At 37.6% G+C, this 70,024-nt stretch overlaps 7 protein-coding genes across 16 annotated transcripts in view; 4 read left to right on the top strand and 3 right to left on the bottom strand.

Moving 5' to 3' along the window:
• The window catches only part of LOC131334368 (bifunctional nuclease 2-like), an 8,008-nt gene extending 6,116 nt beyond the window's left edge, over window positions 1-1,892 (top strand). The window contains exons 9-11 of the mRNA XM_058369347.1: window positions 288-379; window positions 1,310-1,365; window positions 1,652-1,892. Coding sequence (XP_058225330.1) covers window positions 288-379; window positions 1,310-1,362 — 145 coding nt within the window. The 3' untranslated portion in view covers window positions 1,363-1,365; window positions 1,652-1,892. The remainder of the gene's footprint in view (window positions 1-287; window positions 380-1,309; window positions 1,366-1,651) is intronic.
• A 5,521-nt stretch (window positions 1,893-7,413) lies between these two features.
• On the top strand, window positions 7,414-15,825 carry LOC131334365 (phosphatidylinositol/phosphatidylcholine transfer protein SFH6-like). Of its 8 annotated transcripts, none has more exons than XM_058369342.1 (15): window positions 7,414-7,574; window positions 7,671-7,763; window positions 9,569-9,866; window positions 10,665-10,764; window positions 11,454-11,720; window positions 11,839-11,916; window positions 12,010-12,111; window positions 12,187-12,236; window positions 12,335-12,434; window positions 12,565-12,663; window positions 12,785-12,895; window positions 13,470-13,602; window positions 14,295-14,620; window positions 15,343-15,417; window positions 15,524-15,825. In XM_058369342.1, the coding sequence occupies exons 2-15, from the start codon at window positions 7,757-7,759 to the stop codon at window positions 15,542-15,544; spliced, it is 1,767 nt and encodes a 588-aa protein (XP_058225325.1). In that variant the 5' UTR covers window positions 7,414-7,574; window positions 7,671-7,756; the 3' UTR covers window positions 15,545-15,825. The 8 variants fall into 8 exon arrangements, with proteins under 8 accessions (XP_058225325.1, XP_058225322.1, XP_058225321.1 ...); XM_058369339.1 differs by having other exon boundaries at window positions 15,521-15,825; XM_058369338.1 differs by having other exon boundaries at window positions 7,671-7,790; window positions 12,785-12,873; window positions 13,475-13,602; window positions 15,521-15,825.
• LOC131334367 (large ribosomal subunit protein bL31c) lies at window positions 15,564-21,105 on the bottom strand. 3 transcript variants are annotated; one of them, XM_058369345.1, is made up of 3 exons: window positions 20,741-21,105; window positions 19,870-20,006; window positions 15,564-16,210 (listed from the first exon to the last, which is right to left on the bottom strand). In XM_058369345.1, exons 1-2 carry the CDS (start codon window positions 21,032-21,034, stop codon window positions 19,893-19,895), a joined length of 408 nt encoding a protein of 135 aa, XP_058225328.1. In that variant the 5' UTR covers window positions 21,035-21,105; the 3' UTR covers window positions 15,564-16,210; window positions 19,870-19,892. The 3 variants fall into 3 exon arrangements, with proteins under 3 accessions (XP_058225328.1, XP_058225327.1, XP_058225326.1); XM_058369344.1 differs by lacking the exon at window positions 15,564-16,210 and adding an exon at window positions 19,633-19,789; XM_058369343.1 differs by lacking the exon at window positions 15,564-16,210 and having other exon boundaries at window positions 19,633-20,006.
• A 6,329-nt stretch (window positions 21,106-27,434) lies between these two features.
• LOC131333012 (uncharacterized) lies at window positions 27,435-30,870 on the bottom strand. Its single transcript, XM_058367312.1, has one exon. The coding sequence runs from the start codon at window positions 30,868-30,870 to the stop codon at window positions 28,582-28,584; it is 2,289 nt and encodes a 762-aa protein (XP_058223295.1). The 3' UTR covers window positions 27,435-28,581.
• A 9,547-nt stretch (window positions 30,871-40,417) lies between these two features.
• Window positions 40,418-55,727, top strand: LOC131334552 (uncharacterized). The gene is made up of 8 exons (XM_058369628.1): window positions 40,418-40,503; window positions 41,930-42,335; window positions 44,612-45,106; window positions 51,619-51,780; window positions 52,951-53,037; window positions 53,278-53,343; window positions 53,713-54,146; window positions 54,735-55,727. The coding sequence occupies exons 2-8, from the start codon at window positions 41,939-41,941 to the stop codon at window positions 55,344-55,346; spliced, it is 2,253 nt and encodes a 750-aa protein (XP_058225611.1). The 5' UTR covers window positions 40,418-40,503; window positions 41,930-41,938; the 3' UTR covers window positions 55,347-55,727.
• LOC131334553 (uncharacterized) lies at window positions 48,788-50,052 on the bottom strand. The gene is made up of 3 exons (XM_058369629.1): window positions 49,491-50,052; window positions 49,341-49,382; window positions 48,788-49,248 (listed from the first exon to the last, which is right to left on the bottom strand). The coding sequence occupies exons 1-3, from the start codon at window positions 49,776-49,778 to the stop codon at window positions 49,141-49,143; spliced, it is 438 nt and encodes a 145-aa protein (XP_058225612.1). The 5' UTR covers window positions 49,779-50,052; the 3' UTR covers window positions 48,788-49,140.
• A 7,031-nt stretch (window positions 55,728-62,758) lies between the features above and the next one.
• On the top strand, window positions 62,759-67,548 carry LOC131334551 (ornithine carbamoyltransferase, chloroplastic). Its single transcript, XM_058369627.1, has 5 exons — window positions 62,759-63,037; window positions 65,213-65,547; window positions 65,796-65,927; window positions 66,037-66,312; window positions 67,102-67,548. The coding sequence occupies exons 1-5, from the start codon at window positions 62,833-62,835 to the stop codon at window positions 67,282-67,284; spliced, it is 1,131 nt and encodes a 376-aa protein (XP_058225610.1). The 5' UTR covers window positions 62,759-62,832; the 3' UTR covers window positions 67,285-67,548.
• The last annotated feature ends 2,476 nt before the right edge of the window (window positions 67,549-70,024 follow it).

Raw genomic sequence — 70,024 nt, 5'->3', positions numbered from 1 at the left:
CTAAAGAGCCTGTATGTTTTGGGTTTAATAGGATACCTTCGGACAGATTGTTGCTCATTCATGCCAGCCAACTCCAAAATATGTTAAATCTACTGTACAAAACAACTCAGTTCATTGCAACTTAGTCGTATGTCATTTAATAGGCTCGGGAATGACAAAATTTTGTGATGAGACTAGGGGTTTTCATGTTATTACTGCATTATCATTTGGTTGAGAAATTTATCCCCGTGTTTAAAGCTTCTGTAATTGTGAGAGAAGAGGTTTTAATTGATGCTGTTGTGTTAAAGGCCTAGTGGAAAACCATGCACTGAAACAACAGAGTTCAATCTTTTGCGCAACATGCTGATTGCTGCTGTTGAGGAACGGTACAGAGATGCAGGTCTGCTTCTATCTTTCCATGGATTGATTTGCATTTCTTTATTTCTTCCTTTTAAACCTTAGTATTTGTGGATGATGGAAATTATTTACTCTCTCTCTCTCTCTCTCTCTCTCTCTCTCTCTCTCTCTCTCTATGGTGTTTGGGGGTTTCGGTTGTTTCTGTAGGGTTAGATTACATTGTAAACCATTCTACCGACTACAATTCCATCAGTGACTCCAATCCTAAAGATAAGGAGAAAATACCATGACAAAAATGTTTCGTCCCCAGGCACTCCCACCTCAAGTATCATGATATCCGGTTCAGGGTCTTAAATATGGATACAGATTACTCATTGTACTGAACTTGACATGTGCTTAGCATGGCACTTCCGCCTACGATAAAGTTGGAAAAAGTATCTATACACATCTCAGAAGCATGCACATTGAAAAACAGGAAATGCGATGTCTCTTTATGATTAGTTCACGAAGGCATAGATATGTCCCCTGACAAGGTTGAAGTAAAAGGAATACTCAATTGTAAACCAATATACTTAACTCTTCCTCTTCCCCTTTTTTGTGTTTGATTCTTTTTGTCCCCCTTGTTTGGGTGTGGGATTGGACCTTTGATGGAACCAGGGGATGGTGCTGCAGGTGGTGCACTGGGTGCTGTGCACCATCCGAGCCATCTGTTCGGCAACGGCCGTTCCTTGACGTTTTGAAGTTCATCAAACTGCATGTTGCGTGGTAGCTTGTGAATTCAAATGCTATGGGTCTTTTGTAGAGCTAAGAGTTGGTTCAAGCAATGTGAACGTTGTAATATGGGGTCCTTACTCCTTTACGATGTTGTTTGTTATTTATCCAAACAGAAAAAGCGTACATTATTTGTTGGTCTGATTTCCTCACTCCTGTTGGAATTTCGATTCTCCAGATTTTTTATTTTTGTCATTTACAGCTCACTGGAGGGACAAACTCACTCAGCTTAGATCCAAGAGGAATTGGACATAACAGGTAAAGGGTTGCAGTTTCCTTCCAATCTCAGTTGGACAAACTTTTTTCCAAAATTTTTTGCGACAAGATGAATGGGAAAAGTACAAGTTCTATAGAAAGTAGAAGCTAGAAACTAAATTGCTAAAGACGAAGATAACCCCAAAACCCCTCAGCATTTTTGGCTTTTTTGAACTTTTTTAGATTTGGCTAAAGAGTTTGGGGTTTTTTTTTTTTTGTTTTTTTTGTTTTATATTGATTCGTCTAGGAAAATGCAAAAATCTTCGACATGTTCAATTTTGCGTTGCAGGTGTTCGAGGAGGATGGAATTTGTACATAAAACACCATTGGGTCTAGTTGAAGAGGGGGACTCCCAGTTAGAAATCCATCATTTATTCCTCCTCTACTTCTTCCCCTCCCCTCCAACAAAATGTTGCAGCAGGTTGTGCATGTGTGTATATGGTCGAATTTGACTGTTTTAGTGCAAAATGTTTGACTTTATGTGAGATACTCTGGTTATATCTCTATATATAGCATTGCGGAATCCAAAATGAGACCCCTGCAACAGAATTTTACAACATCCCCTTACAACGCATCTCTCGCCGTCAAAAAATATTTTCGACGGTCTGGATTTTAAATGAACTTTTACGGGTAATAGTTAACTTTTATCGGTAAAAGTTGTTTTTAAAATCCAGACCATTGATTGCTGAGATGGACGGCGAGAGATGCTCGTTGTAAGGGGATGTTGTGTGTAATTTTTCCTATAAATATGTCCCTATTTTCTATGGGCGCCGCTATTCGCAGCCCTCTATTTACTTCCGTAGCCCACTAAATTTCGGTAAATGATTGTTAAAAATCATAAATAACATTTCGGTAAATTGCTGTTGAAAACAAGATTATATTTCGGTAACTACATGTCGAAAATATGTTCAACTTTCGGTAAACAACTGCCGAACATGCGTTTTCGGTAAACATCTGTTGAAAAAAATATTATATTTCGGTAATTGGATGCTGAAAATATATCTCAATTTCGGTAACTAACTGGCGGGTATAATTAAAAATTTTTAACGGGCTACAGGAGTAAATAGAGGGCTGCGAATAGCAGCGCCCTTTTCTATGCACATACGTCCCCATGTTATTGCCAAATGGATACTTGTATGTTCGAGTATTCTCTCTCGTTAAAAAAGTAGGGGAAAGCATTCTCTCTCCCCGAAACTCTCTCGTAAGTTTGGCAAAACTTAGAACAAATTCACCCGTCGATGTCGATAAAAATCTGTGAAAATCGTTTTTTGGCAGGTTACAGTATTAAGAAGTTAAAAAAGGTCTTAAACTCGTTTGGTGCCATTTTTTTGGTCTGGATGAGAGGATGGCCCCCAGAATACTTGGGGTGGGGTGAAGTGGGAAGGGTTGGTAAGTCAACCTTGGGTCCAAATTTGGCACCAAAATAATTTTTCCACAAAATTCTTTATTGGCATAACGCAGACAAAAAATTAAAAAAAAATCTTTTTCTTTTACTTCACTTTTTTCTGATAATATTCTGATAATTGAACAGAGCCTAATAATTCAGCTGAGATTGCCTGTTCCCAATTCCCTATTTCTTTGAAAACATTGAATATACCAAAGGCATCAAACTAAGGAAGACGTGAAAGCAATGTTTATGGGCTGCCAATGGCATATTCGCATTGGTCGGTTGTCCATCATGCATCACAAATTCACAATATACGGTGGCTTATTATTCTTTACTTTCAGAGTATCACGTGACTATAGTTACATGGTACTCCTGGTAAATCACGCAATGATACATATAATTAAGTATATGATTTAGGATGTTATTTACACGTAAAAAGAATAAAAACATAACCTGCCAAACGTGACTGAGATAGAAACTTACGTGGTATCCGTAGTTAGGATCAAAATTTAATTAATCCTATTGCATGTATATATGTACGTATACGCCCCTGAGATTTAAATTGAACACCTGTTCCAACTGAGAACCTTTAATGTCTCGATAAACCGGACCGAAAATCAAAACTGGACTGAACTGGTGGTTTGGTTTGGTTTCTAGAGATAATCGGTTTGGTTTTTAGACAAATTAATCAAAAGAATTGGTTTGAATAAATCGGACCGGACCGTGTGTGTATATATGTATGTGTGTTGTATATCCATATGTTTGTAGTATTTGTTTTCATCAGATAGTTATGTAAATATACCTAAGAGTAAAAGATTAAGGCTCCGCTTGTTTCGATGTAAAATATTTTATAATGTAAAATGTTTTCCATAGAAAATATTTTTTTAGAAAATAAATTTCGAACTTTTATTTTTCGGTGTCTAGTTAACACTTGAAAAATATTTTCAGAAATCGACAAAATCGTGTAGAAAGAGAGGGGGACTTAAACGGTGGGGAGATTGGAGAATATTAGAATTGAATGTAGGTCAAGATTAACGATCGAGAAAACTAAACAATGAGAATTGTAGTAGAAGACAATGGGTTCATTTCGAAAAATAACTTAAGGAATATTTAAGGATAAGTCATTTTCATCCAATTAATGAAAAATGTTTTTCATGTGAAATGTTTTCCTCATTTTTTACACAACCAAATACCAAAAAATAGGTAAAATATTTTACCCGAAAACATTTTACTCCCAAACAAACGGAACCTTAGGTAAAACTTAGCTTAGGGTAATGAATTTTTACTAGTAAACTTCTGAATAGTTACTTAGCTTAAGAGCATCTGCAATATAACAATCAAAATTGGATAACCTAAAGTTGCCATATCATCTTTTGATTATCCATTTAAGACATTGCTAAGGTTAGCAATGTAGAGGTCCATAATGTCATAATCAAAATTGGATAACCAAAACTTGACACATCACTTTTTTAAACTACAAAATTCTAAAAGCTATTTTTTGACAATAATTTGAATACTCTTTTTGAAAAAAAATAACAGTTTTTTTTTCAGAAAATAGTTTAGTGAAAAAAAAATTGAAAATAGTTTTTTTCAAAAAGAAAACAGTTTTAAAAAAACTGTTAGAATCCTTTTTTTTTATAAAAAAAAAACATTATTTTTGTGTAAAAACACTTATAATTTTTTTTTTTTGTAAATACTGTTTTTTTAAAAAGTTTCTGAAAAAAAACAGTTTTTAAAAATAATTTTCTAGAAACATTGTTGAGAGAGAAGGTTTTTATGTAATGATGGTTGTACTTAAGTGAGAAATGTGGGGACCATTAAATTTGATTATTGGCAAAAAAGTTGTTAGTTTTGATTATTTAAAGGCCAAAATTTGATGATTTGCTAAGAGGTTGCTAAGTTTGGTTATTACAATGTGAGCACTTTTTTGAGCAAATATTGCTAACTTTAACAATATTTTGGTTTTGATTATTACATTGTGGATGCTCTTAGGGTAATGAATTTTACTAGTAAACTTCTGAATAGTTTCAACGCTTCATCTAATTAGAAGAAGGTAATAAATTTTAAGATTCCACTTTAAATGTTTTTAGTTGATTTTATGATTTTAAGATTCCACTTTAAATGTCGTTTAATTATTTAAACCTTTACTTTTTAGTGCTTGTGAAAGAAATGAAGAAGGGCTTACTTGTCATTAACGTGTGAGGCGTGGCTATGGTGGCATGACAGTGGATGGATTTTAGTAGGGAAAATATTTATTTTTTCTCTTGTTGTAAAATGCAGCATGAGTAACAAATCGAAAACCGGTCAAATTGAGCCAAACTGAACCATTAAAATTTGGTTTGGTTTGGTTTGGAAAAATACCTGACCAGATCAAATTGAAAAAAATACCTGACCAGATCAAATCGAACCGTTCACACCCTTAGCCTCGAGGCACTAATTGTTGTGGTGTATCTAGATTCTATGATCACGTGTAAGCATTCGTTTTGTTGGGTTCAAAGTGCATATCATCATAAATGGAAAAATCAAACTCCTTCAATATAATTAGTAGATACGCGATTAGGAGATTTGTCATATTAGTCCTCTTCTTAATCATATTGTTCATTCATTTTCTTAAAATCAAAATTACAAGATGATAATAAAATCTTACAAGATGTAGCGTTCAGATCATGATGATGGGCTCAAAAAGACCCACTAGAACCTAAATAAATACTTATTTTTTAAGAAATCAAAAATAATAGATATACGTAAAAAATAATTAATCTAACAATATGGATCTTATTTGATAGATCTCAATGAGATCATTTGAATGGTGAAAAAAAAATCAAAACATTATTTTTTGATTTAAAAATATAAAATAAGTTGCTTATATTTTAAGAAAGTTTTTGGAATAGGCCTAATATCTCATTGGATCTAGGAGTTATTATATGGTAAGTTTTTCTCCACAATCTACAACCACGTGTTATCTTGTGTTTTATATTTAAGCTGATAAGGGAAAAGGAATATAAGGTTAAATTAGAGAGTGAGTAGCCTGAAAGATAGAGGTTTGCTTTTTTTAAGATATAAGGTTCGAAATTTCTCAGGTAATGTTAACTCCTTTGCAGATAGGTCATACAGAACTTTTACCCTGCTTTAATTTCGCTCCTAGCAAGTGTGCGGTGAGATTGGGTTTAAGATTTAGTCAAAGTGCACGTAAACTAGTCTGGACACCTGAATTTAAGGTAAAAAAAAAATGGAGTTTTTCTCCAAAAAAGAAAAAGAAAAAAAAGAATTGGAGTAAAAAACCAAGGGGCACAAAAGCACCAGATATTAGCCACCTTAAAGCATATTCCCGCCAATCCGAACGTCACGTCCCAATATAATGACACGTGGCAGTTCCAAGTCGGTCCCACCGGCAAACCCAACCGCTTCACGAAACTCGAATGCACAAGTTAACGCCATTCACCGCCAAACGCCGTTAACGACTCTGTTTCCATATTTCTAAAGAGTACTCTTCTCTTTCCATTTGTGCTTTTCCCATTGCATATTTGCATGTGTATTACGTATTTATTCCCAATGTGCCCTTTTATATTTAAAAATATATATATATCGGAGCCATCTCATGGGTATTTAAGTCTAATTTATTCCTTATAGTTGGACCATCCAAATCTGGAAGACTCATTTTTATTGTATTTTTAGGTGAAATATTTGATAGGAAATTGAAATTTGACACTTTTTTTTTTTTGTTATCTACACTTTCTTTTTTGTTATTTAGTGTTTAAAGTGTATGTATTTTTTTTTGTTAAAAGACAAAAAAAAAATGAATGTGGGTAATAAAAAAAGAAGTGTGAATGTCAATTTCTTATTTGATAATTTAACTTAATGAGAGAAATGTAGAAGTAGAAGATTCTAGTAAAAAAACTTTAAATGATTTTAAGAAGTGGGATTTTTTTTTTTGACTTTTTATCCTTGTTTCATGTATGATTATGATTCCTATTAGTGCAAATCCAATCACCTCAATTTAAAAGGATAAATAAATTTTCACTGGTATTAAATGGTCACAAAAAAGTCTATTTAAAAATAAAATAATTAGAATCGTTCTCTTACAAAAGAATGGACCAACAGTCTCATTTTTCAAAAGGAAAGTGATTTTTGCACTCTCTTTTTTACTAACCACACTTCTCTTTTTGTTTTTAGCATGTGAAGTTACCAACATAACCTTCCACTTTATAATATATATATTTTTGCTATTCAAATGAAATGATTTGTGCACTAAGTTTAAGGACATATTGGTTATTTCACACACTTTAAAAAAAAGAGAGGAGAGTAGTGTATCTAGTAAAAAGGGGAGTGCGAGGATCACTCCCCTTCTCAAAATTAGTTTTTACTTTTTTTATTTTTTCAATTCTTTTTCTTTGAGAAAATTACAAATCATTTAAATACTAGTAGTACATTTTAAAAATATTAAAGAAAAACTGATTAAAATATACTACTACTCCATGATTACAAAGCATTTAAATACTAGTAGTACATTTCAGACACGAATTACACGTGGACGGTGGATGTGAATAACAAGTTGTGCCGCCAAACGCCGTTAGCACTCTGTCTCCATCTACGGTTTTTAATTGTACCTGTAAATTGTAATCGTGTCTTGTCTCTATTAAATTTACTACAAAATCTCTCTCTCTCTCTCTCTCTCTCTCTCTCTCTCTCTCCTGCATCAGCTGGAGCAGCTGGTGCCTAATTCGCCAGCAAACGTGGAGAGAGCAATCGAGAAGAGAGCCTTCTCAATCCGAGTCGTAGCATTTCGATTCTCTCTCTTTCTCTCATCTCGACAAACTATTCTCAGGTACGTTTCTCTCTCTACAAAACCACTCCGAAATGTTTTGGTATATTTTGGTCGAATTTGTTCTAATTCTCTAATTTTTTTTCCACCTGGAATTAGGGCAGGATCTGAAGAAAGTAGAGCTAATTTCTTTCCACGTACTCGAGCATTTCTGTTCTGATTGGAATATTGAGAGAGGATTCACTATGTCGGGTACAGCGGATCGATTCCCACAGCCTTGTGAGAGCTTCATTCTCTGTTTGATTTTTGTTATCTGTTTCTTTTGGTTTTTTGTCTTTTTGGAAGAGCAAGAACTTCATTGATTAAAGGGATTACAATCTAATACGCGAAAGACAAATAACGCATACAAATCAAATGAAGGATACATCCAGCAATAAATTGATCAGACAGTCGCATGTCTCTGTTTCTCTTTGTTATTGTTCTTGAGTCTGGGGTTTTGGATGGAACATTTTCTTCAGTAAGTTCGAGAATTCAAGGGAATTCTTGAGGGATCTAACACTATGTTGCTATTGGTTTAGATTCAACTTGGATTTCTATCATTGTATTTGTTGAGAAATTGGCCAAACCAACAAACACATAACGCCCAAAGAACAAATCAAGAAAAGAAAATGGAGAAGGCATGGCACAAAGATTTTACGTTGTTTCTCAACTGTGTAGTTTTTTTTTGGTAGCTTCCTCAACTGTGTAGTTGAGTACACACTTATGGTTCACACCACTTTTCACTATATATCGACTAAAGAATGTTAGTGCAGTTAAATCGGCTGCATATATCATGTGTTTATAACCTAGGAGTTACATCACCAATTACCGTAATGTATCCATGTATAAGGGCGCTACCCCAGGGACCCCTAACGGGCCTAACCTGACTGAGCGGATCGAACCCCAAATAGTCAGCGAAGCATAAATTAAAGCAAATCAGGCTTCACAAAACCCAACATTATAATGCCTTTTGTGGTGTGTATGTGAATTCTATCATTTGTTATTTACTGTTCTAAAACTTATTTTTTTCATCTGTAGCTATTGCGGCACTATGATAATGGTAGCTCATTACAAGAAATTGCGATTATTTGTGATAAAAAAAAATAGAGCACTTTTGCGTATGATTTTTATGTTTTTTTTTCCCACCTAAGTTTTTTCGTTTTTCTCCTGCTTTTGAGAAATGAATCATTACCTTTTCGCTGGCCTATATTCAAAAAATCAACAACAAATTACTTTTCCACAATTTTGTAGGGAAGTGCAAAATCTGAGACAAATGTATTATGTTCCAAGTTTGCAACAAGGAAGAAAACTTCTCACTTGGACAACTCTTGAATGGAAATATAAAGCCAAATACAAATCGTGTAATATTCCTTCAAAATCTAGTAGGGTTTTGGCACAGTGATACTGAAGGTTATCCCATCCTTCGACCTAGTGGCAAAACTTAGAAGCCCCAACCTTCTTGGAATATTGACCTAGCCTTTAATTATTGACTGTATTACCTCTATGGACCTTTGGTGACAAAAAGTGTATCTTTCTTGTGAAAGTAATCAGCGCTGATATTAGCAATGGTGGCATGATTGTTCCACTAAGATGGTATTTCACACTAAGAATCCCAGTTACTGCAGCAAATGTTTGTTGTTCTGTTGTGGCCTTCAACAGTGTTTAAAGGAATCTATTAGCCTCATGTCTTGCAGATTGCAGGATGACTCTCCTTTGTCTTATTAAAGGGATACCGAGGCTTTTCCAGCAGTTTTTTTTGCATATGATGTAGAGATGGGTTCAGGGTTTTAAATCGCCGTATCAGGAAACGTAACGGTATCAATGTGGCCATATATCGGACCATATTGGCCGATACATTAGTAAATAATGGCATCGGAGGGCCGAAATCCCGTTACCGAACTGGTGATACAATACTGGCTTTATTTAAAATCCTGGATTGGTTGTACTTTCTATGGGAAAAATAAGTGTGTCGGCCTACTGTTCAGTTATGGCTCAAGATGCAATTGAATTTTCTGTAGGTTTTGAAAGTTCCTCAGGTTTTGAGGAAAGAAAAGAACGGAAATCAGAATTTGAAATCTCGGAGGATGAAAGAAGGACGAGACTTGGGGCTTTGAAGAAGAAGGCATCAAGTGTATCTAGTAAATTGAGGAATTCGCTCAAGAAGAAAACCAGAAGGAAAAGCGAGACTGAGAGTTGCCTTCCGATAGAGGATATCCGTGATGCTAAGGAGCTAAAAGCTGTAGAAGCCTTCTGGCAAGAACTAATCTTGCATGACTTGCTCCCTGCGAGACATGATGACTATCATATGATGTTGAGGTGATCCTTTTTTCACTTGAAATACAGTCACCTATACATGTTTAGGTGTATATGCGCCCAAATAGTTACGGTTTTGAGCTATATTTTCTTGTTATTCATGCATACACGTACAGTCACCTATACATGTGTAGGTGTATATACACACAAATAGTTACAGTTTTGAGTTATTTTTTCTTGTTATGCATGCATACACGTACATTATGCATCCACTTGTGTACTATCCAGTCTATCCGTGCATAGACATGGATTCAGGCCACAATATAATGTCGTTAATGCAAGAATTTTGTTCGACTTGTTTGATTATTCATCTTCATCTTGTGGTTTGGAAGTCTTCGGTTACCCTTCCTTAGAGAATAGGATGTATTTCTGCAGGAAAGAAGTCGGCAGTTTATAACTATTTGTCCGCACTCTGCACTGGTATTGATTGATTCTAATTGATGTATGTGCAGTGTCTGTGTTTGTATAAGCTTGTAGGAGACCGTTGTTAACAATAAGATATTGCTACACTTGAAGAAACTTATGACAGCATGTTACTTTTTCTACATAGAATTAGCTTACTTAAGGTAAGAATAATTCTATTTGTGGTTAGCCTTCAGACATGTGTACTTCCTAGTAAAGCTATCCACCAGATGTCAACAACTACATATCAATGGCAAATGACCTACTACCTCTGACTTCCAAAATTACTGGACATTTTGCATGCTACAATGATTTTATGTACCATCATTTCTTCTCCACTTGATTGATTGCATGGTGAGATGATGTTGAGTTTTTCTCTAAGAGTTAATTTTTGTGCAGATTCTTGAAAGCGAGGAAGTTTGATATTGAGAAAGCAAAGCACATGTGGGCTGATATGCTTCAGTGGAGGAAAAACTTTGGTGCTGACACTATCATGGAGGTAACTTGATTATTTCCTGTTGAATTCGTCACAAGCTTTTTCATTTGCTCAAATTCCCGCCTTAGATTTGTTCTGGGAAGTGGGAACTTTATGAGATGCCAACTTACTCTCTCTTATTTTAATGTTTCAACCCATATAAATAATGATTTGGCTTTGGTGCATTTAGGACCATCCATAAGCAAGTGGGTTGCAGAGATACTAGAGGCTGTTTAGTTCATTTACTCTTAAAACTTCCAAATATGCATATAAGAGCTCAAGTTCTTAAGCTATCTATTTTATCTATGAATGTTCTATATTGTTGGATTTATCCCCAATTCGTTACATTCAGATATTATGGGCTCAATGACGTCTGAATGAAATTTCGATATTGAAATAATGAAAATAATTGGACAGAGTGGGTGGTGTGGTGTGAATTTTTGAAGGAAATTTGGAGGGTTGGTTAGTGATGACCTTTTCTTCCATCAATGTATAGTTTAGTGTCCTGGTTGAGCTTCGTTGTCCTATTATGGATGTTCAATCCAGCCAGCCATTGCCCTCAACCTAATCTTCGGGGTTTTGGTCAGTTGTAACTTGGTTGTTGACAAACTTCTTTTCTCTCTACTTAATTATGTTTCCTAAATGTACTGCTCGACTTAAACTCTCTTTGTTTGTTGTTTCTAAAATGCTTTTGTCTTGATGTTTTTTAATAGGATTTTGAGTTCAAAGAGTTGGATGAAGTATTAGAGCACTACCCACAGGGTTATCACGGCATAGACAAGGAGGGAAGGCCTATTTACATTGAAAGGCTTGGAAAAGCTGATCCAAACAAGCTTATGCAAGTGACAACTATGGATCGGTTTGTGAAATACCATGTGCAGGAGTTTGAAAAGAGTCTCTCTATCAAGTATCCAGCCTGCTCTATTGCTGCAAAAAGGCACATAGGTTATGGTACAACAATTTTAGATGTTCAAGGCGTGGTATGCTTTCTTGAAAAAAGAATATTTTACTTCTTCTATCGTTATAAAGCAAGTGTTACTCACCTTGGCTCTGTGATATTAACTTAAGCTCAATGCTTGCTCTGTCTTAATGGTTTAGGGTTTGAAGAACCTAACTAAACCTGCAAGAGAAGTCATTTTGCAGCTGCAGCAAATTGATAATGACTACTATCCCGAGGTATGATTCAGTGATTCTGAGAGTTAATATACATTTATAAGACTGTAAGTATGCCCTTGAAAGATCGCTGACTTTGGAATGAAAATTTTGCAGACACTTGGTCGTATGTTCATTGTAAATGCTGGTCCTGGCTTTAGGCTGCTATGGAACACGGTGAAATCTTTTCTTGATCCAAAGACATCTTCAAAGATTCAAGTATGCCTCTTTTTTTGTAGAAAGCATAAACGAAATTATATAGTGGATTAATATTACTTTGGCACTGTCTTTCAGGTTCTTAGTGACAAGTACCAAAGTAAATTGCTTGAACTGATTGACTCAAGGTAAATAAGTAGAATCTAAGCTTTTTTTGAGAACATCTATAAGTTCATTTAGGAGCATAATTACTGTATAACTCATGATTATATTTGTGCTTGTGCAGTGAGTTGCCCGATTTCCTAGGCGGAAGCTGTACTTGTGCAGATCAGGGAGGTTGTATGAGGTCTCAAAAAGGGCCATGGAAAGACCGTGATATATTGAAGGTTTTGGTGCTTATTTGGAGTTATTAACGCGATTTACTCCATTATTCAACTTTATTTGCATTAAGTATTGAAATCCCATGCACTGGCAACTACCTTTTTATATGCTCTCATCAAAAGTCTGTTAATACAGATGGTTTGTAATGGAAAAGCACGACGGCCCACACAGATAGTGACTATTTCAGATGGTGTGGGGAGAATAACTGGTGACGAAAAGACAAGTGATCCAATGGTAATCTCTGCTTGAGTGTGTTATAAGCAAATCAAATGTTTCATTTCGACTTTTGGATAGTTCTTTTGTTTCTTTTCTTTTTCCTTGGATAAAGGTAGTTGTGATCTTTTTGTTGAGCCAGATAAAAAGTGGTGACGACTCTGCTGAGTCAGGATCTGAAGCGGAAGAAATTGCCTCTCCGAAAGCAACAAAGACACATCCAGAACCAAGGTTGACTCTTGTCCTTGAAGAAGTAAGTTGTAATTACTGATGGCTGCAAGTGTCATACAAAAATCAAGAATTTCCGATCAGATGGAATTGGATTAGTTATTGACAAGCTCCGTTTTCCATATGTTGTAATGGAGCTTATTTGAATAAATGATCAACTCTTTTCCATGCATTGTATTGCAACTGAACAGTTGGTTAGATTCCAGTTGCGTTGCTCCCCATTTGCTATCCTTTGATGGCTATGGATAGGATTTGTATGGATGTTTCAAATTGAAAGAATAGACGTCCAAGCTAATGGTTATGCTGCAAAATTACTTTTGGCATCCATGTTTTTTTTGGGTTAATTTAGTGTTAAGGTTGAAAACAAATATCAAAAAGGGATGGTGCTTTTCTGGTAACCCATTAGTGGTGTCAAACTTAATTAATTAGTATTTACCCTCAATTGCGTAAGTACGGCTTGCCCTGTCTACGTGTGACCAAAAGTCTGAACAGGTAAACATTGCCGCAATCGCTTCACTAATTCACTTCCAAAAGCCAGCCACTTACGCAATAGGGCCGCTATTTTAAATAATAGTTAACATGCTCTAACCATTATTTAGGGCAGGGTGGTTGGAAATGCAGACTCAGGAGGCAGCTTGTCAGGGCATGATGAACATGTCCCTGTAATTGATGAGGCTGTGGATGGAGGATGTGAGGAAAGAATGTCACTTCAAGAGCCAGATGCTTCAAGAGGTTAGTGATTTTCCACCTTTCTCCTTTCCACATTGCTGCATCCGATATTTTTGGAATTGTAACCTTCTTTCTTGGTCACAGTCAAAGACTATACGATGTAAATGGAGGAGCCTTTATTGGAATGTCATCGTTACTCATTCTCTCTCTCTCTGCTTGTCCCCTGTCCTTTGAATCTCCCAGCATGGTGGTTTCTGTATATGATAATTTGATTTGAACTGGTTCGGGACATTATTATTTGCGCTGCCCTTCGCTTGTATTCAACTTTGTATTTTCTTATGAGCATGGCACGAGTGAATGAATGGCAACACATGAGATGACCATCATCAATATGACATCTCTTGTTCAGTAGTACTTGATTTCTTTACATTAAATAGTACTCCGTAGTAATCATTTTTTGACACTTGAGATCGACCTTTACTTGTCATGCCTGTTATTTGAACGAATGCGGAGGCATTTCTAAGATTCATGTGTGTTGTCGCTAGAGCATAACTAAACTGTTTTGATCCCCTCGTTTACCTTGTTGCGCCCTGGAACACCGGAAAGGAGCCTTATTTTTCACACTCTTTTTCATCTTTTGTTCCAGCTATCAATAATTCATTCCATTCATCATTACTTAAACCAAATATGGGGCTTTTTGCTAGCTGTTATGAATTTGATCAGATAGTAATCAGCTTGAATGAAATCCCAAACAGGGGTGCTTTCTTTGCCAAGAGTACAAATATTTCCGCAAGGACTTGGTGCTCAGATTTCTGCCGCTCTGCTGGCCTTCTTTTCGATCATTTTTAATCTCTTCACTTCACTTTTAGACAACTTGAACAAGAAGCAATTCTCCCTTCCTTCAAATTCTGGTTTCCCTCATTCAGACTTCTCTACTACTGTTCTGTGGAGATTGGGTGAACTTGAGAGGAAAGTAGATATGTTACGAACAAAGCCTTTATCTAGAGAGAAAGAGGAACTGCTTGCTGCTGCTGTTTGTCGCGTGGATGCCTTAGAAGCAGAGCTAATTGCTACAAAGAAGGTAATGCCTTTTTGTCTTCTTATTTTAGTTGTTTCATGACAGACATACCAAAATGTAACATCAATACTGTACATTTTTTGGTAAATTACTCTTCATTGAAAAAACCAAACAGCATAGAAGCTCAAGGGAGAATCCCTACATCACAACACCAAAACAGAACCTGCCTAAAACACAGACAGCTGAATCAAATAACAAACAAGGCAGGTATTGCAATGCGAAGAGTGTTTTGATAAAGAATAAGAAAAATAGTTTTTAAAATGTACTCTACCAGACTCTTTCTATTTATGAACTTATTTTCCTTCCACTCAAAATCAAAATACATTGATGGCATGCAGTGTACTTCTGAGAAAGGTATATACCCAATAAGAAAAACTATTATTTTGGTGCTTTGAAGGATGCTTTTTGAGTCAAATCAGCTCTAGCTCAGTTGGCATCTCCTGGTCCTTCCCTTGTGGAATGTTAGGGTTTGACAACCTTTGGACCTCCTGAGGAGCAGGAAAGAAATTCTGGAGAATGGAGTCGTATCTAAATTTGCTTACTTTTTGTGAAATATAAAGTACCAAACTCTAGAGTGATTGTTTCATACAAACGACCATAAAAACTTGCTTTATATGCCACGAAGAAAGTTCCAAGTTTTCTTGTTTTAGAGTTGTATCTTTTATTTGATATTTGAAAATTTTCTTATTGCTAATCTTTTCCCTCCTTTCTTTTCCCAATGTAAGGCACTGCATGAGGCTCTGATTAGGCAAGAAGAACTCCTTGCATACATGGATAGTCAAGAGGCTGCCAAGTTGCGAGTAAGTTGAAGACAACACAACTATCTCTTGACTTTCTCATTGAGCATAGGGAGATCTAACTAGTATATATATAGATATTAAAACTGGATCTCTCTGTGTGAAGCAGAAAAAGAAGTTTTGCTGGTAAGAAAGAGATTTGCGGAGCATTCGATTGTATGGTATGTTGATCAGTCATATGTAGGCATGTAGTCTTTTTTCTTTTCTTCTTTGTGTATGATTGAGATGAATGTAGACTACTTTTTCATTTGGTTGGTTTTATTTGGGGTGTTAATTCTTTGATTCCAACATTATAAGTGAAATTTCCGATGTACAGAAAAATACGCTCATTCGAAGTATAATGTAAATAAGCTGTTATTGTAGTTTTCTCAATATGCTCGTGAAGTGTAATGTAAATGAGCTGTTATCGTAGTTTTCTGTCATCATCAAGGAACTGATGGGAGCATTTCGTACTATCATAAAGGTTAAATTATCCTAAATAAAATCATTTTGTGATCTATATCTGCGTGTGATTGTGAGAACATGCAAAATCAGTTTACTGTCCTACAACCATTTGAGTTCCGGTATAGGTTTTTGCCCAGCAAACGGGAACAAGTAGTTATAGATCTCTACTCATAACACGATGTTTAGTACCTAACTCTGTTTCCAACTGCAAAATCTGACATTTCAAATCTCGGTAATAATTCTACCAAGTTTCTCGCCTACAAAACACAATGGAAATGCCATACTGAGAGACCATTCATTTGTACAGGTTTCCTTGAATTCGAAATTCGATGCCTAAATACCTTAGATGGACCTGCAGAAAAGATCACAACAAAGAGGATTCTGATCTGCAAAACATATTGCCGGAATCAAATAGAGTACTGGTTTTGCTCTTATGCTGGGTAGTGAATTCAATTCTTGCATTGGCCCAAGGCAACTGCCAAGTTCTATCGCAAGTTTTACTACACTATGCCACAATTCTTGTTCATAATGTGTTTTCTGTTCTTACAGACAAAAATGTTCATTTTCCATACTATCCTAGATCATGCGTTTCTCCCCTCAATTCGCACCCAACAATACTGTAACAACTCCGATTTTTCGTGCAATAAAAATCTCGTTGTTATTGAAATTTCTTAATTTCTCGTTGATGTTCTTATTTGATTTTCTTGTGGTTTGTATTTAAGCAATCGATCGCCTTATCATCGTAATTCTCGACTAGAAACCCTAATCGCACTTTGGACCCTCGAGAATCGTTTCTCGACTATTTAGTCCAACCTAGCAAGCCTAGTTAGCTTCTAACCGGCTCGATGGAGTAACCAAACTAGAAAGTCACCTAGTTACGTTTCCCTAACCGAAGATGGACCATTTTGCCCATGTTGAACCTTTTGAACCTTTTGAACCCTAGACTAGTAATTGTTTAATTATTTTCTTTTATTATTTTGGTTTTATTCTTTATCCATTGGACGATAGATGTTAAGGGAATTATTATCCATTGGATAATAGAAACCCATTTCTTTATATTAAAAGGATTTTTGAAAGATTTGAACAAGTACTTTGATCTTTTTAAGAAATGACATTTGAAAAGTACTTTTGATTATTTTTTCTAATAAAAGTACCCAAGTAACCTTGGACCATTGGATAATAACCATTAGGGTAATCTTTACCCATTGGACAAAAGCCTTTTCTTTATTTAATTGGTTAAGTACATATATATATAAACACATGGGATTTTACAAAAGGACATGTAGTCTTTCCAAAAACTTATTTTAGTATATAAAGTACCCGTACCTTATTATCCATTGGATAATAACCATTAGGGATTCTATTAACCATTGGGTAATAGGCTCATCTTTCAACCAAAGTACTTAACCCATTAAACTAATGTTTGTTAAGATTCCCGGGAGTACAAAAGTACATTATTATATTAATTAAAGTACGGTACTTTTTGTATTGGTTTAAAGAGTGAATCTTGACCCTTAAAGACTAAATTACCCTTTTGTACAAAAGTACCTATTATTTATTTGTATTCTTTCATGTTAGTACATACATATATATACATATATAGTTAGTACATGAGAGAGGGAGAGAGAGGAGAGAGAGGCTGAGAGAGAGGAGAGGAGAGAGAGGCCGAGAGAGAGAGAGAGAGAGGGAGAGAGAGAGGAGGAAAGAGGAAGGAAGAAGAAGATGGATTTGATGTGTGACATTAGTCTTTCAAAGTACTTCAAATCTTTGGTGATTCCTTTCCTAGCCAAATCTTAACCCCATTAACCTCCTTTGTACCAATTTCATTTGTTTAAACCAAGAATCTTGTACCCATGTCTCCTCCATGGCAACAAATCTTCCAAGAATCCCATCCAAGGACCAAAGTAGCCATGCAAGCCTACCATTTAGCCATTGATCTTCCAACCAAGCCTTAACTTCACCCATCAAGCTTTCAATCAAGCTTGACAAGTGAAAGAAATCAAATTTGTAGAGAGAGAGAGAGAGATTCGGTTGAGAGAGGGAGAGGAGAAGCCCTTGCCTATAAATAGAAGCTCATTCCAAGCTTAAACTCACACCTTCTCACTTTGCTCCAACTTCTCTCTAGAATTTCTTAGTGTTCTTGCTTTCAAAGTTCTTCTTTTCTTGTGTTTTTGAGTGTTCTTGAGAGAAACCACCAAACCACCTCCCAAAACCACCGTTAGATCTTTTAAAGTAGCTTAGTTAGTTAGAAAGTTGTTTCTAGGAAGAGAAAAGATCAACTCTCTTCCTTTCGAAGCAAACCGACGCCGTTACGCCGCCGAAATCCAAAACCGACGACCGAATCTTCTTAGCCAACTACTACCGCCAAGAAGCAAGGTAGGATTTCCTTAACTTCCATCCCGGTAGTAACTTCTTATCTCTATTCCTAAGTATAAGTAGTTTTGTATCATAACTCAAAAATAAGTTCATTTGAAAGTAACTTTGTTCATTAAAGCTTATGTAGATAAGGTTATCTTTGTTTAAAAATGAATGGGATGCATGATGTTGTTGTTGTGATTCAAACATGTTATGTGGTCAAGAGTTGGATAATATTGTTGTATTCATTTTAATTTTATCAATGCTCGTTATGTGGAAAGTCCTACACCACGGAGTCTATGTATGTAACGTGACACGAAAACCAAGAGAATAGAGACATGGCACCTAGGGTGTGTTAACGAAGATAAAAATGTGTATCCGAGGGAGGAAATATTTTGAAACTACATAATGACCGGTTTTTGGGTGCATTATGTGAGTTGTGTGTGTGTATGCCAATGGGAACCCGGCGCGGCGGAACCATTGTGAGGATACTCGGGAACTCGGCGCGGCGGAACCGAGGTTGGGTGTGTGCTTGGTTATCCGCGGTACGGAGCCAATGCGGTTGTGTGCCAATGGGAACCCGGCGCGGCGGAACCATTGTGAGGATACTCGGAAAACCGGCGCGGCGGAACCGAGGTTGGGTGAGTTAAAAAGGAGTTTTTGGGTAAAAAGGAAAGTGAAGTAAAAACACGGTCTACGACAAGTCCAAGTAATGAACACAACGTTAGTCAAGTAAGAATTGTAGAATCGAATATTTGTATGGACTATATGCATGATTTAAGTGGAATTGTTGTTATTATGTTCTTCGTTCATAAGTTAAGGGTTAGAGGGTTTGGATAGTTCTATTGAGCTTTTTGGCTCACGGTGTTGCCTTTTTGGTGACCCTGGCATATTATACCGGTGGCGACGCGGGTATAATATGTCAGATCTCATAGATGAGCAGGGCGAGCTTTACACCTTGGAAGCCTTCGGAGCCGAGGAGCTAGCTGTGATGGAAGAACAAGCGGAGCTGTAGATTAGGAGCCTTAGTTTCCTTCCGTTTGTAATAAAAGTACTCCTTTTCATGTTTTTGTTGTAATAAAAGAGCCAGACTCAGTTTTTATTTCAATAAAAATGTTTTATTTAACGTACCCAAATTTCGGGGCGTTACAAATACTCTACAGTCTACACGTCAGGAGTAGTAGTCCGATGCATATAGGTCTCATAAAGCGTTGGTAAAACTCAACCTGCATCAGAAGTCTCGTAGCAATGCTCATTCGCACCCATACTGTGATTGGAAATGCTTGTATTTCCCGTGAACAAGGACTCACAGCAATACTAAGAACACAAACTTTAAAACAGAAACCGTTCCATGAATGTAAGCCTGCATACATCGGGTGTCTTGGGACACAAAGAGGAAGTTGCGATTCTACCGCAAAATTCAGGAATAAATGCAATCAAATCAAATAGCTAGATCGTAGTTCACAACGAAGGTAAGCCATTGCAACTGCTGCAATTTCACATTTCGATTTTGAATGGAACACTAATATACAGACCGAATCCCCATTGAGCTTCATCAATAGCAAATGAAACACATCTCAATCAACAAGCACAATTTCAGAACACAATCAGAGAGAGAGAGAGAGAGAGAGAGAGAGAGAGAGAGAGAGCCCTAACCAGATTCCACAAAGGAAGAAGCTCTACTTCTTTTTTGTACCCGACTTGCGCTTGGGCGGTATAACAATATCTCCCTTCAACACCGGAATCTCCATCCACGCAGTCAACTCGCCGTACTTCTTTCGGAACTTCGACACCTGATCAGGGGACGGAGTCAGAATTAGGGGCGATAAACGAACCGAGCAGTTAATCGGTCAAAATAAGCCGAACAGTTAATCGGTCAAAATAAGCCGAGCAATTAATCGGCGGTCAAAACGAGCCAGTTAATTGGTCAAGCAGCTTAATTTGAAAATTTAACGACCTTCAAAAACATAAGCTTCGGCTTGTCTGAATCTTTTATATACACACTAAGACGAACGAGTCAAGTAGTATTTTAGCTTGTTTGAGCTTGATTTAAAAACTCATTGAGCTCAAAAATAAATATTCAAGCTTGATTTATTTTAAGCACCAACCGATTTTTAAAGCGTTGGATAAAAACTTCAAAAATGAAGTAGCAATTTAGGGCAAAATTGGAAGCTGTGGGGTCAAAATAACCAATACATTCACTGCAAAATAATAAGGAATATATTAATTGATCCAGCTTCTCTGCAATTGGAGTGCAGAGCAGGGAAGTCTCTGCAGTCTCGTAGCTTCCGTTCATCCCAATAATTAATGGTTCAAATATTAGAAAGACTCTTCGTGGGAAGAATAGTTTCTTTATTCTTTCACGCAAGGAGCGTTTCAACAAAATCTTGCCATTAAAAACACCGTTGGACAGCCGAGATTACCCCAGACTGCAGAGAAGCCATTTCCTATATTCATTGTTGATAATTCAAATAAATTGAGATCTAGTGACTCCACTCGTCTCTCAGTGGCTCCGCCCTCCTCGTACCTGATCGTCGTCGAGGAGGGTTTGGGACCGTCTCCCGAGGTAGAACGGGTGGTTTCCGGACCAGACATCGATGACGTACTCGGGCTGGGTCCCGCCGACGGTCAGGACGTGCTCGCCGTTGCAGAAGACCTTGGCGTCCTCGTAGAACTTGGGGTGTATGCTGTCCCCTTCCCTCTTGATGCAATTGATCCGCTGCGGTTGTCTGTAGGGCTTTCTGGTGGAGAGAGGTGGTGGTGGTTGGAGGAAGAAGGTGGGTCTATGGAGGGACGTGGTGGAGGAGAGAGAGAGCGCCATTTCCAGAGAGCGAGAGAGAGGAGTGGACGGTGATGCGATCGGATGGATGAAGGGGGTTATGAATGGATGTGGCTGTGGTCGTGTGTGGGTTTGACGGGCTTTTCTATGGGGATTTCTTGGGCTGGGCTGATTCAAGATCCATGGGCTATGCTATGCGAATTCTTGAGGCTGGTAAAATATGGGCTTTGATTATCGAGTTTCTTTTTTGTAAAAATGACGGCTCACGACGTGTTTTGATAATTAATATCCATCAAGGACATATTGAGAACATTTGTTAATAAGCAAAATATTTTTAGCGGGTATTAATTATCAAAACACGTCATTGGCCATCATTTTCCCCTACTATTTTGATCGTGGAAGAACACTAGTTACTTGAATAGGGTTGACAAATGAGTCAAATTACTTGAATAGGGTTGATAAATGAGCTAAATTACTTGAGTTTGCCTCATTAGGAGCTCATTCAATATTGATTTATTATCAACGCAAATGAAACTTGAATATTTTTTAAAAAATCATTAATTTTTTTAAACAAAGCTCGTTTATATTGGTCCTAACAAATGACATTTAAATCACTTAGCTTGTTCAATTTATAATACGCCTGAAATTTATTACTGTAAAATTTAGTAGAAACTAGCCTTAGTTTTTTTGAAGGGCGGAAAAAAAATTAAGGCTAATTTGGATTATACTAACCATCCACCACCTACCGTCACTTTAGGTGGGTATTAGTCACATAGTTTTTCAAATTGTCATGCACTAGCGTTCTCAATTCTCACACTGCGCTCGCGCTCTCAATCCTCACTCTTGTGAATTTTAGTTGTTTGAGATGTAATTTGAAGATGCTTTCGTGCTCACGCACACACACAAGCATTATGTGACTATGAATTACTCTCTCCGTTCCAATTCTATTGTCTCCCGTCCTATCTTAACCGGCTAAAAAACTAATTATAACTTTTAATTGGTAATACCGATTATATGCAATATAGGTATTGTTTGATAGATCTCAAAGAGCTCTTTTAAATAGTGTTTTCAAAATCACCTAAAACATCATAGATTGCAAGATATAATCAATTGAAAAGTGGGACAGACTCCAAAAGGGACAAGAATTGGGACAGAGGGAGTACATAGACAGAGGGTTACATTGTTCTTAACTTAGGAGTCAGAAATTGAACTGGAAAATGTACAATTGTGCAAAAAGCGTTTAACACAATTGAGGGGAGTAACTTGTGACACAGATCAACTTCTAGGGTCTTTGTGTGTAATTTCTCCTTTCCTATGTAGTAATCAGCATTACCGCCCAAATCAGAGACATTAGCTTCATTTTTATTGTTTTTATTGGTTGAAATGATATATTTTTATTGGTTAAATAATGTGATCCTGCAGGGGCAACAAGTTCTTCGTGAGGCCGAAGAGCGGCGGCGGCGGCAAGGTGGTGGCCGACAACAACAAGGGCGACGTCGTTTTCAAGAAGCCGAACAAGGAAATCCTGAAGCACGATCGGAAGAGGCAGATTGAGCGCAAGCTTGCCGTGCTTGAAGACAAGCTCGTCGATCACGGTTACACCGAGACCGAGATTTCCGACAAACTTGCAGAGGCTAGGAGGAATCTTCTCGACAAACTTACAGTTTTCGGGGACGAACCTCTTCTTGTAATCGAAAATCTCAACTTCTTGCGTTACGTAGGATATATAGGACTACTGAGAGCTTTTGGAAAAACTCTTGGTCATAGATATCACTATTACTTTTTTTCGTAGTTGAGCTTGTTTGGTTTGAGATTTAGAATTTTGGATTCCTTATTTGCACAGGTTTTCAATAAATTTTTTCTCAATTATTACTCTTATTTCTCTCTTTTCATAATCTTATTTGTGCACGGTTTTCAATAAATTTTTTCTCAATTATTACTCTCATTTCTCTCTCTCCACTCAAAATCCAAAATCCAAATCCCAAACCAAACAAGCTCAAAAGTTTGAGTTTTTACGCTAGTGATACGGCGATTATTCGTTTGATATGATTGTTTTGCCTTGCCCTATTTGTTCTTGGTTGATTTTTTCTGAAAAGCTTTTGTGGTAGCTAGGTTGTGCCATTCTAAGTAAGGTGAATGAATAGTGCTCAAAATAGAAGTTTTTCTCCTTCCGTGTGAGTTGAATGTTCTTACTACCTTCACATCAGCTTAGGCAAGGATGATAGCTAATTGGATTATGTGTGTTATAAATTCCCATGAGTTATTTTAATTCAAGATTCCTATCATAATTTTCAGTGAATAATGAATATATATCTTGCTAGTTGGTATAGATATGGAGAGGTCCTCAAGGCTCTGGATTTCAAGGCAGTTATGGTCCTCAAGGGAATTCTAGTTTTCCTTTTTCATCTGGATATGGAGGAATGCCTGCTGCTAGCTGCCAAATTTGTGGCAAAAACAATCACCAAGCTTCCACTTGTTACTATCGTGGCAACTTGGGTTACAGGCCTTTTGGTCCAAATAACAGATCTCAATTTGGACCACCTGTGCCACAGTTAGGAGCCTTCTCTGGTCCTTCTTCCAATCAGGCCTTCTATGCTACTTCTGATCCCATGGGGTATTATGGCACTGGTTCTTTTGATCAACCAGCATATGCATTTCAAATGACTGGTTATGGCAGTGGTCCTTCACCACCATCACAGTTGAATGGATCTTTTGCTTCAAATGTGGCATCTTCTTCAGGATATGGTTCATCAGCTCCACCTTGGTACTTTGACTCAGGTGCTACTTCCCATGTTACACATGATGTCTCCAATATCTCTGTGCCTTATGGAGCTTCAACCAATGCTAGTGTCACAGTTGGAAATGGTCAGAATATACCAGTTGCTCACTCAGGTAAAGGTCTTCTCCCTACCCCTAATTGCACATTTTCTTTATCCAATCTTCTTCATGTTCCTCTTATCTCTCATAATCTTCTTTCTGTTTATCAGTTTGTTCATGATAACAATTGCTCCATTACTTTTGATTCTTGTGGTTATGTCATTCAGGACAAAACCACTCGTCAAGTTCTTCATCAGGGTACCTGTCACAAGGGGCTTTACCCCCTTCTTCCTTCTTCTGACTCTGACAAAGTTCTGCTCAGTTTGTCTTCTTCAGCTATTCTTTGGCATAGAAGACTTGGTCATCCTCATGCTGGTTTGCTTCACCATCTGTCTAAAGCATATCAGTTACCTATTGGTCCTATTAGTACTTTAGAATGCTATTCTTGTAATAAAGCAAAAAGTCATAAACTCCCATTTGTTGTCTCCACCACTCACACAACAGCACCTTTTGAACTTTTACATATGGATGTGTGGGGACCAGCCCCTATTCTGTCTTTTTCAGGCTACAAGTACTATCTTCTTATTGTAGATGACTTTACCAAATACTGTTGGTTGTTTCCTTTGTATGCAAAGTCTGATGTCAATAAACATGTGCAAGCTTTTAAAGCTTTTGTCTCTACTCAGTTTTCTTTACCCGTCAAAGCTATTAGGTCTGATAATGGGGGTGAATTCCTCAACAAACTAATGGCTGCATTTTTCTCCCTTTTTGGTATTCTTCATGAAACTACTTGTCCCCATACCCCAGAACAGAATGGGGTTGCAGAGAGAAAGCATGGTCATCTCATTGAGACTGCCATCACTCTGTTGCAACAAGCTCAGTTACCCATTCAGTTCTGGTTAGAAGCTCTTACCACTGCAGTCTACCTTATCAATCGTTTACCTAATTCTTCTATTCATTTTCAAGTTCCCTTTCATGTTCTCTACAAAAAGGCTCCAGACTATTCTCTTCTCAAACCATTTGGTTGTTGTTGTTTTCCATGGCTAAGGCCTTATGCTTCCAACAAACTTGTTCCTAGATCTACACCTTGTATTTTCCTTGGTTACTGTGCTGCTACTAAAGGATATAGATGTCTTGATCCTAGTACTCTCAAGGTCTATATCTCTAGACATGTCAAGTTCTTAGAAAATGACTTCCCTTATCCTCATCTTCACTCTATTTCCACTCCTCAGTCCTCTACTTCTGATTCCATTACTGCTCCTGTCTTCAGAGTTCCTTTTCCTTGTACCCTCTCTTCTCCACTCTCTACTTCATTATCTAGCTCTCTTTCTCCTATCCCTCCTGTTTACTCTCCATCCCAGTCTCCGGCCTCAACTAGCTCTGATTTAGCTCCTACTTCTCTTTCCTCTCCTGTATCTCCTACAACTTCTCCTGTCCAAATTGTTGCTCCTATTCCTTCACATCCAATGACTACTAGGCTAAAGAATGGCATTTCTGTTCCTAAACAACCGTTCTCTTTGTTGGTTCAGTCTCCTCCCCTCACCGAACCCTTTTCCTTTAAGGAAGCTATGGCTTATCCTGAGTGGCAAAAGGCCATGTCAGAAGAATACACTGCTTTGTTACAACAAGGCACCTGGTCCTTGGTTCCTTTACCTTCTGATGCTTCTGTTATAGGTTGTAAATGGATCTACAGAATTAAAAAGAATTCCGATGGCAGTGTAGCTCGATATAAGGCTAGGTTAGTAGCCCAAGGTTTCCAACAGACTGAAGGTCTTGACTATACAGAAACTTTCAGTCCCGTAGTAAAGCAACCAACAGTCAAGCTTGTTATTTCTATTGCTCTACATTTTGGATGGGATATTAAGCAACTGGATGTATCCAATGCCTTCCTTCATGGCACAATTCAAGAGAATGTTTATCTTAAACAGCCTCAGGGATATGTTAGCTCTCACTTTCCTACCCATGTGTGCAAATTGCACAAGGCTTTGTATGGCCTTAAACAGGCTCCAAGAGCTTGGTATGAAATGCTCTCCAAGAGTCTTATTCAGCAAGGGTTTCACAATAGTCTAGCAGATTCCTCTTTGTTCATCTATTCTAAAAATCAAGATTTGGTCTATGTCTTGGTTTATGTTGATGACATCCTCATTACTGGGAACAACTCTTCTCTCATTCAGCAAATTATTGCTGGTCTTGGGTCTAAATTTGCTATCAAGGATCTCGGCTCTCTTCATTACTTCCTAGGAATTGAAGTGCTCACAGTTTCTGATGGTCTGGTTCTATCTCAAACTAAGTATGCTCACGATATTCTTCAGAAAGCTGGGATGGTTGATTGCAGGCCTTGTGCCTCTCCTTCTTCCTTAAAGACTCCTTCCAGCTCAGTGACAGACTCCCCTTTTGCCAACCCAGAGTTATACAGAACCATTGTTGGCTCTCTACAGTATCTGACCCTTACACGACCTGATATTTCTTTCTCAGTTAATGCTGTTTGTCAGCATATGCATCAGCCTATGGACAGTGATTTTACATCAGTTAAACGAATTCTGAGGTACATTCAGGGTTCTTTACAGCAAGGCCTTCATTTTACCAAAGGTTCTCTTCATCTTTCTGCATTTACAGATGCAGATTGGGCAGGTGATTCCACTGACAGACGTTCCACAGGGGGTTATTGTATTTTCTTAGGCCCTAACCTCATCTCCTGGTCTGCTAAAAAGCAAGCCACAGTGGCCCGATCATCTACGGAGGCAGAATATAAGGCTCTTGCTAATACCACTGCTGAGGTAATGTGGTTAAGTCAACTTTTGAAGGATTTACATGTCTCTGTTCCTTATTCTCCTGTCCTATGGTGCGATAACATTTCGGCAATAGCTCTAGCTTCCAATCCTATTTTCCATGCTCGTACCAAGCATGTTGAAGTTGATTTTCATTTCATTCGTGAGAAAGTTTTAAATAAACAGTTGGTTATCAAGTTTGTTCCTTCTCACTTACAAACTGCTGATATTTTTACAAAGTCCCTCACTATTGGTCGTTTCCAATTCCTCAAAGACAAACTGAGGTTGTCATTCCTACCACCCTCAGTTTGCAGGGGTGTGTCAAGTGGTAGTGGTCAAGGCTCTTCCAGCTCAGCTCAATACAAATTAGATTCAGCTCCAACAACTAGTTCGGGTCAAACTCCAGCTGGCAGTTAGGTAGATGAAATGCAGATGGTTCTTGTTTTTCATTTCATGTACATTTCAGTTGTAATTTCCTATAAGTAGCTTCTGTTATTGTAAACTCAACACGTTGAAATAAAAGTCAAGATTCAGTTTCTTCTTTATCTTTAAAAACTGTTATTCTGTACTTCCCAATGGTTTTCGGTTATGTTGAATCCTGGCTGATAAGTGATAACTCTACTTTTACCGAATCAAGATGCCACCTTTGTGTGTTTTTGGGTGTGTGTTGCATGGTACGAAGCACCAACACTCCTACAGATTGCTGTTTTTTGGGTGTGTGTCCGTTTCCGTGCTACATAGGTTACACATATGTGTTTCTTCTAATTTATCCTACTTTCATTTGGTTTCGCCATCCCTTTTGTGTTATATTATTATGTCTCACTTTCTTATGAAGACGAGATAAAGGAACAATTACCATGAAATCCTTTCGCCATCCCCAAATGTTTGCTCTGAAATCCTTTCTAGTTTCTACTCCAATTTCATGGACTAACCACGAGGTTGGCGTTATTTGGAGACTGAACAGCAAAGGGGTGTACTCAGTTAAGTCAGGTTATACTCTTTCTCTTCAATTGTTGCACTCTAAAAAAAAAAAAACCCACACCTAGCTCCTCCTTTTTCATTTCCTCTAAAGCTTCGCATAAGTTGGGGAATATCCCTGTTCACCCAAAGTCTTGCACAACGCTCTTGCTACGAAGAAAATCTTTTCTTTAGGAAATGTGCTAGGTCTCCTTTACGCCCAATTTGTTTTGAGGAGATTGAATCGATAGAACACGTTTTGTTTCGTTGTAATTGGACGAGGGAGGTGTGGAGCAGTTGTGGTGTTATTGGGAATTAGTTTTTGTAAGATACCACTTTGGCTGCTTGGTGGTTTGAAGAGTTGATCCAAAACTTAGATAATTCCGAAGATTCTCTGGCAGGAATTGGCTATGTTCTTCAAATCTGTTGGGCTATTTGGAAGGAAAGAAAAGCTTCTTCTTTTTTTTCTTCCCCTGGTTAAGACGGTGAAGTCCGCTTTGTTGTGAATGGAGATTGTCTTGCTGCTATCTATTGATGTACATGTTTACCAGAACCCTATTCTGTTAAGGATAGTAATATTCACTCATGGCAACGTCATCGTTGGGGTTTCTGGAAATTTAACTTTGATGCGGCCTTTTTCCATCCATCAGATAGAAATGCAGGTTTTGGGGTAATTGTTCGAAATTCCAGAGGGCAGGTTTTGGATGCTAATTATGGTAGCGAAAGCTTGGACAATTCCGGTGGCGCGCGACAAGGGGGATTTGTAATTTTGCACCACATTATTTCATTCTCAGTTTGCATTTCTTTGTCTAATCGTTTAGGTGGTTATCTATCTACAAAAAGAATTTACTTGTTTGAATCGAAAACTCAACATTGCTACTACAAGAATTGCAAAAGCTTGTGGACATTCAGACCGAATGATTCTATGAAATTACATCGATACTTCTGCTCCAGTGTTGTGCTTGAAAAATGAACAAAAGGGTCGCGGTCGCGATCAGATTGGCAGCAAGTACGTTTCCATCTATAAATCGCCCGTGTTAAGTGTTTTCAAATCATTGCTCCTCGCCTTTGTCTTTTTATTCTTTCAAGCGCGCCAAGATGGGCCTCATCATCTGTATCTTCAGTAGCAGCACCATCATCTCCATTGCCATCATTATTGGCACACTCTTCCCGCTTCCTAACCAAACCACAGAAAACGGCCGAGGGAGCATCTTCTTGGGCAATCTCAATTCTCTCATCGTCTTCCGAGTCACTCTCCTCCGGCAGCTCAAGATTCTCGTGATTTGCAGCAAGTTTTAATCCTCCTTCGGTCTGGGACTCCACTCCGGCACTCACAAAGCCCAGTACTACTTTCCTGTTACTATCTTTGGTAGCAGTTTTACTGGCATCAGGCAACAATTGCTTCTCTAGAGCAGCCGTTTCGTCTTCTGGAACACCGGCTTTTTTTAGTGCGTCCAATATTGCTTCGTTGAGATTTGGCTGCTTATCCTTTTGCATCAGATGCTCGGGAAGGATGAAATGTTTCTGGGTATAGCTTGCAGAAACACTCCTTCTAATTCTTAGCATTTCTCTGAAGGTGTCTTCGTTACCATGGTTCACCTCGAACTCGTTCCATTTGTTCCATACATCAGGATCAGATCGCGGATCCGCAAACCGAGACACATATATAAAAACCCCACGAGCACGGTCTATTTCTCCAAGGCTCTTCTCCAGCTCGGCATATTTCATACACATGGTCTTGACATCCTTGTCCGGTAGACCAGATTCTATGGCTTGCCTGTATATTTCCCTTGTTCTTGGAACCCCGAATATCTCAGTGGCACGAGCTATATAGATCTCATACATGCTCAACTTCTCATGGGGCGGAACCGCCTTTGTAGATCGGTCATATACCTTCATTGCTTGCTTCGCTAGACCGTAATCCTCCTCTAATTTAGCATATCGAAGGTACAATGGTTTCACAGATTCAGCCGGGGTCGCTTCAACAGCATGCTCAAACAGCTCTCGCGCACGTTCCAGTTTCGATTTCCCATATCTCTTAACAAACTTGGAAAGATAAGTGACCCATATGTTCTTTACATGAGGATATTTAAAAATCTTGACGCCTCTTTCATAAACCTTGAAGGCATCCTCAAAAAATTTGTGTTCCTCCAAAAGCATTGCATAGTTAGTTATAATTTGAGGCGTGGCTATTCTTAGATCCAATATCCTTTCATAAACCGCACGAGTAGACTCTAAGGTACCAAGGCTTTCCTCTAAATCAACATAGAATGCCCAAAGCCTCAAGGATTTATGCAACTTAATCTGCACTGGTTCGTTGCCATCGGCTGCCACTGATCTCTGTTTCACCTCCGCTGAAGAAGGCTCCGCTGTTGCACGCCTCATCAACTCCAAAGCCCCTTCAAAGTTCTTATGTCGAACTTCGATTTCGGCCCATTCGCACCAAACACTAGCCAAATTATCGACAGTCTTGTAGTTGACCCGAACTGCCTTGTCAAAAACTGCTCTTGCATTGACAACATCTTTGTGATCCTCGTAATACAACTTGGCAAAAGCAACCCACAGCGTATGAGGTTTCCCGACGGCTTTCATGGGATCAACTGTCCTAACTGCCTCTGTGTAAGTCAGAATCTGCTTTGCACGGTTACCCTCGAAAAACTTCACTCGCCGATGCCATTGCTCTACGTTATGCGGGTCTTGGCGAAGAAGCAGGCTGTTAGCCAGTTCTGGCCTCCTATCCAATAGATGCTCAAACCGGGCCTTTGTCAATTCAACGTCTTTATCATCAGACAACCAAAATCTCTTCAGCTTCCTCTTAATCTTTGCCACATCGAAACGGTCATCTTCATCATCATCATCCTCAGTTTGCTCATCCTCAACTATTACTCCTTCCATCTTAAAAAGAAGCATACTCTCTTCAAACCGGGAGTAGGCATTGAAGATCACACTAAAATCCCTATCTGTCGCAATCGTAGTCATCCCCTCCTCAAACACATCCCTAGCTTTCTCAAACAACCCCCTCCTGATGTAATAATACGCAAGCGCGGTCCAGAGCCTCCCGACCTGATCATCCGCAAACTTCCTAATCGCTCCCCGAATAATTGCATCCGCGTTCAGCCCAGAAACCATGTCGTGCTGCGTAAGCAAGTCACACAACTCAAGCCATAGCCTATGCTTAGTCTTCCCTTTAGTCGAATAAAACGTGTCGTCGTTCAAAACCCTGGCTAGCCTCTCCGCGGCCTCTTGCCACCGGCCCGAATTCACCAAAAACTCGATAAAATCCTCCATATGCGAGGGGTCGTCTTGGCTTGGGTACAACTCTTGCGGAATTGACATTGGATTTAGCTAGGGGGGTAATTTGGCTGTAGAGAAAACCCTGAGAGTTCGAAGGGTTATATATAGTAGAGCCTGTTAGAGAAGGTGGGTATTAGTCTCATAATCCTTCCTGGACTTGGCTTTCCTCCAACCCCAAGAAGTTTTTTTGGTGCCGGGTGGGTATATCTCACATGGTGTTGGCTCAACACATCTGAGCCATCCGTTGCACTTTTGGACGGCCCAGATAAGAACCCTCTCTCTCCTCTGACACCAACATTTTCTCTCTTCAAATTCGAGCCATCCAAAACCGCAATAAATGGCCTAGATGTGCCGAGTGGACATCACGTGGTATCCACCCGGCACTCAAAAATTCTAATTCCTTCAACCCATGACACATGCCAGCACATGATTGGCCCAGGCCCCTTCCCTCCTTAAAATCCCACGGAGCTAACGAAATTTGACCTCTTTTACATAGTTAACTCCTACTTTATCTAATGTGAAGTTCTACCATCTCCTACCCCCTCCGTCCCAGAGAGGAGGATAATTTTTTAAATTTGTGTAATTTTTTATTGCTTACATCTTTCAATTTATAATATTTTTCATGAGTTTGAAAACTTTGTATAATAGACTTAATCGGTAACTGTCAATTACAAAATTCATATTGAATATTTTTTTGAGATTCATATTGAAAGATATAAGGAATTGAAATTGACAAATATATCAAAAATTGTCATCTAATTTGGGACGGAGGGAATATTTTTTAGAAAAGCTCCTCCATATTAGGAAATTATAGTTTAAAATCCAAAAGCTCAATAAAAAAACACAAATCGTTATGTGAAAGCTAAGAGAAGCCTCCCACCCCCACACATATGCAAAAAGAAAAAAAAAATTGGAATAGCTACTTTGGATGTCCAATCAAATTCAAAAGATTCCGGAGAAAAAATGCCATTGCCTTCTGAATTCTGGCGATTTTCATGCCGCAATTGAAGAATATTCTCATCGGTGTAGAAGGAAAATTGATATCGGTAACTCATTTTGCAGCGGCAATAAGTGGCCTATTATTGCCGATCAAAAAAAAAAAAAAGTGGCCTATTATTCATCAAAGAACAAGATTATCCTAATTGATTGATTCTTGTGAGAGTAACATTACGATTGGATAAATTCCGTTAGGTTATTCCCAATTTTTTAAAATAGAGGTTTCTCCATTTTTATTCTTTAGTTTTGTTGAGAAGATATGGAAGCTAGAAAAATGGGATTGTAAACTATAATTTCCTAAGGAGGAGCTTTCGTAAAAAATAGGATAGTAGAACTTCTCATTAGATCAAATAGGAGTCAACTATAGAATAGGGGTTAAATTCCGTTGCGTAGCTTTCCGTGGGATTTTAAGAAGGGCAGGAGCTTGAGCCAATCAAGTGCCGACATTTGTCATGGTTTGAAGGAACTCCTGCTACTAGGGTTGGAGGAAAGCCGAGTCCATCGTTAAAAAAAAGAACCCGTGAATAAGTTTTTACGGAGCGCGATTTCGGCCGTCCGTTTCGATTTTGAACGGTCCGAATATTAACGAAAGTTTCATTAAAATCTGGACCGTTCAAAACCGAAATAGATGCGCGAGATTGAGCGGCTCCGTGAACAAATTTTTCGATCTCATGTAAGTATCCGATTTCTATACCAACCTTGGGTTTTCCTATGTAATTAGCATTACCGCCCAAATCATATATCGAACAAGTACCCTCGATGGAGCTAGAGGGGCTAGTAGGGGTTGTCGTCGCCTTCCTACAATTTTAAAAAACCTATTTGTATATTGAAAATTTTTTTTATCATCAATTTTTTTTTTTGATTGTATATATTTGCCCCATGCAAAAATTTTGGTTCCGTCTCTCTCTCTCTCTAGGGTTTTCTCTGTGTTGGTTTGCATCTACATTCGTAGCACTGCACAACAGAATTGGGTTGAAGACCCCAAGGGGTTCGGGTACGAATGGAGACATACAGGGGAACAAGTTCTTCGTGAGGCCGAAGAGCGGTGGCGGAGGCGGCAAGGTGGTGGTCAAGAACAACAAGGGCGACGTCGTTTTCAAGAAGCCGAACGAGGAAATCCTGAAGCACGACCGCAAGAGGCAGATCGAGCTCAAGCTTCTCGTGCTTGAAGATAAGCTCGTCGATCTCGGCTACACCGAGGCAGAGGTTTCCGACAAACTTGCAGAGTCTAGGAGGAATCCAGTCGAAAAGCTTCCTGCTAGGACGAACCTCTCGTTGCAATCGAAGATCTCAACGTCTTGCGTTAATCATGTGTGATGGACTACTGAGAGCTTTTGGAAAAACTCTTGGCACGATTACTTTTTTCTTAGTTCAGTTTGAGCTTTTACGCTAGTGATATCGCTGAGTTATTTTTCTTCAAGATTCCTATCATAATTGTCAATGGATATCTTGTTATAGATAGAGAGACGTCTTCTGTACTTCCGAATGGTTTCCGGTTATGTTGAATCCTCAAGATGCAACCTCTGCGTGTGTGTGTGTTACATGCTATGAAGCACACTCCTACAGATTGCTGTTTTTTAAGACATTCCGAGGACGTGCATATCCGTTTTTGTGTCCATGCTTACATAGGTTACATGTACTTTGTATGTTGTTACTATGCCTAACTTCTTTACGAAGACGAGGTAGACGAATAAAGGAACAATTGTTATGAACGGAAGTTACAATTCATGTGTACTACAACTACAAAAAAAAAAAAACACCAGTTGAATACATACTAGACTACTAGTAGAATAGGATGTCGAAAATAAAATAAATCTCTCGGTCTTGGCCCAAGGCGTTCACTGGAAAGTTGGAAATTGCGAGTCATCAACGTTGGAGAGATAATTGGGTTATGGAAATTTGAAATCGAGCAACCTGGGCCCTCCTCCTATGGACTTTTAGATGTTATCAAGGTCGAAGATCTTAGAAGCCGAATTCGAAAGAGTGGAATCAGGAGCTGGTGGCTGATTTATTCACCCCAAATGTTTGCTCTGAAATCCTTTCAACTCCAATTTCATGGACTAACCAAGAGAATGGCGTTATTTGGAGACTGAACAGCAAAGGGGTGTACTCAGTTAAGACAGGTTATACTCTCTTTTTTGAATAGCAAAAAAAGTTTCATTAATCTAGAAATTGTTGCAAGACTAATAGGAGCAAAGAGACGGCATCCTGTTCAAAGAACAATCTTTTGCCCAATTCGAGACCCAAATCTACGATTGGCAAGAAACCAATCTAGGACACCCAATTGGAACGAAGCCCACCTGAAAAAGGCCAAAGCCTAACCACCCTATGTGAGTCAGGTTATACTCGTGCTCTTCAATTGTTGCAATAGAAAAACCCCACCCCTGGCTCCTCTTCCATTTCCTCTAAAGCTGGGCAAAAGTCGGGGAATATCCCTGTTCACCCAAAGTCTTGCATAACGCTCTTGCTACGAAGAAAATCTTTTCTTTAGGAAATGTGCTAGGTCTCCTTTACAACCATTTTTTTTTTTTTTTTGCGGAGATTGAATCGATAGAACACGTTTTGTTTCGATGTAATTGGACGATGGAGGTGTGGAGCAGTTGTGGTGTTATTGGGGATTAGTTTTTGCAAGATTCCACTTCGGCTGCTTGGTGGCTTGAAGAGTTGATCCAAAACTTGGATAATTCCGATGATTCTCTGGCAGGAACTGGTTTTGTTCTTCAAACCTGTTGGGCAATTTGGAAGGAAAGAAAAGGTTTTTTTTTTCCCCTGGTTCTCGGCCTTGTCATTTTAAGACAATGAAGTCCGAGTTTGTTGTGAATGGAGATTGTCTTGCTGCTATCTATTGAGGTTCAAGTTTACCAGAATCCTATTCCGTTGAGGATAGCACTCCCTCCGTCCCAAATTGGATGTCAATTTTTAGTATCTATGCCAATTTCAATTCCTTATATCTTTCAATATGAATCTCAAAAAATATGCAATATGGATCTTATTTGATAGCTCTCGATTAGCTCCATTATACAAAGTTTTCAAACTCATGAAAACCAATATAGATTGAAAGATATAAGCGACAAAAAATTACACAAGTTTCAAAAATTGTCATTCTTTTTTGGACGGAAGGAGTAATATTCACTCGTGGCAATGTCCTCCGTTGGGGTTCTGGAGATTTGCTTCTTGGTGAACTCTGCGTACAAATTAATTCCTCTCTGTCATGACACCGTCTGCTACCATATGGAGATGGATTTGGACTATTAAGGTTCCTGCCAAGCTCACAAGCTTTTTGTGGCACTGCAAATGGTAAAATCCTTACTAACCATCAACGCTTAATTCGTAACTTGGCGGACAACGATCTTTACCCGAGATGTAATGTGGAAAGTGAGAACCTCAAACACTTGTTCTTTGATTGTCATCTGAGTTCTAATGTGTGGCTTCAGTTTCCTACTATTCAGGGGCCTTTGATGGGAGAGATGGAGGAGTGGAGAGACCGGCTGTTCAACAAGATCAATCATTCCAACACTAAATCCTACAGTAATTCAGGGGGTTATCCTTTGAATGTTCTAATCCTAAATATCCTTTGGAAAATTTGGTTGGCTAGAAATAGAATACTAGTCTTTGACAATGCTGCTACTAGTAGTAATACGCATGAAATCTGCATTAGTAGTGCTAATTAAATTTGCTAATAAGATTGTCCAGAGCTTTATTCCTAAATCATGTGTTAATCCGAGAACTGTTAAGACTTGTCTCGTGGATCTTTCCAGGTCTAGCATGTTATGGTAATATGGTGGAGTCTTCAGAGAGGAGCGAGGCCATTGGGTACTTGGGTTTCTAGGCCCATTGGATGATTGTATAAGCTCAGAAGCGGAGCTTTGGGGTATTTTTAGAGGTTAAAAATCAAGGAATGGAGGCGGACTCTGACTCGGAGGTTGCTGTCACATTGATTAATGAAGACGCGCCTGAGCACTCTCGCCATAAGACATTGATCCAAGAATGGAAAGCACTTTTGGCAAGCATGGGTGCACTTTGAAGCATACACTCTAAAAGAGGAATAGAGTGGCTGACAAGCTTGCAAACATGGGAGTTGGACAAGACGATAGAATGGTCTCTCTCATCGTTCTGCCAGAGCCAGAGGATATCGTTCCTTTGCTTGAGGCGGATATGAGAGGAGTGATTTTTGAGAGGCTTTAGTTGCCTTTGTTTATTCAGTGTACCCAAAAAAAAAAAAAAACCTTTTTATACAGCTTTGGGCCTTGGGGGAAGAAAATGTGTTGAGTATTTTAATTTAGTGAAAAAAACTTAACTAAACAATATGTTGTAGAGAAAAAAAAGAGTACTAAGGCTGCGTTCTTATGAACTTAACTTAAATTTGAGAATTTTGTCCTTATTTGAATTTTTTTCTCATTTGTCAGTTTTGCGCCAAACTTTTATCGGTTATTGATTTGTCTTGACGAGAGAAATCGGTTGCGCTAAAAAATAGTTATTTCTCAAAATAGTTGGGTAAAAGTAAAAAAATTACTCCTTCCATCCCAATTTACTTGTCTCAGTTTTATTTTAACTGGATTAAAAAACTAGTTATATCTTTAAAGTGGTAATGAATTTTATATCCAATATGGATCTTGTTTGATAGATATCGATTTGTTCTATAATTCAATGTTTTCGAAATCACCTAAAACATTATAAATTACAAGATATAATTAATTAAAAAATGACACGAACTTCAAAAAATGACAAGTAAATTGGGACGGAGGGAGTACTTTTCAATTTCTCTAGTCAAGACAAACAATAACCCACAAAAATTTGGCGTAAAACTAACAAATGCGAAAAAAATTCAAATAAGAACAAAGTTCTTAAATTTAAGTTAAGTTCATAAGAACGCAGCCTTAGTCTAAACTTTGGTCCATGAGAAGTGGTACGATCGATACATGACTCTCGGTTCATGAAATTTTTCATGAAAGGATCATTCATTTCCTTTCATGGAGAGTTTCATGAATTGAGAGTCATAGTCATGTATCCTAGTACTCCATCCGTCCCAAATTGGCTGTCAATTTTTGATATTCGTGTTAATTTCAATTCCTTACAACTTTTAATATGGATCTAAAAAATATACAATATGGATCTTATTTATTTAATAGTTATCGATTAGTTCTCTTATACAAAGTTTTCAAACTAATGAAAAACATTATAGATTGAAAGATATAAGTGATGAAAAATAACATGAGTTTCAAAAATTATCATTTTTTTTGAGATGGAGAGAGTAACATTTTTGTTGGCCCATATATCGCTTTAACTTTTAACTCTCCCTCAATTATTTCCAACTAACTCCTATTAATGCCCAACCATCCCCATAATTATTTCACTAACCACCAACCTCTCTGCTCCCTCCACCTCTCGCCTCTCTCTGTCTCTCTCTCCGGATGGGTATGGAGAAAAACCCGTGCACTGGCTTTTGATATAGAAAAAAAGACAGTGAAAGTTTACATTACATGAATGGGGTAGTTCCGTTCACATCCATTTTGACGTTCGATTTTGCTGTCTCAATTACTCTTCTGCTCTAATAACTTTGCCGACAACTCCAGAATAATACAATAATCATAACACAATAAGCCTAATTTTAAATGTGATAGTTGAGAGGGTATTTTTAAAATTAAGCCTAATTTAAATTCTATTTGACTCTTGGAATACATTTACTCGAAAAAGAATACAAAGAAACCGGGGGTTACACACAATGTGGTGCAAATAGTCGGAGACCTGCAATAGGCTTAACTAAAAAGGGTAATTTGATGGCTACCGAGTACGGTAATTAGAGTTATAAACACAAATATTGGAGGTGTGCAGTGTGTGTGGAGCCCACCCTAAATTTGTAAGTGTTTGTGTGCGGCATTAAACTTATTGTGACCGAAAACCATTCGTGAAGTCCATAGACTTCTTTCTATCTACTGTGATGTCATCCACGTGACATCATTTGGGTGATGTGGGCACAAATAACTTCCATACGTCATTTGTCTCTCTAAACGGGGGGATTAATTTCATCCTTTTTTTTTTGATCAGCAGATTAATTTCATCCTTGCTAATAGTATAATGTAAACAGAAAATTAGAGAGATGAAGAAAGAGTCCATAAAAGCCTTTTGAAGGGGTGTTTTCAGTAGTGAAAATTTTATATATTTTTATTTGTGATTGAGAAGTTATTAGGTGTTTTCGGTAGTGAATAAGTTGTTGGTAGGTTTGTGAGTGAAGTTATTGTAGCAAAAAAAGTTTTTATTGACAACTTTTTTGTTAGTGAAAATGAAAAGGTAAAGAGAATGCTAAAACTTTTTTATTAGTGAAAATGAGATGGTAAAATGCGTTAAGTTTTTACTGTTTTTTGTTAGTGGAAATACCCCCTAAGTTTAGCTAGATCGGCCTAAGGAATGTTGCTCTCTATTGCGTGTGGAATTTTTGGGTGCCGGGTGAGTAACACGTAGCCGTGCTCACGTGGTGTCCGAGTACTACATCTGGGTCATTCAAAAGTGTGTTGGACGCCCAGATTGAAACAATCTCTCTCCTTTCACCCCACCTCTCTCTCTCTCCTATTTCTCTCTCCAAATTTGAGACGTCCAAAATCGAAAAAAATAACCCGATTGCGCTGCTCGGACACCACGTGTTGTTTGCTCGGCACCCAAAAATTCCTCGTCATTCTGGGACGAGAATTAGGGGGTGTTCCAGGTAGGGTTCTTTTTTTAAAAGTTTTTTTTCTTCAATTTTCAAACTCAAATATAATGAAAATAAAAATTGATTTTTTGATTTTTCTTGCACCGTATAAAAGATTTCAATGAAATCTATCAAACAAGAACCACATTGGTAGAAAAATTATTTGCGTAAACGCATAATTTTTTGGCTTAAAATTACCTTCTTTTTTCTTAGTTGGAACACCACCTTACCTTTTTGGTTATAGTGATACACGTGGCAAGATAGTATTCACTCACCAGAGTACACCTTATCTTTAAGCAGTATCAGCCCAACCCAAGGCCGAAGAGGCTTGGGCTTTGGTCATTCTAAATTTTAAGGGCATTCTAATATTTTTACTATTTGAATTTGAGTAGGACTTTTTTTAAACTCAATAGAATGAAAAAAATGCTCGATTGTAGGTAATGAATTAGCCCAATCCACCATCTCATAAGTCCAAGTGTCCAACTCACTATCCCATAACCTAGTCCAAGTGCCCAACCCATTAAATCCCCAAAATCATTTCTCCCAAACCATCGAATAATACCTCCCCAAGTTAACTATACTGGTTAGTGTTGCCAAGAAAGAAAGAAACTTTTCAAAGTTGAAATTGATCAAAAATTATCTTCAATCAACCATGTCACGAGAAAGGCTAATGAGTTATCCATGTTATCAATTGTAAATGACTTGGTGAGAGAGGTGAATTATAAAAATTTAATTGATATTTTTGCTTATAGAAATCCAACACAAGTAATTTTCAAGTGATACTCATGCGTTCTTGAGATAATATGTATTTACCTATTTGGAAACTTTGTATTTTGTATTCGTAATAGTGCTTGCCCATGCCTACGGCACTACCCACCCTGATTGGAATTGAAATTACCCTTTGAATCTTGATAGTGGCTCAAAAATAGTTTATTTCAATTTTTAGGTAGTTATAAAAATCTTAGGTAGCTACAAATTGCTGAAAATTAACCTCTTTTTTTATCAGCAAAGATTTTTTTTTTATTGATATGAAAAAAGGATTACCCTGCGACAATTCCCTGCAACTCAGCACAGAATTGATAAGATAAAAAAAATATCTGTTGCGTTCAAAAAGGGGGGGAAATCTGCAAAAGCCCGATAGTAAGAGGAGTGTGCCCTCTACTTCACTATAAATCACAAAGTCTTTACGGCATCAAGAAAACCCATAAATATAAACCACAAAGTCTCTACAAAATAGAAGAGCGCATTTTAACAAACACATGGTAGGCAACAGAAAATACCTCTCCCGATTTGATTTCTCTCGAGGGGTTTAACTGTCGAGGAGGAGTGGACGGTCCCGGTGCTCGGCAATCCGGGGGGGAATCCCTTCCCCGAAGACAGTCAAATGAGAAAAATGAGAGGAAAAATCTCGTAGAAAGGAAGCAAGAACAAATGCTTTCCCCCTTCTTTCTTTTCTTCACCGTGGGGGAAGATACACAAAAAGAGAGAGTATATGGCATTTATGTAATATGATGGGCAAATCATAAAATTTGAAAAATTGCATCTCAACCTTTAGATCAAACAAATCTGAGCCGTTGCAACAATTTGTCCCCACACCATTCTATTTTATAATAGAGATGTAATGATTAGTAGAATTTTATATTGGTTTGATTTTCTCGTATTGTGATAGTTGCTATTAAAAAAATGTTAAGTATTAACTTTTTAAAGACAATTCCAAAAAAAAAACACTCTTTAAAGGCACTAAAATTTCTTGGGCCGGCCTTGTCTTTAAGCTTCTATATATCCATGCTACATTATTCGGGGTTTTCTAGACCTGATCATCTGTTCACTTCCCTTCCCCACCCTCCTTTTTCTAGACCTGATCATCTGTTCACTTCCTTTCACCCCCCGGCTATTAGCTCGTCTCTCCTCATTGTCATTGGAGGCCAACGTTCGCGTATTTGGCTTGGGCGACCGAAAGAGTTAAGATACCCCCCTGGTTCAGATTCCTTTTTGTAAGAGTTCTTCCATCGTTGATTCGAATTATCTTGTTTTAATCTCACCCTTTTCGTTTTTCTATTAAGAGTTTTTTCGTTTTAATCTCACCCTTGTCTTTGACTTAACACAACATTTTACACAATACTAGCGTCGTTTCTGTTCGATGCACGGGACAAACAACAAATTGTTCGAGCTCAATATTTTGTAGCGGAGCCATACAAATATTTTGTTCCGTGCATTGAATGGAACGACGCTAGTTGATAGAAAAGGAACCCGGGGTGCGTGCTGTCCCTCTGGAACAACATGCGTGTTGAGCCAATTTGGGCTATCCATGCTTGACAATGGACGGCTCAAATTGCATCTCAGAAGAAGAGCAATGGATGTTCGAGATCTGTTAGATCGAGATGCAATTTGAGCCATTGATTGCCGAGTATGGACGGTCCAGATTGGCCCAATACGTATGCTGTCCCCTTAGCAGGCACCCCAAAATAGTATTTTTCTTCAATTGCGTCCTTAGAAGTATACGCCTCTTTCCGTGCATATCTTTTTAATTTTTGGACAACAAATAAAAAGCTTAAACTATTTTTTTATTATGATGTTAAGAAATTTAAATAATTATTCACTGAAGTATTTTATTTTTATTTGAAAATTGCACATGCCTCATAGCGGGAGGAGTAGAGGTTATGCTAAATTCAAAAATACTCTTTTCTGAAATTAATTTCTATAATAAAATTTACAAAATTAATTTACTTAAACCTTTGATCGATACAACTTTTTAAGTCGAATCACTTAATAAGAGAAGTAAGAAACATATAGTATTTATATTTGTTGCATCTTAAAAGGGCAGTCTCTGTTTAGGTTATTTTTGTTAATCTTCAAACTTCTTGATTAATATACCTATCGTCCCATTTCACAAGCATGCCAAAGCCCTCAAAATTTTTTGGGCCAGACCTGAGCCTTACCATCAACGGTCTTAAAAACTATAAACGATTTTTTATACGATTAGAATAGAACGAGTAACAAAGAAATGATGAGGGAGATAGGGAGTAAAATTGTTTCATAGCCCTTCGTAATCCCATTGATATAGTATTTAATTTGGCAAATCTAATTTCGCCAATTGCTTCTTTTTTTTTTAATAATATTCAATTGCTATTTGTTCATGACAAAAAATGGCCATGCTATATTTGGCACGAAAGACGCTATTGCCATTTTTCTTGCTTCATTCGAGCCGTTTGATAAGCATTGAAAAAATGAGATACCTTAGTCTGATTAATGGACTGAATAATTGAGATTGTGTCAAAAAGACTCTGAACTGGTGCACGATGATGTTATGTTCTAATTTTATGACATGACACCATATAATAAAATACCTTTCATACTGTCATTTTGACATCAACGGATGGATTTATTTTAAGAAACTAACAGAGTTCTTTTTGAAACTAGATCGTGTCAATGGATTCTTCAAGCAAATACTCCTCAACAAATCGCGCATACCCATACCCTAAAGATTTGAAGGTGGAGGAATCGGTCCCCGACAAGCTTCAACCTAGCAACTACTTTGAGTGGAAAAAACAAATGTTGGACATCATTACCCGTAACGGCTTGCTTGGTTTCATTGACGGCACCGTTAAACGCCCGCCCGAGACCCAAACGGTGATCATCAATAACGGTCCAAACGGCGGTGGCACAAATTCTGAGGAGAGGAAAAACGAGGAATACGTGGCATGGAAAGAATCGGATGATCTGGTACAGAATAAATGGATTAAGAGCAGGCTCACGTATAGTATAAGGAGACAGGTGGAGCACCTCAAAACTGCTAAAGAGGTTTGGGAAGCTCTTCCTCGACTGGGTACGTAAGTTAATTATCATGTTTTACTAGTATATTATTGTTTTTTTTTTTTTTTGGAGTAAATTTCACTAAAGATTTGGATTGATGACGGATATCTCTTTATGCATGAGAAATATCAATGAAGCTCCTGTGATATCTATTTGCATTTCACCGACACCGCCGGTCAATAATTGTTGCATTTCACCTACACCGCCGGTCAATAATTGTCTATCCAAACACATGATTTAATGAGCCAAAAGTGACATAAAATAAAAGTTCACCCTTCCTGGTAATAACATGTAATAGAAAATGTCAATTAATCTTACTTATTTTGAATCAAAATGACTTTTTTTTACCCATTAATTGGACGAACTGTTTGTTAAAAAAGATAAATTTACACAATAAGTACCATTTATTTTTTCTTCCTTGAAAGAACCTTTTTTTTGTGTAAAAAATTGACAATTTTTTTTTTTTTGGTCAAAAAATTGAGAATTTGGAGTTTTTTTGGTTATTTATTCTATTCATAAAAAGGATGAATTTGCCGATACAAGACGCTATTGACTAATTATATCACGTTTTTAGTTGAATAGTTGTTTGTTGGGTGTCGGTGAAATGAACGTTAAAACCACATGAGTTTTAGTTATTTCCTATAAGTGAGGAAGTATCTGTTATTAAGAAAAATCTCAGGGTTTGTTAGTGAATTTTACCCCTTTTTTCATAACTGCAGAATAGCTAGGGAATACTTTTATACTTCCCGTTCAAAAATTAAAAAATGATTAGAAAAAAGTTTTTTATTTTAATCCTTTTTCCGATTTATTTCAATCAATTCCTTTTTCAGATTTGATGATTTAGATCATTTTGTGCATCTGCATTTGCATAGGTCCTCTATCCCCCCGGTCAAATCGCAATTGGGGTCATGTATGTACATGTCGACCAAATTAGGATTGCAGAAAAATCCGGTGAACTGCGAAACTGGTTTGAACTTAAGTGATTTGTATATTTTGGTCCGAATTTATGGATTAATGGTCTAGACACGGATTTAAAGATTTTAAAATTGTGAGACATGGTTTAGTCTACAGATTTTCACTATAGAACTAAGAATTAATCGAACAGTTCATTGATATATGTAAATATAAAAATATTTATATATATATTTTTAGTATTTTTTTTATTAACATGTAGATATGTAGGGATATTTATATCTTTTATTAAGTGTTCATTTTTTCCCTCTTTTTGTTAAGTTATTGATTACACTCTGTAACTTGTTACAGGTGTAGTGTCCAAATTTACGAAACCTATCATGGGTATTGCATAATTAAATTAACCCTACTGGCATATACGTGTACTTTTTATTTATATGTATTCGTATCCTTCAACTGATTTGAATTTTCATAGGGGAAGATTAATTATTAAAAAGATACTAAAGATGTGTATTTGTATAAATGTGTTAATTGGCCGAAAATTCCCTAATAATTCCCATTTTGCTTCCTTTCTATCTTATTGTATTTGTGACCTACAATCACATTTTGGAATTCTAGGATTTACTATGAACCGAATTGTGAGTCCGCAGATTGGTTTGGTTTGATCCATAGGATTTGTGGTTTGGACACGAATTTCAAATTTTGAAAACCATGAGTAACGATTTAGTGCTTGGATTTGAACTCAGTGAATTTAAATTAACAATCAAATTGAATGGTCCAATCATGTCAATATTTCTTTATTTCTTTTAATAATAATAACTCATGTTGTGTTAGAGTCATCTTAAAAATATGACAAAATTCTGTATGAACTAACAACACAAGCCTTTTAGATATTGAGTATTTATGATCAAGCATGTGGGAGAGGCTAGTTCAGTGGAGTAGTTTATCTAGTCAATTTGACTTACTATGATAGAGAGAATCTTATGGAAATTAATATTCGCGCTCTCAAAATTACTGTTGGACTTCACGTTATAAGTGGAGCACGAATATCAATTTTCAATCTTATTTACGGAGACTTTGTAAATAAGATAAAATAGAGTTTAATCTCGGCCGTCCAAAAGTATTTTGGACTATCTGAATTAAAAATAATCTATTAGTGGTAATAAATATCTATTACCGATAATAGTTTTAAAAAAAATCTTAACTATTGATTGTCAAAATAAACGATTGAAATTGCACGGCTCAATAAATAGACCATTTACAGCGGCTCCGTAAATAAGTTTCTCTCCCAATAATGAAAATTTCTTTCCATAGAGAAAAAGGCATCCGAACTTTATTTGTTCGTTTCCTTATTTGATCAACAACTAACGAGTACAGTTGAAGACATAAAGAAGAGGCTGAACCATTATTTGCCACTCTACAAAGCCGCAATCGAAGGTGAATGGGAAAAAGCCGCGAAATTCTTCACAGGAGAAGAGTCAGATGCAGTACTGAGGGCCCCCATTACACTCCACTCAGAAACGGCACTCATCGTGGCCGTCAGAGCGGTACGGAGAAATAGATTTATGGAGGAATTAGTGAATAGGATGTCACCGACGGACCTCGCCATCAGCGACGACATGGGCCGGACTGCGCTACACAGGGCGGCCGGATCCGGCAACATTGACGCAGCGAAACTGCTAGTGGGGAAGAACCGGGGTTTGCTCCATTTGGAGACCCATTTCAAACAGACGCCTCTGTACTATGCTGCTGCCCGTGGCGACAGGAAGATGATTCTTTGGTTGATGGAGGTCATGGAGTTGAAGACCAAACCGCTTGAGGGTAAACCAGGGTTCGACATTTTATATCAGCTCATAATTAGCGACCTATACGGTGAGTCAATTTTACTGGAGTATTTTTTTTTGGTGGTAATTGTCGTAGTATTTTACTACAACCAACCAACACAAAATCATGGGGTATAAAGCCTCACAACAAACTACCTCAACAACAAAGTAAGAGCCCTACTTGAAATATTCCATTTATTTAGATAGGTGGGGCACCTTTTAAATATATTTTAACCAAAAAATTATCATACTAGGCTGTGTTAGAATATTAAAAAAGCGTTATTGCTAGGAATAAATAAAACTAATTGCTTGAATTGTCTCAACGGATCAAATCTAAGAACAATTCACTACACAATATCTCATTGTTAACAATTCCTAAAATAAAAAACCTATAGCCTATGGTTTAGACACTTTTGAATTTTGGACATTATTATTATGTGTTAGAGAGTTCCAAATAGTAACTGAAAGTGAAGGCTATATTTTGCATTAGACTAAAAAGTTGAGAATGAAGTGATATTTGAAGCCTGCTGGAACTTCTACCCCCCCCCCCCCCCCCCCCCCCCCCACACACACACACACACACACACACTTTACTGAGGCACCTATTATTCACAATCTTAAAAAATATTTCTCTGTATGTATACTACTAAATTATCACTCAACAATTGAATATTGATAACTCGTTCTATTCCGCAACTGATTTTTGACAATCTTTATTGTTGGAAATACTCTTTTAACTGTAGCGGTGGCAACCGTAAGATTAACGCCAAAGTCAAGAGAAAGTAAACTAAAGAATATAGTAAATTTGATTTTCATAATATTTTAGATTGGGAGAAAAATACAAAGAGATAAGACAAAAATGGAGAAATAAAAGAAAGAGGTAGAATAAAAATGAAGAAATAAAGGAAAGAGGTAGAACAAAGATGAAAAAATAAAGAAAAGAGATATAACAAAAACAGAGAAATAAAGGAAAGAGATAGAATAAAAAGAAGGAATGCGATGCTTGGGAATCGAACCAAAGTGTCTTGAACTTTTCTTAGTTCACATAACCATACCATCATGTTGATGTTTTGTACAATTGTAGGGAACTTTTATGTATTTATATCAAATTTTATTTTTTTACTTTTAAAAAAAAAAGAAGGCGGGGGGCACGTGACCCTACGTGGGTCCGCCCCTATATATATATATATGTTTGTATGTATGTATGTATGTATGTACCTAAGAGCCTTAATGGTGTATTAATTGATGGGAGACATGGTCCAGATCAAAGTTGTCAAATCCGTTCCGTACCGGCCGGTACCGGCCGGTACGTACCGTACCGGTGCGTAAACGGAACGCAAAAAGTCATGTTCCGTTCCGGTTGAAATACCGGCCTGTTCCGGCCAATACCGGGTGTACCGGACAATACCGGCCTGTTCCGGACATATTCCGGTGTTCCGGCCGGTACAAAATTACCCTCTTTTTTTTTTTTTTTTTTTTTTTACATTTTATTTATGTTTATACTTAAAATATGGTAGATATATATTAAATATATATATAAAATATTAATTGCGGTAAATCCGGAACGGTACCGGGATACAGCCCGGTACCGGTACGTACCATTCCAGTAGTGAAAACGGTACGCTGGCCGGTACGGTATTGACAACTTTGGTCCAGATAACTTCACCACTTCTATCCCTTGTCGATCGGTCCCTTTGATGTTGAATAGATCGAACCAGCAATTGAATTCTGAATCTGCTCCATCAACCTAGATCTTGGTCTAGGCCAATTCCAAGCTTAAGGCTCAATGATGACTTAGAAAGTTCTATAGAGGACCCCTGGAATGCCGACTGTCCAGCCATAAGAAATTACTAAGTCCCTTACCCATCACCAGTAGAGTGCTTTACATAACTCTGGCCCAACGACCTCAACAATTTACTGTATCTCATAGTCCCAAGAACAATCCTGAGGCACTTTACTAGTACTAGTAGTTGTTTCTTGTTTGGTGAAAGTCGATCATTTCCCATTAAATTAATGATGCTATCCTCGAAAGGATTTAAATGGAATGAATCTTGTTTTATTACTCCCTCCCTCCACCTCATGACGTTGGTTCACTATTTCATTTTGGGATATACCAAAAGATTGAAGGGAAAATTCTATGAAACTGCTAGAAGACCAACGATGTTTTATGGGACAAAATGTTGGCCTATTAAGAAACAATATGTGAGTAAGATGAGTGTAGCGAAAATGAGAATGTTGAGGAGGATGTGTGATAAGACTAGACGAGACAGGATTAGAAATGAAACAATTCGTGAAATGACTGGTGCAACACCTATAGAGGAGAAGTTGAGGGAAAATAGGTTAAGGTGGTTTGGGCATGTCTACCGTAGACCAGAAGATGCAGTAGTTAAGAGAGCGGATATGATAGCTCTAGGTAGCAATGCTACGGGGACGAGTAGATCTAAATTGACATTAAATGCTGTTATGCGCAAAGATATAAGTATAATGGGTTTGTGTGAACAAGTGGCTATTGACAGAGCTCAATGGAGGAAGCAGATTCATATAGCCACCCCAAGTGATTGGGACGTAAGGCTTGGTTTGGTTTGGTTTATATACCAAAATATTAGTCTTGTTTAAGAAGTCAAGGAAAAAATGCATAGATTTTCAAAATTTAACCTTCTTAAATAATTAAAAATAACTTCATAAATGAAATTCAAGGAATGGTACTGAAAATTGAAGCTCATTTTTATTTAATGATGAGGGTGAGTACACGTTTTGAAATTTTTTGTCTTTTCTAAGTTTTTTTGAATTTACGTTTTATTTTTTGGATTAATTATCTGTCTTTGTGAGAGGAGTCTAAAAAGTATGAAAATAAATATGAAAAAATAATAAAAAGTTCACTAAAGACGAAAAAACACCAAAACAACCAGTATTTTTTTGCCAACGTACATTGTTGTGTTATACTCCCTCCGTCCCTTTTTAAGTGTCCTGCTTCGTAACTTCAACTTATTAAAAAGACATCATCATTATACCTTTCACATCAACTTTTTCCTCCACTTTCCCTACTTACCCATCATCATTACACTTTTACTCACTAACTTTTCAAAATGGAATCTACTTTCAGGGGCAAAATGGAAAATTCACCAACTTTTACCCACTAACTTTACAAAATGGACACTTATTAAGGGACAGCCCAAAATGGAATACTGAACTCTAAAATAGGGACGGAGGGAGTATGAATTTTTTCCAACTTGGGTCCACAATATTTTTGTACTTTTATGATTACTTTCGTAGAGAGAAATGATATAATAATCCCAAAAATTACGATGAAAAACTAAACAAAAATTACGAAAAGTAAGTTTAGTAAAAAAATATTCGAAACAAAAATATTAGAGTGAACTCACCCTGATTGTTCCTCAAAAAGTTGGAACCCCAAAATTAAAAGGGCCAACATTGTGAGAGTATACATTTCAGTAATTCCCTTTTTTTTTTTGGACTCGGGGGGCTGCTACCCCTTTGAGGCAGCAGCAAGCTGCTATCCTCAATACTACACCGTTTCATGGTCCACCAATATCCACATCTTCAGGGCTCTAAATTCCTGTTTGGCCAGTTACGGAACAAGGAGCAATACACATTTGGAACAAGTCGCTGTGCCCATTTGGCCAATTACGGGTCAACCATTATCATTTGATAACAGATTACGAAACAAACAGCTCTGTGCATATTTGGAACAAACAAAAAATAGGCTTCTCTCCGTATTCATTGCAAATCACATAAACCTCGGCCAAATACGTCTATTCGCTCGAAGTATGTTCAACAACCATTCACAAAATAACTTGAAATCCACAAAAAGGATAAATCCCGTAGACACCCCAAAAAAATTGTACGAGTTCAGCGTTAACAAAATAAACTACCCCATACATTACATATAAGCCAAATCGGATGGTTGCGAATTGCATAACAAATCAAGAAAACTATCATTAGTGAAGAATGGCTTGGTCTCGCTTCCATTGTGACTTGCTTCATTCATGAAAGTGTGCCCCACTTGCTCAAATGCTATTCCCTAGAAAAAGTCGGAAAATGCATTAGAATAAGAAAAGTTAGTTAACTTTGTTCTGAAAAATTATGTACATCAAATATCTGAGAAAACTGTGGAATATAAGATGCTTGGGAGGATGACGGCGCCATTTGTGGAAAATAGGATATCTCATCCTAATGCATAAAACATTGTTACAAGCAAATGCACTAAAAAAATATCATCAAGCGTGAAGTATATACTTTAGACACAAATAACAAACTCTTACTTGTGGCTGATCTTTAGATGGAATAGGTACACTTGCAGGGTCCTGTAATTTTTCAATACCATACAGTTGTAAAACTTATAGTATAAGTAGTATTGCACAAACCAAAAGTTATAGACAACTTGTTATCAATACTCTTAGTAAGATAAATACCTGACTAAGGCGAGATCGTGAGACAACTTTTTTCCTCTTTGCTATCCTCTCACACCAAGGTTTTAGTCTAGCCCGACCCTTCACTGCATTGGCTTTTTTCTTAAAGCCCTTCGCTCGTTTTAGATTAGGATCAACCACATCTAATTCCACATCCATGTGACCTTCACTACTTGAATCACCAAAAGCAATGATCATATTATCCACTTTCGTGCACAAATCTCTGATAGTTTCATCCACCAACTTGTACGCTGCATCATATTCGGATGATCGGGCTGCTAAATTCACCATTCTAGGACAAAGATTCCTAAAACGCCTAGCTATCACCAACTTAGGATCATCCTCATCCTCTATGACCTTGTGTTCCTTTGATGAACAACCCTTTGCATCTAGCCTCTACCGGCCCAAAACATATTTTTCAGGGACTTCCATAACATTCATTTGTTGGAGCATTCTTATTGCATGACCGCATAAAATTCCGAAACTTTCAAAATTTCGACAGTCACAACGAATTTCTTGACAAATTTTTCCTCCTCCTAACTCATCAAATTTCACATTGCCCACCACAGTAGCACCAAAAACTACCGTCATGCGATAATGGTTAAAGCCCGTAAACACACCTAACGGCCGATACTCTTTGTTTGTTCGAAATGTTGTGTCAAATGATAATGCATCACCAAAAATTCCATAATCTGTTATCATTTGATGGTCAGCCCAAAAAACATTAGTTATCATCTCATCAACATCTAGTTGAATTTCATGGTAAAAATAAGGATTGTCAATAGCTTCTTGTTGAAAATATCTCAATAAAGCTCCCGCTTCACCATATTGTAGGTCCCTTTGTCTTTTACCACGCAAGTAGGTCTTGTGGTCCTCAATTGTGAACCCTACAAATTCGGGCCCTCCTACTTGAGCACTAAGAGAATCATGTGATAACTTGAGTGATAACCCAGCAGCATTAGCTCTTTCAATATTCAAAGCTTGACTTTCACACAAATTCCTTTGTGTTGACATCAAATAAGCAGTTTCAGGAAGATGCAATAGGTGATTGTGGATATCATCAAACTTTTTCATCTCCCATTTCATCGAATTCCGATTAAATGATATATACAAATTTGCAGTACACTTTGTTCTCGTCTCTTGTCTAGGTTGTAGGACTATGGAACGCCGCTTATCCTTTTCCTTTTCTCCTTCCTTACGACAAACAAACTTTCTATTAGTCATGAGACCATCTTTTTTGCTTTTCGTATGGTAATCTCGTCTAATACCGAATCTCCTAATCCCTCCATATTTGTTATAGAATTGAAAAGCAACCTCCTCCGACTCAAACTCCATACCAATACATGGTGTGCGCTCATTTAACAACTCCCCATTATCTTCTATGTACCCCTCAAGCCCATCATCCAACATTCTACAATAAAGAGTTGAAAAAAATCTAAAACAGGTCACTATGGGAACAACGAAAAAAGAACATATGAAAGGAAATGCAAAAAACTTTCATTAAGTGCTTTGATTAATCTGGTGTAATGATTAAGTAAATGCAACAATCTACCATTTCATTCTACACGACAAAAAGCTTATACATGGACAAAGCAAATTAGATTTTGGAATTTGGACCCACCAACTTATTGTTAACAGAGCATACCTGATGCAATGGAGCAAATCTTGTGATTAAAGAAAGCAATACCAATGGAGGAGGTGATCACAGCAACAGCGCACGGTTCTTGTGGAGCGTGGCGAGGAACAAACACCAAAGCCAGGGTTTAGTGTAATCGCTTTTTACTTTATACATATGTTCCCCGCCCCCCCCCCCCCCCCCCCCCCCCCCCCCCCTTTTTTCCCGCCTTTTCTAGACCACCTTTTGTGTTGGACTTATTACTAGCCAAACAAGGAATAAGAAGTTAGGAATCAAAAAAATTATACACTCATGAAACGGTGTAGTATTGAGGATAGCAGCTTGCTGCTGCCCCAGAGGGGTAGCAGCCCCCCCAGTCCTTTTTTTTGGGTTACTTTTTACTGGCTGCTGCTACATTATTGAAGTACTCCGAACTAAAATAGTACAGTACGTACTAGTATTTTAGAAAATTGAATAACACTGGCTACCTCTTATTTTCCCGATCGAGTCCTACAGACATTGCTCTAACAGTGCTTCGGGACAACCCAAAGTTGGCATTCTTCATTCCGGAGAAGGAAGAAGGTCTCAAATTTCATGCTTTGACTGCATTGGCTGGAAATCCTTCTTCATTCCCAAGTGGAAACAACTTCAGCTTCTTGCAGGAATTCATCTATTCCAGTTTGTCTCTTTGATCTCTCCTCTTTATCTACTACTCCCTCCGTCCCAATTTGTTAGTTCATTTTCGATACTCATGTCAGTTTTAAATTGCTTATATATATATATATATATATTAATATGAATTTTCAAAAATTTGTAATGTGGATTTTTTTTTGATAGTTCTCTATTAGTTCTATTAATTATATACAAGATTTTTAAAATTATGAAGAATATTATTGATTGAAAGATATGAGCAATTAAAAAATTGCAAATGAACGATCAAATTGGGACGGAGGGAGTACTTATTTTGCACCTATCTCTATGGTTGATTTATGTGTTTATCTATTTTTGGCTCAAATTAAATAGAGGGAAAACCCCTGAAAAAATCAGGTTCACATGCATGAAGGAGAACCAACATTTGGTGCATACATTGTAGGGCAAATTTCACTTTGATCCTTTGTGATCTGGACTTGGTGCATGTGGATTGATCCCTTTATTCCATTCGGAAACTAGCACCTAATTATCCTCCCTGTGGAAATGTGATAGACTGATACAGTAGTTCTGAAATGTTTCAACCCACAAGTACTGGTCGAAAAGTGAAGTTTGTCCATTTTTTGTATACAAAAAGATGATTTTTGGTGTAATTTAAACCCCAACCAAATACCGCCCTTGCGACTTACCATTATTTAGCATCTCACTGTAACATCATGGTGGATATGTGGTTAATTGTATGAAAATTATGTTTCCAAAGTTCTTTTTTCTACTCTTTCAAAGCACTTTCAAACGTAATGGTTTGGTTTAGGTTTTGAGGGAGATTTTTTTGTAATAAGTGGAGAGACAAATTGGAGTAGTAAGTGGATAGAAAACTAATTACGGATAGTGCTAAGAGGGTGTTTTTGAGGGAGGTTTTTTGTGCAAGTTCTTGTAGCCGAACTTGCCACCATGGTTAGGAGAATAAGGTTATTAAGTTCAATGCGGTTCTGCGCATGGGCCAAATATGAAATATTACACTCCACACGAGTCTGATAATGGTCACCCTCACTAAATAAGGGTGAACGTTACCCTCACTCATATTAATTGTTTGCAACTTGTAGGTCCTATCAAGTTTGACCACAGTTAATATTAAAAAGCCAAAATTATAGGAGTGTACACTAGCATGATTCACCTAACAATTTTCGCTTTGCCACGAAGGTATGAAGTTGGAAAACAATATTCCAGACCGTAGTAGAAGGGATATAGAGGCTCCTCCTGCTAGCAACAATTCTGGTGCGGCTAATGGTAAAGGCTTGATCTTTCTAGTCTCACTCCGTTCCTTTGTACTTTAGTTCTGGTTATTCTTGAACTTAACAGTAACCATTACGGAGTATGACAGAAAGATGATAATGGACAAACAAAAACAAATTGGAAGGCTAGAGGAGGAAGATGATAAAGAAAAGGAAATGAAAATGGATTACGCGTTGTTGGCCATTAAAAGAAAGAAATTAAATTGATGATATTTCAATCCTTCTGTCGTGATAGGAGGCTGGGGTTGTGCAGTGAAGAAGAGATTGCATGCGATGTTTTGGAAAGTCACTGAAAAATTCGGTACGGATTCTGGATGAATTGCTTTCTACTATGAGTAAGGCTTTCCTTAACCTGTGAGGGATGAACCTTGTAAGGTATTGATCCATGTGTCTTATAATGACAATGCTTTGTTCGTTCTTCAGGGAGAGAGAGAGAGAGAGAGAGAGAGAGAGAGAGAGAGAGAGAGAGAGAGAGAGAGAGAGAGAGAGAGAGAGAGAGAGAGAGAGAGAGAGATGCTTAGTTCGTTTTTTGTCAAACTTATTCGATCATGAGACATGCGGATAATACTAGAACCTAGTTCAAGGGAAGCCTCTATTTTCATTCATATGCCAGACTAGTATGCACTGTTATTGCTTACCTAATAGTTAACGATTTTAACAATACGTACAGTGCCATTGATTAAGCCCATCCGAGAGAAAAAAATGCTACACGATCAAGCACTTGCTCTTCTCCAACTCCTTTGCGAGGAAGTTATAAAGTCAGATTTCTCAAACGCAGATAGGATATTTCAGCTACCATTACAGCAAGCAACATCCGTGGGAATTCCTGAAATTGTTGAAAAGATTTTGGGGTTGTACCCTTATGCAATTTCTTTTGAAAACCATCAGAAGCAATCGATTTTCCAGCAGGCCATTGTGTTCCGCCAAGAAAAGGTGTTCAATCTAATACACCAACTTGAAGAGTCTAAGGAAATAGTTCTATCAAAATGGGACACTTCAGGCAACAATTCTCTTCATTTGGCTGGGTATGTGGCAGATCCACAACTAGTCTACCTCAAAGCCGATGCAGCTTTTCAGATGCAGAGAGAATTGCAGTGGTTCAAGGTATTCTTTCCTTTCAAATGACCTAAAGATGGCAAATTAATGGCTAGTCAAATTTAGTCGGTTACCAATTTCCCTTAGCTAGCCTATTGGAGATGCACTCAGAGGCCATTAACACTAGTTCACAAGTCACCAGTAGGTCCATTCCAGCCCAACACAATCACGGGGACATTAATCTATAGATATAGAAAATGCAATTGTAATTCTGGTATTGCCATATACTTTTGCTGTTCTAATTCCACATTTTTTCAAGATACATTAGTTGGGTTTTCTTGAGGCATTCTCACTTGGTGCCGGAACATGAATATGATAAGTTCATACAGTGAAGCCCATTGCATTTATGTTGGGCAGCTATCCAAACAATGTAGATATGGTAATTGCCTAATTGGTGATTGCTGTGGGATATTGCTCTAGGGACATCCGAACAGGCACTAATTTTCATGTTCTACACAATCAACCATTTGCAAACGAGATGTCTCGGGGCAATATTCTATCACTAAGGCTAGTTACAGATTCCTGGGTTTTAAATTAAAACTTTCATTCAAGGAAATAGATGAAATCTTCTAGTTTTAAGCAACCTGATTTATGTAGGAAGTTGAAGGACTTGTAGCTTCAAAAAACAAAGAACAGAGGAACAAACAAGGAAAGACACCGGCACAAGTGTTTAGCGATACACACAAAGAGTTGGTGAAAGAAGGAGAGCAGTGGATGAAAGCTACTGCAGAGTCATGCACAATCATAGCATCTCTTATTGCTACCGTAGTGTTTGCGGCTGCTATACAAGTACCGGGTGGAAGCGACGACAACGGCCGCCCAATTTTCAACCAACAAACGGCCTTCACAATCTTTAGCATAGCTAATATGCTTGCTCTTTTCTCATCCATTGCTTCCGTGCTCATGTTCTTGTCCATCTTCACTTCTAGTTATGCAGAAGAAGAGTTTCTCTTTGCCTTACCCAATAGATTGATTACTGGTCTGATTAGCCTCTTCGCCTCCATATTATTCACGATAGCAGCCTTTGGTGCCACATTCTATCTTACGTTTGGCGAAAACAAGGGATGGATTCTTATTCCAGTAGTTGTATTGGGTTGTTTACCTGTGATCATGCTTGCAGTTTGGCAATCTCCTCTCCTTGTGAAGATGATCAAGTCCACATACGGTTCAAGTATTTTTGTTAAGCGAAGTGATCGTATGCTCCTATAGGTAAGATATCAAAACTTGAGACTCTAGAAACAAATTAAGAATTCGGTGGCCCGAAGCAGTAACAATGGAAAAGGTCTTTTTAGTCTCATTGGAGTCATGCAAAATATTATGATCATCTTATGTAATTCTGATGTAGGACAGATTGGCATGTTCTAGTTTTTGATTCCCTTTCTGTAAATAAGTCAGAATTGATTCCCATCAATTCTGCCTTAGCACTTATATTAGTTAGTCCCCATCCTGTCCTATATTTTCTTTTATGCATTTTACCTTTCTTTTTTTTCAGCGTCAGCTGTCGTTATTAATAAGAGGAGGATGTACTCTGGAGTTACTGTTTTGCTTAATAAAATTCTGCACTTTGTTATATACAGAGTTGTTTTCCTAGTTATGTCTAGATCGAAGCCACAGATCTTCTTCTATTTATCGCATTCGCTACGTTTAATTGAGTACTGTTTTATTCCATTTGTATAATGCAGATGGTTTTACGAAATTGAATAGTACAAACTAAAGGATACTTCCCTATTTAATGATTTTCAAAAACGTTAATCAGACAATTAAAAAGAGTTGCTCTTTGACTTGTGCAAAACCTCCTTAAGACCCAACGCAATTCTACGCGACATGAGGTGTTCCAATCGTAAAATATGGTCAATGAATGAAGGTTTTGACTAAATTCTCTCTCTCTCTCTCTCTCTTTCTCTGTATTGTCACTCATCTGAAAATTCTTAACTCAACACATTCACATCAACTTCCACCATGCCCTGTAGCCATTAAATTAGCCTTTTTTTGGTTCAGCATATATGCAGGCCTCCTTGAACTATTTTGCACCAAATTATTTCATTTTTGGTTTGCAATTTGACAAGCCAACGAACTATTCGATTCAAGTGCTATGCTGAAAAAGAATTTCCAAAGATTACTTTCAAATTACCTTTGAATACCATAGAAGTGCAATGAACTAATCTGTACAACATTTACTTTTGGATACCACAGTAGTGTAGAAGAGACGGTGGTTACGCTTGCGGCAAATAACAAGAGAGAGAGAGAGTACGCTTGTGAATACCTTAATGGGGAAGTAGGATCCGCGGCCCATTTGAATGAGTAGGTCCGTGTAACGTTTCCAGAACAACTCTTCCATAACTTCAGTTGTGTCAACTGCTTGAACAAGAGCATCGAAGCAAGTTGTTCCCCAAAGTCCCAACCTTTCCTTCTTAGCTTCAAACTATCATTGGATCCTCCCATGCATGTTTTATGTTTATTTCTACTTATCCTCTGTTCAAAATTCTACAATGTCAAGCATCGATCGGATTTAAATGACGATGTTTTACACCTTACAATAACACCAAGCAATGCCATTCAAAAAAAACAATAACACCAAGCAACATATACAGAAGTTGAAGACAAAAAAGAATTCTTACGAATCTCCAGAGAAGCAGGAAAGCAACAGCATAGAACTATAGAAGTAGGCTGGTTCCCAAATTACCTAAATGCGCAAATCGAATGCAGTGCAAGAAAACTAACGATGGCAGGCCACGTTTGGTTGGACGAAGTTTATCATGCTTTGTGGGTTTGGTTGTTAATCGAATCAGTAATTCATGGTGAAAAAAAATATCAAATCAGTAATTTCTCCTCCAATTGTGAAAATTAAATGTGGAAATCAGGTCCAACAGGACATCTCATTGAATCCTATGTCTAATATGACCAATCAGACAGTGAAGGCCTATGTGCAAGGGGCAAAATTTTTATATCGATGTTTTATATAAAAAAAATGGGGAAACATCCGAACGTGCAATGAAAATCACTAAGTATAGCCGGTAGCAAATAGAAATGGATTGAATATGATGCTGAGAGCCTATCTAATCAGAGGAGCAAAGGATCAGAGAGGAATTATGCCCACTTTTGATGCATTTCTGTATATGATTGAAAAGCTAAAAATTGGGTCTAACAGAACACAAAATAAATATGCACATACGTGAACTCATCAAGAGACGATAATTTCAATTTTGTTAGCAAACACCATAGCTTGATCTGAAAGCAAAATTTGTGCCACTCGACGTTTATAATCTCCAGAACTTCTGACGCGCGCGCGCACACAGAGATAGAGGAATTGGATACGACCAGAGAGGGAAAGCGGAAGAGAGGGAGATGAGGCTGAAGGTTCGAAAACAACTTCTACTGGCACTCATTTGAAGCTCGCTTAGTTATAGCCCCTTTTGGATGATGAGAAAGGATGAGATAAGAAAGGGGAGCCTTTTCTCACCATGTTTTTATGAGATTGGGTGAGAAAATGGAAGGACTAATCAAAAAAATTCGTTTTTGCACTTTCCTCTTCATTTCTTACCAAAATGCGGAATCCAAATGAGTGATTTCACAAGAAACCATAACCCTTTACTCTCTTTTCTCATCAAACCCCTCCATCCAAAGGGGCTATTAATGTTAAAATGGCCATCGCCGTCGGCGATCTGGACCACCGTCCATCATCTCTCTCCGATCAAACTCATCTTCGCCCTTCCATCTCTGACAGAGGTCAGAAGCTCCGGCCACGTTAAGAACTGAAAAAACTATAAGCTATAGTTCATCACCATTTAGACTACATAAACTACAAGCTAGCTATCCCATAGATTGAAACTGTAGCAACAATTATCCCCAAAAAGCATACATATGCAACAAGAATTCAAGCCCTACAGGCTGCTTTATGGGTATACGGTACGACCATTTGTGTGCAGACATATACGCATGATGCACACGACCTGCATATGCAACCAAGAACATAACATTATCCATCTCATTCCCTTGCCCTCTCCGAAACTTAATGCTTTCTTTTCTTTTCCCTATAAGCTAGTCTCTTCTCTTTTCACACCAATTTCGCCAAATGGACAGTAAATGAGACTATACATAATTGTCGCAAGTTAATGGAATAATAGATGCTGAATATCTATGAAACTATACATAATTGTCGCAAGCAAAACTCTAATACAAAGGTTTGTTGAATTTCGGGGCACAAATTCAAGAGCAACAGCAAAACGAAACAAGTTAGTGAGGTAGTAGTTCTTTCAAGAACTTTGAGTACATTTCCGCAAACTTTTGCACATGGCCGCAAATTTTTTGTACCTGGACGCAAACTTTTGCATATGGCCGAGAACTATTGCTCTTGACCACGAACTTTTGCACGTGGTCGCAAACTATTGCTCTTGGCTCCGAACTTTAGCCCATGGCCACAAACTATTACACACGTGGTCGCAAACAATTGCTCTTGGCCGCAACTTTCGTGTCTGGCTGCAGCAAATTTTGTGTGTCTGGCCGTGGCCGCAAGCTTATACACATGGCCACAAATTTTTTGTACCTGGACGCAAACTTTTGCACGTGGCCGCGAACTATTGCTATTGGCACGTGGCCGCAAATTTTGTATGTCTGGCCGCAACAAATTTTGTGTGTCTGGCCACAAACCTTTGCACGTGGCCGCAAACTTTGCATACTTGGACGCAAACTTTTGCTAATCACCACAAACTTATGCACACTTGGCCGCAAACAATTGCTCTTGAAGTTAATAGTGGCCAATTTTCATACTTTCATATAGGATTCGAGGATCCTTCAATTCTTTTGAAGATCGGAGAGGAACCCGAGTCCAAATATAGCTTCATTTCTAAAGTTTATGCTTCTGTTTCTCACTTTAACAATGGAGCCGTATCAGTCAAGTAGGGCAATCAACAAAATACGAGCTTTCAACTTTTCCCTATGGTAAAGTTTCGAATTTGAGGGGGAGAGCTGTTAATTGCCCCCGTGTCAGGGGGGTCTGACACCGGCCCATCAGATTTTTCCGTTTTACCCATGCTCTCTCTCTCTCTCTCTCTCTCTCTCTCTCTCTCTCTCTCTCTCTCTCTCTCTCTCTCTCTCTCTCTCTCTTCCCGCATTCTTTCACTCTTATTTTATTTTTTTATAAAATTGTAAATGTTAATAAATTTTTTTTTTCACCTATTTTTTTAAAATAAATTATATATATTTGAAATCTACTTAACGAAACCTATCAAACGAGCCTAATATCGATGTTGAAATAATGTAAAACAGAAAAACTATATTTTTGCGGTAGTTTAAAATGTATAAAGAGTTTGAAAAATTAAGTGTTCCAAATTTCAATCCGTTTGAACCAGTGGAAAAATTTTAGTTTTCTGATCATTTTATCCTAAATGGTCATAATTAAATTTTGAATATAGGGCTCTCATTGATTAACCCTAAGAAAGTCGTAGAATCAAATATCTCTTAGGGTTAAAAAACGAGAGCCCTAAAGTAAAAATTTAATTATGGCAATTTAGGATAAAATGATCAGAACAATAAAATATTTTCACCTGTTCAAACATATTGAAATTTGGAACACTTAATTTTTTAATCATATTTTTTAATATAAAAACTGTCTGAAAATGACAACCACTGCTTAGTGCAGTTGGTCAGTCATTGCCTCTCCTTTGTGGAAGATCTTGGGTTCGAGCCCCACAGAGGGCAGGCCCTTTAGGGAACCAGGGCTATGGATAGCTTCTGGTCTCCCCGTGCTAACTCTAATACCCCCACTAACCCCCGCTGATGTATATCGCTGTGGCAAAAAAAAAATGTCTGAAAATGTTGAATTCATGTATTTTTTTAAATAAATTTTATATATTTGAAATCTACTCAACGAAATCTATCAAACAAGTCTAATATTGAATATGAAATATTAAATAATTTTTTTGGACCCAATATATTATCTTTTTGTTTTTTTTTTTGGTCCTTCATTTTTTGAAACTTCTAGATTTGAGTTTTCAAATAAATTATGTATGTTAAATTCACTTAAATTTACTTTATATAGGTCAAGACATATATATAGGTCAAGACATACACAAATAAATATACAGGCAACTGAATATATAGGCACTAGTGTCGATTTTGCAACGGGTAATATTGAAAAATGCTGCAGGTCCAACTTTCAACAAACGCTATCAATGCAATGTCCTGTTGATCTGAAAAAAAATGATGTGAGTTCAGAAGGACTTTCAACCAATGGTGCAATTAATTTTTTTCCAACTTCAAACTGGCCAACTGTTGCAACTTTCAACCAATGGTGCGATTAATTTTTTTCCAACTTTCAACCTTAATTTTGTAACCTTTTCATTCCAAAAATACCGAGAACCTATTTTTTGTTATTTTTTATTTAATTAATAATATTTATACTCTGTATCTTTTTTCTTTTTTATTTATTTAAAATTATTTTAGTGTTCCGATTTTCAATCAAGTTCAATCGGTGGAAAGATCTTGTTTTTTTTTTCATTTTATCTTAAATGGTCGTAATGAATTTTTGGCCTCTTAGAATCAAATATCTCTTAGGGCTAATCAACTAGAGTCCTAGATTCAACATTTAATTATGGTCATTTAGGATAAAATGATCAAAAAACTAAAATCTTTTCACAGGTTCAAGCGGATTTAAATTTGGAACACTTAATTTTTAACTATATTTTTTAATATATAAACTGTCTAAAAATGTTAAAAAAATTAAGTGTTTCAAATTTTAATCTGTTTGAACCGGTGGAAAGATTTTAATTTTCTGCTCATTTTATCCTAAATGGTCATAATTAAACTACGTAAAAACGGATTAAAATTTGAAACATATTTTTCAATCTTTTTAGACAGTTCAAACTCAAATATAATGAAAATGAAAAATATTTTTTCAATTTTTTTTGCACCGTTTAAAAAATCTTAATGAGATCTATCAAATAAGATCCATATTGGTAGGAAAATTATTTGTGTAAACACATGATTTTTGAGCTTGAAATTACCTTCTTTTTCAAAAACTACTTTTTTGGAGAAACCGAAACGACCTCTTAGGCTCCATTCCAGAACTCAAAAAAGACTCTTATTTTTTAAGAAGGTAATTTCAAGCTCAAAAATGAGGGGCTTATTGAAATATAAAAATATGCACTATGGATCTTGTTTGAAAGATCTTATTGAGATCTTTTATACGATGCAAAAAAAATTGAAAAATTATTTTTCATTTACATTATTTTTGAGTTTGAAAATGTGAAATAAGCTGTTTATTTTTTAAGAAGGTTTTTGAAACGGGACCTTAGTAGTTTACTTTGAGAGAGAGAGAGAGAGAGAGAGAGAGAGACCTGTTGAAGAGAGAGAATGGAGTTGATTTGAGGAGACAGAAGCAGGAGACAGATGCAGACCTTGGAGCTTCAATCAATCGCCTTCTCCATTTGAAGTTCTTTGTTTTGGGTGGGAATTAGGGAAAGAAAAGGGAAAAGAAGAAAAAATAATAGGGTTCCAAAATAATAAAGGGGAAAATGAATGGGAAAATAGAAGAGAAATCGAGAGAAAAGTTAAGTTAGAATTTAAAAATTTTCCCTTATTTTCCACATCTTTCCACAATTTCTAAACAGATAATAAGGCCTAGTTTGGCATTATAAGCTAAATGGCTTCTTTTTTCTTTATTTAAATTTTTTTGCATTTTTTCGTCAATTTTTAAAAATTATTGTTTCGTTGTGATGGGAGGAATCAAAAAATTACCATCGAAATTCAAATTTTTTTTAAGAAAGACGAAAAAATTGGCTTATTAGCCAATTTTAATAAGCCAATTTTTTCATTTTTCTTAAAAAATAATTGAATTTTGATTGTAATTTTATACCTTTTAGATTTCTCTCGTTATATTAAAATTATAATCCTCAAAAAATTGACGAAAAACTAAAAAATGTGAAAAAAATTGAATAAAGAAAAAAAAAAAGGACAACTGGCTGCCAAACTAGGCCTAAAGTGAGAGTAGAGTTAAAAGAGGGATTTTTCTATAAAATAAATTTCACGTGACTCGCATTTTGAACTAGGGATGTGTTTCAAAAGCATTTTCAATTAGGGATGCGTTTCAAAACCACGTTGTTCAATGATATGATGCATTCACTTAATAGAGATTGTAAGAACACAAATCATGTAAAAAAATTCTATGTTAATCAGATATGGATTAGTATTTTTTATTTTTTATTGTCATTTGTTAATCCTAATATCCTAATATACTCTATTTTAGGGGGTTTGGAGAGGAGGTTGAGCGCTTACGGGAATCGAACTCTGTCTGTGTGCATGAGAGTGTAAGGGAAGCACCAAGCACTCTATTCTAGGCACCAATTGCACTCCACTCCACTTGCTAGATATGGATAAATACTTAATCTTAAGGTTTTTATGTTTCTTAATTAAAATGGGTTTGGTTACACTGAATCAAAACCATCGGACAAAGTTTAAGGATGTCATTATGTTTCTTAATTAAAATGGGTTTGGTTACACTGAATCAAAACCATCGGACAAAGTTTAAGGATGTCATTGAAAAACTTCATAGTTTAAGGATGTCAGTGAAAAAGATTCATAGTTCAAGGGGTCGTGAACGTAGTTTTCGACGTTATATAATCAGCTCCAAACGCAAGCAGTACTACCTACAGTCCCACTTCACAATTGCTTCTCTCTCACCAACCAAACCAGAACAACAATGGCCGCCATTTTGCCTCACTCTCACGTCTCCTCCTCTGTTCGATCCTCCCATGCACCCTCTCTCTCCTCCCGTTTCTCTCTCTCCCGTCACAATCCCCGGCGATCCCTGCGTTTTCCATCCGGTCTCGCGGTGATTCGGGACCGAATTTCGTGTCAGGCTACCTCTGCTACTTCTCCGCCTTCGATTTTCGCATATGAACAAGGTCAGTTTTGTTTCTTGAGATTTTCAAAGTAGTTCTTTTAGTTTCTTGTTCATGTAGTGGATGAAAGTTGAAAAAACCCAATACCCAAATCCCACTATACCTATGAAAAGTAGTCCTCCGTCCATCAGATTTTGGTTTGTTTGGTTTGGGTTTTGAGGTATGTTTGTGGGTAATAAGTGGAGAGTGAAAGAAAGAGAAGAAAGAGTATTAATTGGATAAAAAGCTTAGTGGGAAACCGTGCACAGGGGAGGGGTTGAGTTTTGAGACCCAATCCGCAAAACTAGAAGTTTAAAAAGTACATTTTTGTTAAGAAAGTTCATTTTTTTCCTGCTAAATTTAATGACTCATTGATATCTAGTAACTAGCGGCAAAAGATTTTACTTTTTCAATGATGATGCTAGGAAGTAGGAACACATCCAACAATCCAAGTGTACATCCTCTCTCACTGTTGATTATCGGACCATCTAAATAGTGTTGTGGGTCCTACCATCACTTGTGAGAGGTGTAAAAATGGATGTAAACTTTGATGTGTCCCTAGCATGATTTAAGTTTTCATTTTGCGGATGAAACAGTTTTTTTGGGACAGAGGTAATAATCTAATATGAGTTCTCTAATAAGTTAAGATTCACCTGCAAATTCACTTCCATAAAAAAAATATTGGGACAAAAAAAAAAAATATTGGGACAAAAAAAAAAAAAAACCCAATCGGTCGATTGGGATATGAACGAAAGAGGTGAAAACAGACCTGTTTGAACAATAATTGAAGTTCCAATGGAAGCTCTAATTATGTTTCCTCTGGAGTCTTGTGCGATGTGTTTTTAGGGGATTCTAAATCCACTCCCCTTTAAACTTTTGACACTTTAATTGTATCTTTTAGTCTCTCACAAAGTAGAATAGCAAAAATAAAAGTACCTTTTCTGTACAAAATTATCTATTTATGTACATTTTATGTTTTGAAGTTTGGTGGTGTCAATTTTGTGTATTATGATTATTTAATGCATAATTCATAGTGAATATAGGCCTATAGGGTGATTCTGGCAATGTTGGGGGTGGCCTGGGCACCCCCACCCCATACATGTGCCTTCATCCGTGATGAAATCTGTCTGATGTTTTGATGTGAAACGCACTCTACCTAGGGTTTAAGCATTGGAAGGAAGGGAAATGGTAACGGAAAACTTGTTTAGTGTTCTATATGTTTTTGAAGTGTCTGTATTGCTTGATTGGGTGAATTTCGAGGAGTTTAATGGAAACCCTTTTGGTTGAAATGGGGGGTTTTTGATCGTTTTTGCTTTCTTGAATCTGTTCTGAACCACGTCGAATTGGGGGTCTAGGCGGAAGGAATATTTAACCCAGAAAATGGTTGGTGCTATACTGCTATATAAAATTTTGTTGTATCTGCATTTCTTAATGTGAGTTGATTTCGTTTAGTTTATCGGAATCTTTTTGTTTGTGATAATTTCCCTTTCAAAACCTGTTGGTGTTTAGAGTCTAAAACATCGATATATGGTTAAGTATTGAAGGAATGGAAACTGTAACCTAAAAACGTCTAGTGCTATATAGAAAATTTAGGTGTCGGGTTGCTTGATGGGAATTGTGAGTTGCTTTGGCTAGTTTGATCAGAACTTTTGAGATTAGAACTGCGGTTTAAGATGGAATTTTGCATGTTTCCTTATTATTTGGAAGTTAGAGTGGGATCAAGCGCATAAATAGAAATCTGTTGTGGTTAGTTTTGGTAAATTGTATCTATCATGGTTAATTGAGTATGTTTCCTTTTCACTAGAGTTGAACTTGCTACTGTGATTTTCTTTGTCTGATGTCTTACACTCTTGCTTGAAAGATTATGGAGAAAACAAAGTATAGCTGTGTAAGGTAGTGGATGTTCACAATGTGCTGTGGAAATCTGCTCTATATCTACCATGAAGAACAAGTAGAATTTGGATGATTTTGATGGATTGGCAATTGCCATAGATATTTTTGTTTGGTCAATTTGTTATTTCATAGTTTCCCATTCGAACTTTGTGCTAATCCTAAATACCAACTTTCATTTATTTGTTGGTGAGTCCTGATGTGATTGTGAAGTTGTTTCCAGAACCTTACTTGTATAAACATTACATGGTGGACATAGGCAACAAGAGCAAATTATCTAACTTCTATTCTTTATGATTTGTCGTCCAGCAAAAGGAGAGGCTAAAGATTTTCTGCACATTAGTGACTTTGACGGAGCAACTATTTTGAAGATCTTGGATCGTGCCAAAGAGGTCAAGGAACTTATTAAATCAGGGGAGAGGACATATCTCCCATTCTATGGGAAAACCATGGCAATGATCTTTGCTAAGCCATCCATGAGGACACGAGTTTCGTTTGAGACTGGTTTCTTCTTGCTTGGTGGCCATGCTTTATATTTGGGACCAGACGATATCCAAATGGGTAAGCGAGAGGAAACTCGGGATGTGGCTCGAGTGCTTTCTGGCTATAATGACATCATTATGGCACGCCTTTTTGCTCATCAGGTATGCTGGTGAGTTATCTATGTTTGTTACAATTTTTAACTCATGCTGCATATACTGACCACTTGGATTCCCTGTCTTCCTTTCTCTCGCTTACATACACATGCACTCATGGCCACATCAGGGAAGTCATGTCCTCTTACATACCAAAATGAAAAATGGCCCCTCAAAAGTAACGAAGTTGAGATATTCTAGTGTCCTAGGCCTTAATATGTTTTAAAAATCGTAGCATATACTTGTTTCGTTTTCAGGACATTCTGGATCTGGCTAAGTATGCAACTGTACCTGTAATCAATGGGCTGACAGATTACAACCATCCTTGTCAAATAATGGCTGATGCGCTCACAATAATCGAACACGTTGGTCAGTTGGAAGGAACAAAGGTTGGCCCATTTATATCCTGTCATTCAATATGATCTTTCTCTTGCAATGTCCTTTGTTATCAAATTTGTTCGTCAGATTCTCCTTGTCTGATGACCATGTTCAATCCAGGTTGTTTATGTTGGTGATGGAAACAACATTGTACACTCTTGGCTGTTGTTGGCAGTGGTTGTTCCTTTCCATTTTGTCTGTGCCTGCCCTAAAGGTTTTGAACCAGATGAGAAGACAGTTGAGAAGGCAAAGCAGGCTGGAATTAGCAAAATTGAGATAACAAACGATCCAAAGGAAGCTGTTAGAGGAGCTGATGTGGTATATTCAGATGTGTGGGCCAGCATGGGCCAAAAGGAAGAAGCTGCTTATCGGCGCCAAAAGTTTGAAGGCTTCCAGGTATTACCTAAACGGAACTTTCTCTGACCTTCAGTTCATAATATCTAGGATTGTTTGCATGGAGCTTCAGCTGAGTGGACTTCAATTTTTATGTGAAGTTTATGTTTACATGAGCTAAAATAATCAAACAAGATGCGCGTGCTTCAATTCAAGAGGATGTGGATGTGGGCTTAGCTCAAAGCGGATTAGATGGAAGTTGAATTTTGTTCTGTTGATGATATGTTCAGGCCTCAGATGGCTCCATATGATTAGGACACATCCCTTGTTGTTAATCCAAGCTGGTTATCTCTTGAAAATGCTCATGTATGTATTCGAATCAAGCATCTAGCGTGTGGGCTGACATCAATCTGTTGCTGTGTTCTTGTTAGCCGTTTAATTGGCTATATGGCTTAAAGGATCATTGCTGAAACTTGAGGTGACCCTCCAGGTTTTAAAAAGTGGGAAGGTACCCGTATTTATTGCTTGCAGGGCCATCATTGTAGCAGTCATATGTGTAAATCCGTCTGTAATTTTGAGTTTTTCCTTTAGACAAATATAAAGGTAACCCAGAATTCATCAAATGCTAGAAAAGGTAACCCAGAATTCATCAAATGCTAGAAAGATGAGCAAGTTACACTAGCTTCTTTGGAATTTATTCTCTCAAGTCTGAGACTCGTAAATGACTCTTTTGTGATAGTGAAAGCGGTGGCCTTTCAGATAAGAAGTTAGAGAAAATATGAGAACATTTTAGCTGAAGTAAAGGTGCCTATCTCTAGTTTTTTTTCTGACATCCTCTCCTACTAACTGCAGGTGGATAAAGCTCTTATGCAACTAGCTGGTCCAAAGGCCTATTTTATGCATTGCTTACCGGCAGAAAGAGGTGTGGAGGTTACTGATGAAGTTATTGAAGCTTCAAACTCCATTGTCTTTCCCCAAGCCGAGAACCGTATGCACGCACAAAATGCAATAATGCTTCACGCGCTTGGCTTGTGATCGCGTCTTCCTGGCATAACATCTTGAGGAGCTCCAATTTGAAATGTAGGCAAAATTGCTTGTTTTTCTTGAATCCGTACTTTTTGATCCTTGACAGAGTTAGAACTTCTGCAGTTAAGTCCGTGATCTGGGGTTTTTTTTCATATCAAGGTAGTGGCAGAATAGGCTAGAAAACTTGTTGCTTTGTCCCTTGGATGCATCTTTTTCCATTTCCCCGTCTATTTGGTGGAGAATAAGAACCATTTTTTCAACATAACCCAAAAATATCTGGTATTGGACCGATAAATCTTACGTTCGAAAATTTATTCAATGCTTCTAGAGCACCACCACGTGGTGCTTCAGGCCTCTCCTCAACCACACATTTTGGTGGAGCCCAAGACTTAGTGTGTGGACCTCACATCAATGTGTGGTGTGGAAAGGTGTGGGGCATGCCACGTGGGCACTGAATAATCTCTCGAGTGGGACTTGAATTTTAGATCAAAAAACCCAGGTTGGCAAGTGATTATTATTGCGTTAGCCCCAAAGATAAAAATTAAAACTTATACATCACAGGGTTTAGCACATTGAATGTCTAGAATCTATGGAAATCGATTATTTTCTTAAATTTGAATTAAAAATTACAGAAAAAATATGCGAAATACAGGACTTCTGCTTGAGCTCTACCCAGTCATACGGATCTTCGTTTTTGCTCTTAATTTGCATTCTCTCTTTTAGACTCACAAGCAGCTCAAGACTCAACTCGTTACTAAACTAGTCGAGGTTGAATTTTAAGATGGTTCGGTTATTTGATCTCTTCTTGAGCTCAATCCGAACTTGAACTGAACTAGTTTTGGATGAACCAAGCTATTAAGAGCTCTTCTTGAGCTCGATCCGAACTCAAGCTGGACTAGTTTTGGATGAACCGAACTTGAACAATTCCAATCACGCTTCTAATTTTTGTTCACACTTACGCTTGCACATTGCCATAATAAAGCTCTAAAAGCATCCGCAATGGGAATAATCAAAATCGATAATCAAAATGTGCCACGTCAGCATTTGATTATCCATTTAGTTCATAATCAAACCTAACAAACTTGATCTCCACATTGGTTATTTTTGTATCCCTATAAAAAAAAACCCCCACAATACGCAATGCACCTATGTCCAATTGCAAACGAGTTCCAATCACGCACCCGACCACACCAAATTATTCGTCTCGATAAGACGATTCTAATGTAAGGTGTTTTTTAAATTTTTAGCTTTGAATTTGATTATTGGGTTTGGTTATTGAGTTTTGGTTATTGGTAAAAGTTGTTAAGTTTGGTTATTCAAAGGTCAAAATTTGATAAGTTGCTAAGAGGTTGCTAAGTTTGGTTATTACAATGTGAGCACTTTTTTGAGCAAACATTGCTAACTTTAGCAACCTTTTGGTTTTGATTATTACATTGTGGATGCTCTAACCTTCGTAATAAACCCTGCAAAAAGAGTTGCTCCGCAAAGAAATCACCCGCAAAAGACAAGGGAGTGAATCCTCCCCAGCGACTGTCCTGAACAGCTGCTGGAATTGTCTCACAAGCGCTTGAGAAAATATTGGATTGTCGAGACATTCCATCCTGACAAACATGTTCACAGTGAATTTTTTGGTGCAAATAGGGTACGGCTGATGTGGTACCCGACGCGCACATTCGGGCCATTCAACAATGCAACCGACGGTCCGGATTGAAACACATTTTTTCTTTTTTTTAGACCGTTCGATACTTTCAATCCGGACCATCGGTTGCATTTCTTGTGTGCGTCTGGTACCACGTGGTACCCGATTTGCAACCAAAACTTAAACCCACTCCGTGCAAAATCTCTCTTTTTTGTCCACTCTAGCCTTTGGTTATAACGCGATAATTTAGTTCAATTTAATTAGCTTCACAAAATAGTTTCAATAGGTTTACACATTTGTCCTCTAGCCTAAGGTTTTAGATAAGTTGGACTTAATATCGCAAAAGATGGGAATGGGAGGTCCTCTATTTGAATTTCAAGGCCTACAAGAAATTTTCATTCAGCAATTATAGATAGGTCACGCATGTATTGGGCTTATTGTGATTGGCCCTAGTCAGTGGCATCCTACATCAATTCTATCAGGTTTCAGTAACTGGCTCTCCCAACTAGCCCAACAACAATGTACCTGACGATAGAAAAAAACAGATTCATGTAGTTGACCCCGATTGATGGGGACTTAAAGGCTCTCTATTTGGTTTGGTTTGACGAGTGGCTCCTCATTAATTGCAGTCTTGGTAAGGTTTCTCCATTCCGATCTAGCATCAGAAATGCAAAACAGAATCAACCTCTTAGCAAGCTGTGATACACAGTTAGTTTTTTTTTTTGGTCATACGGTTTTTTGGTCATACGGTTTACATCAGCAGGGTGTTCGTATGTTAGTCAACAGGGAATTCAGAGGCTATTCATATCCCTGAATCTCAAACCTGCTCTCCGTGGGCTCGAACTCAAGTCACCACTAAAGAGAGAAATGAGACAACCAACTTGACACCAAGGCGGACATTGGGTACAGTCTATCTGTGGACTACTGGGGGCAGGGGATCACCACCAAGGCAGTGAAGATGGCACTCCCTCAGGTGTTTGAGGAGTTTCCTGATATAGTAAGGTTGCAAGCTTTTGCTGACGTAGAGAATAAGGGCTCCCAGTGGGTGTTGGAAAAAATTGGGTTTCTCAAGGAGGGTCATCTGAGGAAATACACCTATGTTAAGGGCAA

Source organism: Rhododendron vialii, chromosome 7a, assembly GCF_030253575.1.
Source record: "Rhododendron vialii isolate Sample 1 chromosome 7a, ASM3025357v1".
Taxonomy (NCBI): Eukaryota; Viridiplantae; Streptophyta; class Magnoliopsida; order Ericales; family Ericaceae; genus Rhododendron; species Rhododendron vialii.
The sequence above is the reverse complement of the archived record's forward strand: the minus strand, read 5'-3'. Positions and strand labels throughout refer to the sequence as shown.

Coding starts and splice junctions, on each gene's coding strand:
- LOC131334365 (XM_058369335.1), top strand. CDS start 7,757: ATGTCGGGTACAGCGGATCGATTCCCACAGCCTT. Junction 12,435..12,564: donor AAGACCGTGATATATTGAAG/GTTTTGGTGCTT, acceptor CTGTTAATACAG/ATGGTTTGTAATGGAAAAGC. Junction 14,621..15,342: donor AGCTAATTGCTACAAAGAAG/GTAATGCCTTTT, acceptor TCCCAATGTAAG/GCACTGCATGAGGCTCTGAT.
- LOC131334551 (XM_058369627.1), top strand. CDS start 62,833: ATGGCCGCCATTTTGCCTCACTCTCACGTCTCCTCCTCTGTTCGATCC. Junction 65,548..65,795: donor CACGCCTTTTTGCTCATCAG/GTATGCTGGTGA, acceptor TTTCGTTTTCAG/GACATTCTGGATCTGGCTAA. Junction 65,928..66,036: donor GTCAGTTGGAAGGAACAAAG/GTTGGCCCATTT, acceptor TGTTCAATCCAG/GTTGTTTATGTTGGTGATGG.
- LOC131334552 (XM_058369628.1), top strand. CDS start 41,939: ATGGATTCTTCAAGCAAATACTCCTCAACAAATCGCGCATACCCATAC. Junction 42,336..44,611: donor GGAAGCTCTTCCTCGACTGG/GTACGTAAGTTA, acceptor TAACGAGTACAG/TTGAAGACATAAAGAAGAGG. Junction 53,038..53,277: donor CAATTCTGGTGCGGCTAATG/GTAAAGGCTTGA, acceptor CTGTCGTGATAG/GAGGCTGGGGTTGTGCAGTG.
- LOC131334367 (XM_058369345.1), bottom strand. CDS start 21,034: ATGGCGCTCTCTCTCTCCTCCACCACGTCCCTCCATAGACCCACCTTC. Junction 20,007..20,740: donor CCCTCCTCGACGACGATCAG/GTACGAGGAGGG, acceptor TCCCCTGATCAG/GTGTCGAAGTTCCGAAAGAA.
- LOC131334553 (XM_058369629.1), bottom strand. CDS start 49,778: ATGGTGAATTTAGCAGCCCGATCATCCGAATATGATGCAGCGTACAAG. Junction 49,383..49,490: donor CACGATCTCGCCTTAGTCAG/GTATTTATCTTA, acceptor GAAAAATTACAG/GACCCTGCAAGTGTACCTAT. Junction 49,249..49,340: donor CATCTAAAGATCAGCCACAA/GTAAGAGTTTGT, acceptor TTTATGCATTAG/GATGAGATATCCTATTTTCC.
- LOC131333012 (XM_058367312.1), bottom strand. CDS start 30,870: ATGTCAATTCCGCAAGAGTTGTACCCAAGCCAAGACGACCCCTCGCAT.